Source organism: Trachypithecus francoisi, unplaced genomic scaffold (assembly GCF_009764315.1).
Source record: "Trachypithecus francoisi isolate TF-2019V2 unplaced genomic scaffold, Tfra_2.0 Lachesis_group2, whole genome shotgun sequence".
Taxonomy (NCBI): domain Eukaryota; kingdom Metazoa; phylum Chordata; class Mammalia; order Primates; family Cercopithecidae; genus Trachypithecus; species Trachypithecus francoisi.
This window is the reverse complement of record NW_022681465.1, coordinates 67,740,294-67,801,241: the sequence shown is the minus strand read 5'-3', so window position 1 is coordinate 67,801,241 and position 60,948 is coordinate 67,740,294. Positions and strand designations below refer to the sequence as shown.

Genomic DNA, 60,948 nt, shown 5'->3' with positions numbered 1-60,948 from the left:
GAGTGTTCTTGATGTGTTAGCCCAAACCATTAGAGCAAGATACAAAAATATATAAAAAGCTAATTTCAAATTGTTTGTCTTATTACTATGTTGAAAAAATAAAGGCCATAAATACATGCAGGAAAAGACTGAAATAAACATTTTAAAATATTAATATTATTTAATATTTGATGGGGTGATTGATTTTATTCTAAATATTTTGAGGAATTTTACAAATTTTCTATAGTATTTTTTTGTAATCAAAATATTTTATTTATATATAGATATATATATATATTTAAATATAACACTTCAAACATACCAAAGCAAGAAATTGTCTCTGGCCATCAAATATTATCTTTTCTACAAGTTTTTCTTATCAAAATATTTTATATATATATATATATATTTAAATATAACACTTCAAACATCCAAAGCAAGAAATTGTCTCTGGCCATCAAATATTATCTTTTCTACAAGCTTTTCTTATCAAAATATTATATATATATGTGTATGTGTGTGTGTGTATATATATATATATATATATAAACATAACACTTCAAACATACCAAAGCAAGAGATTGTCTCTGGCCATCAAATATTATCTTTTCTACAAGCTTTTCTTATGCTCTCAGCTAATTACTGTTTCTCTCTCGCCTGTGGATTCCTAGCCCTTTGCCTTCTATGGACGTAAAAACATTTTACTTTATGTTATGTTATCCATGTACTTATTCCCTTTAGCCTATTGTCCTCTACTTGGTTGAAAAATTTGGGGAGGTAAGAATTGTATTTTCAATGCCATAGGAGTGCCTGGAATAGCACAGTATCTTGCATAAAGTAAATGTTTATTAATTCCAGCCACATCGTTTAGAGTTTACATTTGCATATTCCATCCTCTGTATTTTTTTTTTTACATTTTAATTTTGACTTCAGCTTTTATTCATGATACACTCAACAAAATTCCTTCAGTATAATCTCTTTGTTGTCCAAGGGTCAAATATAATGTTTTCTACCCTGGAAAATTATCAAAGCTGATCATTATGTGAAACAGTTCTACACCGTATTGCATCCCTGAAGCAATCAGAAACTCACGTGCTTTGTTTGCAGAGTTGCTTTAAGATTTAGAATTTGCCACCAGGCGCGGTGGCTCACGCCTGTAATCCCAGCACTTTGGAAGACCGAGGCAGGCAGATCACCTGAGGTCAGGAGTTGCAGACCAGCCTGGTCAACATGGTGAAACGCCGTCTCTATTAAAAATATAAAAAATTAGCTGGTCCTGGTGGTGGGTGCCTGTAGTCCCAGCTACTCAGGAGGCTGAGGTAGGAGAGTCACTTGAACCCAGGAGGCGGAGGCTGCAGTGAGCTGAAATTGTGCCACTACACTCCAGTCTGGGCAGCAGAGTGAAACTGTCTCCAAAAAAGAAAAAAAAAAAAAAAAGATTTAGAATTTGCAGACACCTACCTACTGTTTCCTTTTTAGCATCTCAGTTTTGGGACACTTGTGAAATTAATCTTCCAAGTATAATTCTGGTCATAGGTAAATTGTGAAGGCATTGGACATTATCTGCACCTTTTCCCATCTCTGTTGTAAATCAATTTCCCACACACCTGGAACTTGTTGCCTACAGTCAAACCTTGTGTGTCACTAAGGTGAAAACTTAGAATTTAAGCATGAACATTACAAAGACTGCAGGTATGTGATAAAAAAACCTCTTTCCTCAGAGAAATTCAGATTTTATTAGTGAGTCCTCGAAACATCAATGTCTTAAAGCGTTGAAATTATAACAATGGAATAACTGAAAAGCGAAGTTTTCTGGAGTCATGTGACCCTGCTGTGTGCCCAAGTCACCTATTCATATGGCTGTTCACATCATCTGCATGAAAATATTTTCACTCTGTGTTAACCATAGTGATTTACAATTGTATGACTATTAAACTTTATTAAAAACAAGTTTAGAAAGTATCTTTAACAAAGGTGTGTTTATTTCCATATATTGCTCATTACATTTTTCTTGCCATAGTTTTATCTAAAGCCAAGTCAAAATTTTTCTCTAAGGTATTTATTAGTAGTGTGTGTTCTTCAGATATAAAATCCCTCTGATCAACATGCAACATTTGAATATCTATTGGTACTGTACCTCTATGAAATATTTATGACATTTGTTAATAGAAAACCTCAACCTCCTGACCCCACATCCAAAGTTGGGGCTGATGTGGGGGAACATAGACAAAATTACAAAAACATTACTGGTCAAGCACATTGCAGCTAAAATCTATTGACTTTAAAATAGTATTGTATGTGAATTCAGAGTTTTAACGTATTTGTGAATCAAAAGGAAAGGATCAAAGGCTAAGCTGAACACAGAGGGCACTAGATTAGCTAATAAGGCAGCTAATGTCCCTGTTCTTGCCCCAGCCCTGTCATATCACTGCATCTTATTCTCTCAAATGTTATAAAGAATGATGAACTTAAAACTTCAGGGGTTCCTGAAAATTAAATTAAATTAAAATTAGAGCCGCCAAAATTCTTTGCAAATGACTTCTCTGACAGAAAAAAAATATTTCCAACCTGCTTCAGAGGAGAATCCTCTTTTAGGTGCCAAGGAAAGAGTGATAAAGATGCTGAGTGTATAAGTCAAGGTCATCTGAGAAGACTACTTTGTGGTTGATTCTTCTGAGCCCCTGAGTTGTCCAACATTATTGGTGTACCTGTAGCATGAATAGCATTGCAACCAATAACTTTTTGAATGCAGCATGTAAAACCCTAACTTTAATGTTCATCAGATCATAACAATATCAGCTCAGCTACAAGTCTTCCCCAAAGTGGAGCTATTCTAGTCATATATTTACTTAGTTTCAAAGAGCAGGAATCCTGCAAAGGTGGAGAAGCGTTGGTGGTCCCCATGGAGAGCGCCATTGCCCATTCGCAGCCAAACCTCATCCCCTTTGGCCAGCTTCAGCACAGCATGGTTGCTGGATGTATCTGATTTGCCCTTCGTTTCATAGCTGGAAAGAAAAAGAGGATCAAACTACTTAGTCTTTGCCATGAACAACCAGCTCTTCACCAAAGTCTGTGCTCCCCTTTTCCCCTTCCCACAGGTATAATCCTGTGGCTAAGTTCTCTAAACAGCCTGTGAGCAGAAATGACCTAAGGCTGGCTAGTAACACTCTGACAAAACCCCTCCCTGCTCCTTCTTATGACTGTCTGGAATGTTCATGACAATGACCAGAATGGTCTTAGAAGCCATATGTTGAGTACTGGATTCTTGGAGACTGTGTGGAAAACAGCTCTCTCTCTTCCCTGCTCCAACCCAGAACAACCCTGGACTGTTTCATGAGAAGGAAAGAAAGTTATAATATGTTTGAGCTATTCCACTGGGTTTTTGTTACAGCAATTTAGCTTCCCCTAACTAGCTAGAATTTGGTACAAAAGGAGACTGCTCCATAATGCAAACAAAAATAGGCTTGCACTGGCTCATGGTCAGGCAAGGAGCAATGGGGAAACAAATATCATGGTCTGGGAAAGCAGAAGATCCATGTTACACTGTGCAAAAACATTTGGGAAAACATGTTAACTTGGAAGATAGATCTAATGCCTGTAGGCTAAGAAAGGGAAGTAATTGGAAAAAGCCAAAATACTCTGCTGCTTTTAGAAAGATGTTGCTACAAAAGATGAGCTTAGGCAAAAACTAACATGTTTTAAGAAGAAGAAGAAAATAGTGTCTATATGGTTGGGGCCTAACAAGGTTAAAAAAGCCAGGTGTTTTTATACCTGGAAGAGCAGTGATAAAGTTGATGTTTTCTCCTTAAGACTGCTCATTCAGCAGCCATGAAAAAGAAAGAGTTCATGTCCTTTGTAGGGACATGCATGAAGCTGGAAGTCATCATTCTCAGCAAACTAACACACACAGGAACAGAAAACCAAATACTGCATATTCTCATTCATAAGTGGGAGCTGAATAATGAGAACACATGGACACAGGGAGAGGAACATCACACACCAGGGCCTGTGGCGGGGTTGGGGGAAAGGGGAGGGAGAGCAAAGTGGAGGGAGAGCATTAGGAGAAATACCTAATGCGTGCAGGGTTTAAAACCTAGATGATGAGTTCATAGGTGCAGCAAACCACTATGGCACATGTACACCTAGGTAACAAATCTGCACATTCTGCACACGTATCCCGGAACTTAAAGTAAAATTAAAAAGAAGAAAAATAAAAGACTACTCATTCAGTCAGATAGACACAGCTGTGGCACAATCTGATGAATTAAAAATATTGCCTTTCTACCGAAATCTATTGCTTTAGAAGGCCTCAGGGTAGTTCCATTAAACTGAGAGAAAGGCACAAAGACACGGAATAGCAGGCTTAAAACTGTCAAGAAAAGTACATGGAGTGTGGTTTAGTAACACATGTAACTGACTTGACTTAATCTATTTAACAAATGAAGTAAAAGCCAGCTAAGTAAATAGAGTAAATAGAGTAAAAAATAGAGTAAAAGCCTGCTAAGTAAGTTTCTGAGGAAATGGGTTTACCAGAGACCCAAAACTGGACTCAAGAGACTTGGGATGTTTGACTCAGCCTTCAAATTCGCACCAGCAGGAAGTGGGCTGTGAGAGAGCCCTGAGGAGGGCCTGCTCACCTTTCAGATGTTCTACAGAGAAAAGCAGACAGAGAAGACCCTCCTAGAGGACAGAATCAGGAACCAAAGAGAAAAACAGCCAACAAACCAATTTGATGAAAAGGACTGCTCATTGACTAACTCAGGGCTTTGAGCTGGATGCGTTATTTGTGCTTTACAGGCTGTCTCCCATAGGGTCAGAGAGATGGGGAGACATGTATTCTAAGTGTAGGAAGAAGAGTTCAGCAGATATTTGGAAGCCAGAGGGCAGAGAAGGCTACCTGTTTATCAGAATCCCCTTTCCTTCCTTCCATTGGCGCTACAATTCCATGTCACCCTTGCATTCATTGGGTGGAAAACAATGTGACTAAACTCTGAACAGGATTCCTGATCCATAAACATTTCCACAAGCTTGCAACAGGAAGCTTTTTTCCTTCTGGCTCTGGCAATGACAATGACCAGAGAGAATTTCAAAGTCAGTTTTTGTTGTTGTTGTTTGTTTATTTTTGTTGTTGTTGTTTTTGAGATGGAGTCTTGCTCTGTTGCCCAGGCTGGAGTGCAGTGGTGCCATCTCGGCTCACTGCAAGCTCCACCTCTTGGGTTCACGCCATTCTCCTGCCTCAGCCTCCCGAGTAGCTGGGACTACAGGCGCCCACCACCACGCTCGGCTAATTTTTTTTTTTTTTTTTTTTTTTTTTTAGTAGGGACAATGTTTCACCGTGTTAGCCATGATGGTCTCGATCACCTGACCTTGTGATCTGCCCACCTTGGCCCCCCAAAGTGCTGGGATTACAGGCGTGAGCCACAGCACCCGGCTCAAAGTCAGTTTTATAGATAGCAGAGCTGCTTTCATCAGTCTGGCTTCCTCAAAAAACAGGAAGAATAAACCCATTCCCAACCAGCACCCCTTCTACAACCCCTCATTCTTTCCCAACCTGAAACTCTTCCCTGGATTGGTCAAGAAAAATCAACTTCTAGCATGTTAGAGCTACTGGATCTTTTAGTTGCAACAATTTCACCTACCCTGACTCATCTTTCTGTCTTTTGGCATTTCAAATACATCTTCCCACTCAGGTTAGGCTCCAGAAGTAAACACAGCAATTATCACACATCATCAAAAATAACAGGGAATTGCTAACAGCCACAAAATATTTCATAGATAACTCATGGCTCATTTAATTGTAAGAAAGGTGTTGGCTCTCTGCCTCTCTGCCACATTCCAAGCTAACATCAGAGGGTGTGGGAGAATGGGAAAGCAGAAAAAGGGGCAGAGAGAGAGGAGAAAAATAATGATTTATAAAAATAATCCAAATGATTGGTTATGGGGAGTGCTGCTAGTAATAAATGCAAGGCCTCTTATCAACCTGCTGATTCTCAAGTTCATCAGATTTATTTCTTCCCAAACAATAATGATGATAATGTGGCCACATTGGTGCATGAGGGCTCGTATTGAGGACAGGGGTCATGTCAGGCTCTATTGACTCCTATACACTTCCCTGTCATTAGGTGTTCCTTGAACAAACAATGGCAGCATGGATGAGACCCATGATAGAAAAGACCACTCACCTGTACATGCTGAAGACTGTATTGCCATTGTGCATAAGGTACACATACACTTCCTCAACATCTTCATGCTTCATCATGCTGAAGGTGAAGAAATACACACCTGAAAAAAGCAGGTATTTATCCATGTTGATATTAACATATTATACATTGAGGACCTGGAGATACCTGGAGATTTGCCAAATGCCTTTGCATGTCTTTTATTGATATTCTTTGTAGTATGGTGTTTCTCCTTGGTCTTAACCTGCAGGAATGTCCCTTTATCTACTCTCCTTCCAAGTGCTTTCAAGTGTTTTGAGACTTTCTCAATGTGTACACTGTATATCCCAAATAAGACTTGAACGTCTTTAAGGGAAGAAGCCTACCTCATTTTAGCTGTATCTCACCACCCTGTGCCCTGACAAAGTGCTTAAGGCAAAGTAGGTGTTGTTCCTGGGCATAGGTTAGCTATCATCCGCATCTACCACAGAACTCGTGTTACCAAGGTACAGAGAGGTTTGTGATTGAACAACGATGCTCCATGGCTTAAGAAAATGAGCAACTATAACAATACAACAGATGATTATACTCACCAAAGGGGTTAGCCAAAGATAAGGAAATCCTGGAGCACAGAATAAATGTTTATGAGTTATAAAGAAATGGTTCTGGTAATTTCTTATGCTATTCCTTGTATGTTGGTAAAATTATACACAATAATCAGAAAGACCCAACTTAGACTCAGCAACAGGACCTTGTCACTAAAAGTCTGTATCCTCTTCATTTGAAAAAGACCAACATATATTTTTGAAGATTTGAGTTATTTAATAAGAGCCTAGGGCTCCTAATTGAAAGCAATATAATATGACCTAATATACTGTAAAAGCCAGCACACAGGATATTTTTACTAAATGATCAAGAAGAATCCAATAGCACACAGACAAAACAAAAGGAAAATTTTTCAAACACTAAATGATCTGGGATTTTGGTGTGCATTTTGGAAAGGTGAATGAACATAAGTCATCAAGCTCTTACTGATTTCCATGTTACATTTTAAACAAATGGCCTTTCAAGACAGTAACCCAGAAATAGCTTTAATAAAAGATAGTTCTATTTCTTTCTCAAAGGTGCAATCAAGTAAGATGAAAGTTGTAAGGGTGCTGTGTCAGTTCATCTGATTCTAAGTCAAATTAAATGAAGAAGTATGATGATACTTTGTCTAGTACCGGGAATACATACTCAATGTTCTGGGAACAAAGGAAATGGCCTAAAAGTTTATCATGCCTATTCATATGCCTAGAGATTGGCCCGCAGATGAAAAGTAAAGGCAGATAAAAATTAAAAGCCTCAAGGAAAACAGTTTATATGTGTTTAGTTTTTCACATTTTACAAAATTTCATATTAGACACATACACATACATAATTTTCAATACCTCAAGAAGATAAAGCTGAAATCAAAATGACAGGAAAATACATTAGTTTTTCTTACAAAATCATGATGACTATTGAAAATAGATTGCAAAAACATGTTAGAAAGAGTAGACTAAAACACCAGATGGTGAATAAATGAAATGCCTGGAGTTGGAAATACCGAAGTTAGTATGTATTATACCCACATGTGGCTTTCCTGCAAGGGAAGCTACTGAAACCAGAGGAGACACACTTGCACTACAGTTTGGAGGTCTTTGTGTTGCTGTAATTTCAAAAATCAGCCTTCTCTGTCTCTTCACTCCCAAAGCTGGAAAGGGTAAAATGGTCTTTTTGTAATCTATTGCAAAAATGGAGACTGAAACAGAAAACTGTGAGAGTCAAATGACAGTGGTATCGCTAGAAGCTGAACATCTGGCAAGAGAGCTCTAAAAAACTAAATTCTTACTTAGGCTTCAATTATAAAGCCACTTAATTCCATGGAAACGTGGACTAGGTATTTCTAGGCGCTAATATAATCTATGGCACAGATAGCACTTAACAGAATAGTTATAAGAAAATTACGACATAAACCTTCAGAGCAGAAAATCACGTAAGAACATTTAAAGATGATTTTCATGACATTAAGGTGTGATGAAAGATTACTTCTATCATTTCATGTCTCAGTTCATTTCTGACTTAAGTTGAGAAGAGAAATAAATCAAGGTGCAATTAAAAGCATTTGTGAACATCTGACAGGGCCACTGCCTCCATCAGAAGTTTCTTCCTTTTAATTCTGGATACCATATAGAGAAATGAAAAGAACTGAAAAACAAAAACCAAATAAGCACCCACATTCTGCAACACTAAGAGACTGGAAGAAAATCAATGAACTTCAAAAATACCTGTAAGTCCTGCCAAATGCCCCTGAGGGTGGACAGAGTCACGTGGAGATAACACAAGGTTGGGCTGGGCTCTGAGGAGGCCGGGTGACAGCAGGTGTCACACAGTGCCAGGAGAAATGCACTCTCTGATAGTGAGGGCCATGTGGAAGTGCAATGCTGAAAACAAGCTCCTGTGAACAGGGCTGAGCGGAAGCAAGGGCTGTGTTTGGGGTGATGGTTGCTAGATACAGCATAGGATGTGGAAAGAGGATCTACAGTGGCCAATCTCAAAATTTGCCAGCAAAAAATAAATAAATAAATAAAATTTTAAAAATTAAAAAAAAAAAGAAAGAGAAAAGAAAGAAAGAAAGAAAGAAAGAAAGAAAGAAAGAAAGAAAGAAAAAAAAAAAAAAAAAAGGATTCCTGAAGGCGAGGGAAGCAGGAAGTATAAGACTGGCTTCAGAAGCTTTCATGGACCCAGTGCAGTCTGGAGAGGCAGTGGAAGTGTGACCAAGGAAAACACACATCAGGGCCATACTTAAAAGAATCAGTTAGTCCCCTGGCAGCAGGGGAGGGAGCCTTTGAGTTATCCAGTCTAAAAACTGCGCTGGTCCTTTCTTCGCCAAGAAACTAGAGCATATAGCTGGTCTAGGAAAATCCAACTCATTCAATCATCAGTTAATTTTTTAAAGTAGAAAAGAAAAGCAAAAATGACCCTAATGTATTAACAATACTCTCCAAGAAAAAATGTTGTCATGTAGTAGATGAAAAATGTAGCCATGAATTTATACTAATAAAGCAAATACCTCTATGAAAGAACATTATAGAACAAAAGGTGAGAACCCATGGTAGAAATAGCCAGACAATAAAAGGAATTAAAAGCTGGGAGCATCAGAAAAACCTGGTGAGACCTGAATAAAGTCCATAATTTAGTCATAGTATTGTACCTAGATTAATTTCTTTATTTTAGTAATTGCACTTTGGTGATTTAAAACGTTAATACTAGGGGAAGATGGTTAAAGAAAATATGAGAACTTTGTATAATATTTTCATAATTCTCCTATACGTCTAAAATTAATTCAAAGTAGAAAGTTTGTAAAATGGGATTTTCTATTTATCGACTGTCCAGAAACTTGAAAGCACATTTTGTTGATAAGGCTATCAGGAAATAAGTGCTTTCATATCTTAACAATTTAAGTATATTGGTACAACCCTTACAGGGAGCAATTTGGCAAAATTGATAAAAATTATGGATATGTTTATACTGATAACATTCCTAAAACTTTAGCCTACAGATACACCTGTAAGTGATCAATTACAAAGTAGTATAGTCTTGCCGGCATGGTGGCTCATACCTGTAATTCCAGCACTTTGGGAGGCTGAGGCAGGCGGATCACTTCAGGCCAGGAATTTCAGACCAGCCTGGCCAACATGGTAAAACATGGTAGTGTCTACTAAAACTACAAAAATTAACCAGGTGTGGTGGCCTGGGTCTGTAGTTCTAGTTACTCAGGAGGCTGAGTGGGGAGGATCGCTTAAGCTTGGGAGGCAGAGCTGGCAGAGGTTACACTGGGCCGAGATGGCACCACTGTACTCCAGGCTGGGCGACAGAGTGAGACCCTGCCTAGAAAAGAAAAAAAAAAAAAAAAACCACCACCACCACCAAAAAAAACCAAACTGGAAACAACCTAAATGTCCAGCAACAAGGGAATCATTAAATATACTTTGGTACATCCAGCTATAAGAAAGAAGATGAAGTAATGATGTGAAAAGATTTCTAAAATATATTGTTAGTTTTTTTAAAAAGCAAAACACAATCAGAATGTAGACTGTCCTAGCTTTTATATAGAAATGTGAGAAGAGGCCGGGCGCGGTGGCTCAAGCCTGTAATCCCAGCACTTTGGGAGGCCGAGACGGGCGGATCACGAGGTCAGGAGATCGAGACCATCCTGGCTAACACGGTGAAACCCCGTCTCTACTAAAAATACAAAAAAAAAAAAACTAGCCGGGCGAGATGGCGGGCGCCTGTAGTCCCAGCTACTCGGGAGGCTGAGGCAGGAGAATGGCGTGAACCCGGGAGGCGGAGCTTGCAGTGAGCTGAGATCCGGCCACTGCACTCCAGTCCGGGCAACAGAGCGAGACTCCGCCTCAAAAAAAAAAAAAAAAAAAAAAGAAATGTGAGAAGATATATTTGTATTCATTTGCATAAGCAAACTCTTTTAACTTTTTAAATAAATAAATGTATTACCTGCTCAATTTCTTTTAATTAAAAAAATAGGATCAGGCACTCCTTGAGGTGGTGGCAAGGGGAGGAAACAGTTATGACACATTTAAACTGAGAATTATGTTTTAAGGACTTTTAAAGTCTGAGGTAACTAAGTCCTCTTAAGAATTATTTAGCTCAGTCTAGATCAGAGTTAATAATATTAATGACTATGGCCATATTTTAAAAACTATTTTTGTGTTTTCAGATTCTAATTCATTTACTTTGAAATCCAATAGAAATCTATATGAGCTGTTTGGTTTAACTTGAATCAGAAAAAAATAACTACCTTAATGTCTTCCTTTATTTCCTACTCTCTTCCTCCTTCTTTTCCTCCCTCCCTTTCTCCATCCCTCCCTCTCTTCTTTCCTTCCTTCCTTAATTGTCTTTATTATTACATTGATTAACTCAATCCAATGTTTCCATCTCACCTGATACGGGGGCTCCAAATCTACCAGTCATGACATCAAAGAAGTTTCCAATGTTGGTCTCAACACTGCTGAAGATAATCCCACTGTTCTGATTGCTGAAGTGTGTTGCCAGAGAAGCCATGAATGCAATCTAAGGAAAGAATTATTGGTCAATAAACAGGCAATTTATCTTAAAGAAGTCAAGTTTTTATGCAGATTAGTTTGTTGAACATTATACATAATAGCAAGATGGGGAATAAACATCAATCTATTGAGAAATAAATAAATAAATTACGGTAATTCCTAACATTTGAATGCTATGCAGCCGTTAGACTGACAATGTCTATCAACACTTCTGAACATAGGTTTCAAAGATTATTTGTCTTTCAAATGATTTTTGAAATATTAAAATTCTGTTATCAAATAATACCAGAAAAATTTAGATGAAATTTTCCACTTATAGCCGTGAAATGCACGTTAGCAAATTCAAGGATGTGAGAAAGCCTATAGCCAAACATTTGAATTTTGGTAACCCTGCATTATTTTTTCCCCAAAAGATACCTATTAATTTATTGTTTTTCTTTATATAGATAAGTTCTCACTACGTTGCCACGGCTGGTCTCAAACTCCTAGGCTCAAGAGATCCACATTCCCCGGCCTCCCAAAGTGCTAGGATTACAGGTGGGAGCCATGGTGCCCAGCCTATTAATTTCTAATGAAATTAATTCTTTGAATACACTTTGAGAATTCTTGATGCTGATCTAAATGTGCATCTATGTAAAATGAGAAAATATCTTCAATACACTGTTTACTCAAAAAGTAGACAACACAAGATCATTATTGTCTGATACCAGACTTTATTAACTGTGTCTGTGTGGATGGAGTTATTGTGTGGGCAAATTCAGAAAAATACCTGCAAGAATGTTCTTGAAATTATTAATAGCAGGTCTTTCTTGGTAGAAGTTTCATGGGAAAGTTTTCCTTTCTTCATTACACTTATAATTTTCAAGTTAGCATGTATTAATTTTATATTCAGAAAAAAGAGATACCAATTTTAAAGATATAGAATTGTATTTATTTACATGAAGAGACATTTAGGATAGATTGTCATTCACGAAATAAAGTAATAATATGTATATATATGTTCCCATCATATTTAAAAGTAACATGTATATAAGTATGCATAAATCTGAAGAGTTATGTAACTGTATGTTAATAGAAATCATTTCTGGGCATGTTTTATTATTTTCAGCCCAGAAGTTTTCTAATTTTTTTAACAATGAAAAGATATTACATGAATAACCTTTAAAAGGTAAAACCGAGTGTTTGCAGTTATCTAAAATATAGAAAAATGGTTTACTAAAATTAGCAATCTTTTTGAATATTAGAACAGCAAAAATTTTTCTGCATGATTTTGGATGAAAAAATGTCATATTGGAACTGCAAAGTTTAGAGATAGGAGAATCTGAGAAGTCATTTAATGGTCAACACCCATTTCTGGGAATGGTTACAAATACTTTATGTGTAATCTTTTAAGGGACTTTGAAAGCCTCTGCTCAATCGGTAAAAGATCAGCAAAGAGAATTAACTTAAGAAACCAGCTCATATTGGCAACCAAGATGCTCTATGAGTTTGGGAATAAAGCTGTCTACTTAGGCCCAAAGATATGAGATTAAGGCCCACCTTTCTTAATTCTGTCACTTGGCAAGTCATTGAGTGATTGAGCCTCAAATTTCTATATCCCTTAAGTGGAGAATGGGGTACTACTCTTCCTCCTCCTGGCACCGCTACTACTATTGTTACCACCTCTATGCTACTAATGTCCAAAGACAGGACTGAAGCTCAAAATACAAAATGTTAACAATAATTTTAAAAGCCTTGAGACAATTCCACCTGTCAAGAAAAGCTTTTATCACTATTCACAATAGCAAAGACATGGAATCAATTTAAATTCCCATTGATGACAGACTGGATAAAGAAAATGTTGGACATATACACCATGGAATACTATGCAGCCATGAAAAACAATGAGATCATGTCCCTTGCAGGAGCATGGATGGTGTGGGAGGCCATTATCCTTAGCAAACTAATGCAGGAAGAGGAAATTAAACACCGCATATTCTCATGTATATGTGCGAGCTAAATGATAAGAATACGTGGCCATATAGAGGGGAATAACACACTGGGGCCTGTGGGAGGATGGAAGGTGGGAGGACGGAGAGGATCAGGAAAATAACCAATGGGTACTAGGCTTAATACCTGGTGATAAAATAATCTGTACAATAAATCCCCATGACACAAGTTTACCTATGTAAAAAACCTGCACATGTACCCCTGAATTTAAAATAAAAGTTTTTTTAAAAAAGAAAAGCTTTTGCTTAAAATCACCATTGAAGAATGACTTGTGAAAGTCAAAGTCAATCCTTCATCCAAATGAGTCATTCAAACTGAGTGTAAGTTAGATTAATAAATTCTTTAACTTGCTGGGACCTTCAAAGAATGTGAAGTTCCCTCCTTCACAATCTGCCTAAGACCCAAATGATTGTACTGTGATTTTAGGGTAAAATAGCTGATGGGGCAAATTTAATAATTGCCCAGAATGTTCTCTATCAAACTGGCTACTCTAGGGCCCCTTCTCCATGGTTTACCATTCATAGGTTCTGGGTTAGAGTGTCTAGCTTTGAGATGTTTATCTTCTGTCTTATTAAATACCTTAACCTGGTTGAGTGGCATCTCTAGCCTTTTTGTTTGTAAATTTATACTGGCACATGGATTCCAGGTTGCTGAAATCATTAAACAGCATTTGGCTAGGCACAGTGGCTCACACCTGCAATCTCAGCACTTTGGGAGGCTGAGGCAGGTGGATCACTGGAGGCCAGGAGTTCGAGATCAGCCTGGCTAACATAGCGAAATGCTGTCTCTACTAAAAATACAAAAAAATTAGCTGGGCATGGTGTTGCGCACCTGTAATCCCAGCTACTCCAGAGGCTGAGGCAAGAGAATCGCTTGAACCCTGGTGGAGGCTGCAGTGCGCCAAGATCACACCACTGCCCTCCAGCCTGTGCACACACACACAAAACAAAACAAAAACAGCATTCATTTAAAAGTTGCAAAACCCACAAAAAGCAGTGAGAGTAACACACTAACTAAGTTATTTTAAACTTGAAAAACCAAGGCCCAGAAAAATGATGGAACTTATACAGGGTCAAACAACCACCATACACGCACAAATAAAAGACAGTTTCCCCCTAACTGATCTTTCAGGCAAGAATCGCTTTATAGTGTAGTTGTTCAAAAATCTCTCATGTTGCAGGATTTTATCTCAGTTACTTTATTTTTATCCACAAGTTACTTTTTTTGGGAAGACATTAGCCAGAAAGAAACTTAATTTTTAAAAAATGCTAGTTTTCAATGCTGAGAGCAGTCCCCTGGAGGGGATCCATTTCAAAATATTAGCCCTCCTCCACCTTCCAGAAATAACCCAACATTAGTAATTTTTCTTGTGACCTAACCTCACATTTACAAGTTTAAGATGTTGTTGGCAATAAGAACTTTAACGGTCATTTAAAAAAGAGATAAAGAATAGATGGGTACATAAGCTTGGGATAAAATGTACACTTTTAACCTCATAAATTGATTTTTTAAACTTTATGCTGAAATGAATGTAATCTGGTCTGGAACACTGAATGGATGACTCAAAACTGAAATCTTCCATTGATAAAGAAGATTCTGACAAGAAAAACTCAAGTAAAATTTATATCGCAAGGTCAAGCATGGTGGCTCAAGCCTGTAATCCCAGAACTTTTTTGGGAGGCGGCGGCAGGCAGATCACTTCAGGCCAGGAATTTGAGACCAGCCTGGCCAACATGCAAAAACCTGTCTCTATTAGAAATACAAAAATTAGCCAGGTGTGGTGACACATGCCTGTAATTCCAGCTACTAGGGAGGCTGAGGCAGGGAATTGCTGAAACCCACGAGGCAGAGGTTGCAGTGTGCCGAGATAGTGCCACTGCACTCTAGCCTGGGCAACAGAGAAAGACTCTGTTTCAATAAATAAATAAATACAAATTATACCACAAAATCTGAGTTGAGAGAAAACAATATATATCAATATTTATGTATGCATTAGTATATGTAAATATAACAACATTAATAAATAAAATGTTGTAACCAGACATTTCACCATTCCATTTATATATTTAAATGTTTATATATTTGAGTTGGCCCAAACCCTTATTACATCTTATTACATTCTTAAAAAACATCTCATTTCAGAAAATACGAGATTCATTTATATTCAGGGTTGCCTTGGATTTGGTCCTATGTGGGTCTTAGATTTCACACTTCATAAATGTCTCTCCTCCCTAAGAATAATATCAAACTCCTCCTTTTGGACAGCATGGGCCTTATGCAAACATCCTGTGATGTAGAAGAACAAACTGAGACTCAGATTTACTCAGGATGGGGGAAGACTTGAGGAAGCACTCGAACATCCTGATTCCTGGCCCCTTGTGGTCAGGGAGGTTGGAAAGCCACCAGGAGATGTACTGAGGATGGTTTACCTGAAGTTCTGGTGGAATCCCTGGGTAGCCCTTCTCTCCTTTGGGGCCATGCTGCCCCCGCTCCCCTCGAGGCCCCAGGTCACCTTTGTCGCCCTTCTCACCTTTGGCTCCTTCATGGCCGGTGGCTCCATTGTTGCCATTGTTTCCATGGTTTCCTTAAACAACCAGATATCATCACATGAGAAAACCCAGTCGCTCATACTTACCGTCCATTTCTAGACAAACTGTCCAAACTCAATTATGAAAGGGGCCCATTCGAAACAATCCCAACTATAACCAAGGGATATCATCATCTAAATAGGGCACCAGGCTCTGAAAGAAGCCTTAGTTAGATACCCTAAAGCTCCAAAGCCTGTTCATCCTTTGAAGCAAGGCTTAGAGGAAAAATTGTGTAGAATTCTAATTATGACATTATCATTTAAAATAGCCAAGACTGGAAACCACCTATATAATCACCAATATTAGGAGGGCATGACATATTCTAGAAACTATGTTATATAGTCATAAAAAAGAAGGCTGAAGAAAAACATTTAATGATATAGTGATATTCATGATATTTTTAGATTTTAAAGTTATAAGTGGCCAGGTACCGTGGCTCACACCTGTAACCTCAACACTCTGGGAAGCCATGGTGGGAGGATCACCTGAGCCCTAGAGTTTGAGACAAGCTTGAGCTATATGGCGAGATCCCATCTTTACAAAAATAGAAATTAAAAAACTAGCCAGGTGTAGTGGTGCACACCTGTAGTCCCAGGTCTTTGGGAGGCTGAGGCAGGATGACCTCTTGAGCGTAAGAGGCCAAGGCTACAGGGAGCCTGGATCATGCCACATCACTCCAAGCTGGACAAAAGAGCCAGACCTTGTTTCAGGAAAAAAAAAAAAAAAAAAAAAAAAGTGATGAGTAAATAGAGATAACATGATACTCTCTTTGTTTGGAAAAAGATGTATTTATGTATTATATCCATAGGGAAAAAAAGACAAGAATAAGTTACAGAAAAATATTCACGGAGATTCTTTTCTAAATGTGGAACATGAGTAATTTTCATGTCATTCTGTATATTTTTCTGTCTCTTTGAAATTTTCTACAAAAAACACATATCACTTTTACAACTGAGGAAAAGGTAAACTCATTCATTAAACAAATTACAGTAATGATTTTGAAAGCAAGAGTTGGAAAATAATTTTAACTTTTCCCTTTGCCACCAAGAGACAATTTCTACACCTCTTCTTTATTTTTAATGTTTGCTAAAGTTCAGGTTTTTTGCTGTTTATTTTGCATGCTACCCTTGGTCAGTTATCATACCAGGCTTACAACCCTTCCAAATGCTCAATACTAAATTGAGCTAATTAATATATGCATGAATTTTGACTGTGTTTACAAATTAATGTGTTCAGTGACAAAGCCATTTCCTGGTTAGAAAACATTTAACCAAGGCCAGCCTTATGTGTAACCTCAGAAGAGTTAAGAGCTGAGAAGATTTTACAAGGGTTGAAATAGTCCCTACCCTACATCATTGCACCTGCTGGCTGCTGTCCTTGATGGCCAATGACATAGATTCCAAGCCAGTAAATGTAGTTTAAAGTTTAACATAAGATTTTCTTGCTGTAAATTTGTTTTTGTGCAAGAAGCAACTCAAAAGTAGAAAAAAAATTGAACCACATTTGATCAATATTAACATTAATGAGAGTAAGTCACAGAAGAGCCAGTGGACTTTGGCCAGACCCTGAGATGAGGTCCTACCCTAGGGATTAACCTGAGGATGAAGACAATAAAACCCAAGATAGGTTTGAGAGCCTCAAATTGAGGGGACCTGGGCTACCCTTTCCTGGACTGACCCAGGTACCAGCAGGCCCGCGGCACTCCCCTGTGCCTGGCAGCACTGGAACAGTACAGATGGTTGAACTGTTGGCCTAGTGGGGTCTGATGTAGCTCCAGAGCATTCCCCATGCCACTACATGGTGCTGGAGCCTAAAAATGTTTCCATGAGGCCAAGAGTGGTATGAGAGTCAACTGAGAGATGACTGAACATGGAGAGACCCTGAGACTGGAGGAAGAAGCACTTAGCTGGACCTAGAGTCACACAGAAGGATGCACAGCTCAGTGACTGGCAATGAGATGGCTGTAGCCCAGACCGGTAAGCTTTCGGCTCCACTCTGCCCTTCATAAAGCGCGCTGTGGCAGATATACTGGAAAGAAGACTATGACCTGATCGTTTCAGACTCAGTGCTGGTGAGGATCCTCCCAGCCTATGAACATGGTACTCCAGGGTGTAGTGGATCCTTTGGATCACACCGAAGTGATCCCAAATTATTTAGGTTTGCCCTTTGCTCCTACTTTAGCTCAGGCTGCAATTAGATTGACAGCGTGTCTTACTCATCCTTACCTGGAATGCCAGGAGGGCCCGGTGGCCCAGGGGGGCCTTGGTAGCCTCGAAAGCTGTAGTCTCCATGACAACACTTACTGCAGTCTGGGGGTAGTCCTCCGGTTTGTGGAGACTAAAAAGACAGAAAGAGAAGCTTCAGAACAAAAGGTACTTGGGAGCAATTAAGATTTCTAAATTTTCACTGACCTTGACCCTTAGGCAAGCTTAACTCCAATCAATCACAGCAAGATCAAAAGAGATGGGATGCGGTGGAGATATCAATGGCAAAGGGTCAGGGAATAGTTAAGGTCAGTTATGATCAAAGGAAAAGGCAACAAGAAAGTCAATAGAGGAAGATGCTCTTTGAAAAGATGTGTGGGTGGAAGTGGGAAGTTGGGTCCTATTTCTGGAAAGTGCCTTCCTGCTGCTACTGTAACAGCAAAGGAAGAAACTCCTTCAGAAGTGGACTTGAAAGCCTTTTCTCTTTTCCAACTGCCATAGCCCCAGATGTAGCTAAATTGAGTAGATGGTCCTCAAATTACAAGAATTATCCACTTCAAACACTGTTTTTAAATGCTTACTATATCCATGATAGTAAGTTAAGAGCTAGATTAAGATTTCCTGGAAATTCTGAATAGAAACACTAGTTTTTCAAACAGCCCTAGCACACTTAAATTGTCTTAGAAAACGAAGGAAATAAAGTATTCTTTAGTCCAATACATTTATTTATTTGTTTAACTGACAACTAGAAATTATATGTATATTTATCATGTATAACATGTTGTTGTAAACTAAGTACACAGTGTAAAATACTAAATTGAACTAATTAACATATACATTGTCTCATACACTGTTTTTGTAGAGAGAGCACTTAAAATCTACTCTCAACAATTTTCAAGAATATAACACATTGCTATTAACTATAAGTCCAATACATTTTTATTAATTATCTACATCTTGAAACAACTTTAACTTTATCAGTAAATCAACTATTTAACATGATTTCTATTTCACACATTCCACTTTAAAATGTGAAATGATTAGGCCAGGCATGGTGGCTCACACCTGTAATCCCAGCATTTTTGGAGGCCGAGGCAGGTGGATCACCTGAGGTTAGGAGTTGGAGACTAGCCTGGCCAACATGGTGAAACTCTATCTCTACTAAAAATGCAAAAATTAGCCAGGCATGGTGGTGCATGCCTGTAATCCCAGCTACTTGGGAGGCTGAGGCAGGAGAATCACTTGAACCCAGGAGGCAGAGGTTGCAGTGAGCTGGGACAGCACCATTGTACTCCAACCTGGGTGACAAGAGCAAGACTCAGTCTCAAAAACAACAACAACAACAACAACAAAAAAACAAAACAACAACAAAAAAAACTGTGAAATGATTATCCCACTCTTTGAACCAATATTTTATAAGCATTTAATGGGTACTAAATATGCTCAAGTATGATGCTGAGTGAAATGCTTATTTACACAAAGATAAATTTCTAAAATATATGCTGTCTAAGAACTAAAGACTTAGTGGAAGTTGACTGGCAGAAAAGTTAAAAGTTGCTTATGAAATTTGAACTCTCATCTAAATTGGCAACTTGCCTTTTAATTACGTCATACAAAATACTTGTGGAAATGTTCCTAGACATCAATTATAATTCGATGGTCTTTTGAAAACAGCATGTTGTTGTTAAGAGATTCATGAAAAAAATGAAGTAAAGGAGGGAAAAAGGAGGACAGGGAAGAAGAGGAAGAAAAAGGAGACACAGAGGGAGGAAAAAAGAATTTAAAATTCAAGTTGCATTTATCACTAAAATTTAAGCAGAAAACTGGGTCAAAACTTCACACAGTTAAACATTTAGACCTTACTTTCTTTTCTTTCTAAAAATGGGTTGGGATTTTGTTCTCACTCTCTCACCGCTTTTTCCTAAAATTTTCTACAAAGCTATTCAGGGAAAACACCGAACAGTATCTGTAGCACAAGCATTCTCCTGCAACAGCTCAGAACCCAAGTCTTGCTGATCAGGAGCTGTAACTTAGAGTTAACTCCTAGTCTTGTCTTCAATCTACCAGGCTGAAACCTGGACAAGAACTAGAGTGTATGAAAACCTTCTGTCAAATTGGTAGGGGAAGAAAAAATCAACTAAAGCCATTGGTTTGAGGTGAGGGATTTCATTAGTGATTTTATCTGAGGGATTTCAGGACACTTGGAAAGTCAAAGACACCACGGCACACCCCACTTTCTGATCCAAAACTGTAATCTGAGAAGGAAGGATTCCATATTTCCTGTTATGGTTTTGCTAATGTGAAATTCAGCCTTTTAAACCTCAGAAAATCCAGGGCTCTGCCAATGATGAATTTTAAGGATGGAAAAGGGAGGAGAAGGAGGGAAAATCCTCAAGTGGAACCATTGATGTAGGAATGGAATGGAAATACTGAAATGCTTAGGAATGTTGAAACACCCACTGGACTGAAACTAGAATTTCCATCATGGTGCTGCGTGACCTTAGAGAAGTCACTGTTCTCCAGATATCTTTTTTGTTTGTTTTGTTTTTGGCTATTAAATTGGAGGATTGGATGGGGTAGTGTTGGTGCACAGAAAATGACTCTTCAAAATACGTGCTTCAATGTGTTGAGTGGTTTGGAAATGGAAGGCTTCAGAAATAAGCCATGAAGATAAGGTGAGCACAGGGAGGACGGAAGGCTCTGCGGAGCAGGACAAAAGCTTGCTTGATCTTGATTTTCAGTACGAATGCAGATCATGAGAGAGGGGCCTCATGATCCTTCTGACCTTTAGCGTTTTAATAAAGAGGTGCTGGAAGAGGTATCACAGGGAAAACTGGCTTGTGGCAAATCTCTTATTAAAAAAAAGAAGAGAAAAGAAAGAAAGGAGCCTCAGATCCAAGGTCTCTCTCTGACCTCCCAGTCTCTCCGATCCTCTTTCCAGAAGTGCTGGGAGGGACTCTGTCTGGAATTTCTTTATTTGACTAAGGAAGTGTCTTTCCAAAAGAAATGCAATTGTCTTAAGACCCCCTCCTTAGGAATCTCATCAAATAGCCAGGAAAGATCAACCACTGGAGAAGCGAAGATACTGGGAGTCATCACAAGGCTCAGACAGGCTTTTTTGCTATTTCCTGAGGGCAGCTGGAGCCATAATCTGGGAAGCTTTAAGGCAACCTCCGTTCACAGTAGATTTCTCTCCCTTCCCTTCTTGATACTGTTACAGTAGGTAGCTACTCAGACATGAGCAGGGTAGGGGAGGGCTCTACCTGACCAGGAATGTCAGGTGATCATCAGGTGATGATCAAGTGGCTTTTAACTCTCTCTAAAATAATAATTGGTTGCAGCCAGTGCCAGGGAAAGGCAGTCTTCATAAAGATAGAAAAAACCTGAAACTGGTTATCAGCAGCTTCCCAATAAGATCTCAGGAGTTGGGCAAGTGGGCTCAAGCATGTGCATCAAGAGGCAAAATGGCAGAGTTTAAGTGGCAAATGACTTCCTAGGAGCATTTGGCTGGTAAGGGAAGAATACCTCAAGTGAGCATGCTTACAACTCCAGTAAATACACTGTGCATGCTCACCTCCCAAGTAAGTGCTGGCAGGCCACTGCACATGGGGACAAGCCACCCCAAGGGAAGAATCAAGGCAGAAGTCATGCAAGACCCCATGAGTATGCCAGCGTAAAACCCCCAAGTCAAAAGGTCAAACAGTGCACTTGTCTCTCAAGTTGCCCATTTGGCCCTCTTCCAAGTATACCTGCCTTCCTGTTGTTCCTGCTCTAAAGCTTTTTAATAAACTTTCATTCCTGCTCTAAAACTTGCCTTGGTCTCTCCTTCTGCCCTATGACCCTCAATGGAATTGAGGAGCCAAGAATTCAGGTTGCTGCAGACCCACATGGATTCACTGCTGGTAACAACACCTCTCCCAGGGCTCAGAGGAAATTTGTAATTTACTTCTACATTCCCCAACTCCCCGCTACCCTACATGGAAGGGTGTGTAAGCATGCATACTGCATTGGGCTACTGGGAAATCATCCCCATGTGATTCCCGTGTGCTATGCACATTAAGTAAATCTGTATGTGTTTTTCTCCTATTGATCTGCCTTTGGACAGTTCATTTTCAGAGAATCTTCAGAGGATGAAACAGGAGATTTCCCACTTTTTCCCTACAATCGTCTTGCATTTTTTTCCAGCTCTACAATGCAAAGATACTAAAGTATTTTCCAAAGCTTCAAACAATAATTTAGAAACATTTTGTTTTTAAAGTCTAGTATCTAGGCATAAGAATTCAGCTGCAGGAGATGAGGTTGCTCAATGCTAAAGTCAACTAGGATTGAAAGTGCAAGACCAGGCTATTTGAGGGCGCTTTAATTGCACAGAGCTGCCACCAGAACTGTGAGAGACTTCTGGTTGCTGCTACTAATTGGGCGCCTCGTGAGAACCCTTAAGCAACATTGCATTACAGGTTCCTTCCTCTGGCCTTGTCTTTCAAAGTTCAGTCGAATGGAACAATGCTTGTAAGTCTTTCGCTGGAGCTTTTAGAACAAGTTGGACAGGATGTGTTAATTCAGAAGTTTTCTCCTAGGTAAGGGAAAATTACATGTAGGTAGCTGCTCTTTATGATCTCCTTAAGTTTATCATCCCCTTTCCCAAAAGCAGGTCAAATTTGTATGCAGAAGGCATGTAAATCTGCAGCATGGGAGAAAGAGTTTCTCTCTAAGACACGCTCCATCAATTTTGTAGATGGAAGCCTAGGGGTAATGATGCAGAATTGAGCTCTACTACTAGTAAGTGACTTCTAGGAAGGAGAGTCATAGCTCCTTTTTTTAAACCTCCTGCCCCAAAAAAAGGGAAAAGAAAGAAGAGGAAGGGAATTGGGAAGAGGGAGAAATGGGTATCCAGGAGAAGGAGGGGAGATTGATAACAGTGAATGACAAAGAGGCTGCAGAGAAGAAAATACCAGGAAAAGAGAGCCCAGGTCTGCCCACCTCAGATCTCTGGCCATTGTACTCCACCATGAACCCACAGCCGGAGCATCTTTCCAAACCATATATCTGATTACCTCACTGTCCTGCTATGAACAGACAAAACCTAGCTAGCAAAGCAAAATCTAAGCTCCTAAACCAGCTAGCAGAATCCTTCTTGGCACTAAAATCGTGTAACATCCCGTCCCCACCAATCCCCATCCCTGCATCCCTAACCCAGGAGCTTCAGCCACAGCCAACTCCTCACAGGCTTTCCAGTCTCTGTTGCAGCACTTTTTTTTTTTTTTAATCTGCTGTGGATAGTCATTCTTTTAATCTCATCTTTTAACATCTTTTAAGATCCAACTCAAAGACTATCAGTACTTTGACACTTTTGCCCAACTGCCTTTTATGTACTGACTTTATTTAACATATGGCATTTAATTAAACTTAATTTAATTAACAAAAATTTGTCTCTACTATAGCACTTCAGGATTGTTTGGACATGGGAGCTCAGGCAAATTTATCTTTATATATCCCTGGCCCCCCTTTTAAAGTTTGGTACAAAGTAGAAACACAAGAAATGCTTGGGAACTGAATGAATAAGAGGAAAAGTGAATTATAATCGAAGAAGAGGGACAGGGGAAGTAGGGAAAGAAGGAAGAACGTAGCACAATCCTAAATTCAATCTGTGGTCGCCACAGCCATTGGTAGAGAAGTTGTATTGAAAACTTCCAGAATATCAGTAACTCTAAATATCCTCAATATCTCCTGTTGGTGGTTTGTTTGAAAGTACTTCAGGAACCTAGAAGCTACAGTGAAGGAGAAATGTGATTTGCATTTCAGTGGCCTGCTGGCTGTCGGTTGTCAGGACATAATGACCAAAGACAACCTTTAACTTCCTTCTGCGTCCTCTGGGGGAGTCACACTGCCATGGTCAGGAAGGATACCATCTGTGAAATGGAAAATCCAGATCAAGTCTTGGACAGAAGTGAAAATATCTTCACCACAAAACAAAAACAAACAAAAACCCACACACAAATCAGTGTTAATCATTACCCTTCAGCCAAAAGATTGTCAGATGCACAGACAATCTCTAAAAGTGGCTTTCAAAAGATAGGATCATATTTAGAGATTATCATTTCTTCTATGGCTCCTTAAAGAAGCAATTTTCTCTGGATACATCCCCCACAGAATGGTTTGGACAACTGCATTGTGTGGTCAAGTTAAAAGTTCTGGATAAGTTTCAGATCTGCAACTGATTCTGTGTATGATCTTGATGTGATCATATAACCAAACAACCAACTCAAACTTCTGAATCTATGGTAGGAAGGATTTAGATTTCAATTACGTGAAATTCTTCAGGTCCTATTTAATGCATTAAAGTAATCAAATCTTATAGTAAAAACCTATGTGTTCAAATATCATATAACTCAAAGTAACTCTTCTTGCTCCCTCCATCAGTTTTCAGCACACTACATGCCTAGAGGGTAATTCAAAATATGTCTCATCATGTACTTAATATTTTAAATTACATTGAGTTTCACCAATTTGCAATTCACTCTACTGAAATCTTAACTCTCTCTTGTACTACCAAGATTTAAAGATATTCCCTTAGAGCTGAATTTATAACCTGAGAAATAGATCAAGTCCTCTGTGATTATCAGGCATCAAATCATGCTATAAGGTTTGCATTTCAAACAGTTTATTTTTTATTTAACTCTTTAATTCTTTTTAAAACAGGCTGAACAGAGAGCTTAACATTCTAGAATGCTATAAATCAAATAAACAAGACTGCCATGAAATGTGACAGTATACTCACAAATCAAAGTAAAAAAACTTTGATTGCTTTTGACAAACTCAAAGGGCAGCTTCTCCCTGCTGGAAGGGATTAAGAAAATCCAATTCTCTTAAGAACAACAAATGATTGTCTACAGTGACCCATCGATCTGCATGGGTCAACACTCCTTTCCGGACCAACAGAGCAAGAAAGAAATCAAGTTCCAGCATAGCAGGAAGCTGACTGGCCGGGTTCCCCTTTCCGATGGGGTGATGCTACGACCACTATCCCATCACATCATTGCTGCCTCTGCTGATTTTCTAACAGAGACCGACAGTCTCTCTTGTACCGGAGAGCGATCCAGAAAGAGATTCACAAGCAGCTTAGCGAACTTCTCAGAAGCATTCACTGATTCTAAGAATCTTAGCCAAAAAAAGAATAACAACAACAACAACAGCAGCAACAGAACTCATTAATCTTTCACAGATATCCTTAGAAGAGAATTCTGAGTACCTGGCCCCAGAATGGGGTGATCTGCGCTAGGTCATCTACCTCGGGGTGCGGTAGCTCATCTGGTCTCAGGGATTTTAGGTCTGTAGAAGTGTTATTATCCACAGTCCCAGTTTTAGGATGGCTCCGCTCTCTCACTTTCTCCCTCCTGGAGCCGCTACGGCCAGTCTGCTGGTGGCTTTGCACTATTCTTGCCACCACTTTATTAGTTCTTCCGCTCACCTCCATGTATTCATCTTGACACAGGCAAAAAGGGAGGAAAAACAAAGCCAGCAATTGCCAATAGACGAGCTGCCTCCAAAGCATGATTCTCAATAGAGCCTCAGAGCCTCCCTGAGAAGACAGCAGGGCTCCAGGAGCGTGGTCTCCTCGGGCAGATGCCAGGACTGGAGCTGAGAGCTGCAGCGGCGGAGTGGTTTTATACTTCGGTGTGTAATAAATAAGGCTGTAGGCATGCCAGAGTGACAGCAGCCCTCCTCCCCAGGCAGAACAGCCCCCATTCATCATTTTCCCACACCACAGGCAAGAACGATTTGTGTGCACAGTTCCCAGTTGGCGAAATTCATAAATGTCACACCTTGGCACGTTTCTGTTGAAGTGTGAAGAAAACATACACAACCAGCTGGGAACAGAGAGCATGTGTCCAGCGGTTGGCTCTTGTGATTAGACATGGAAAGGCTGTGTATTTGCAGTCTAAAAAGCCTTTTGGAAAAACCTACCCTTGCGCTTGCCAGGAAATTCAGGCTTAACTGCATCAGTTTCATCTGAAATGACAGTGGGAACCCGTTCAGGGCTTTCACGACAGCTCTTGCTTTCTAGTTGTACTGTTAGTATTTCCCCACTTTGGCCCACTTTAGATAACTCATTTCCCCTTCCGGAAACCAGTGGCAGAAGGCAGTTAGTTGCCTACAAAACACTGAGCAGGATTCAGGTGCAGTGCCTCTGGGTTTAGCAAAGGTATTTCGCTATCCTCAGCTTTACTTCTTTTCCCCATGACTTCCCAAAGGCCAAAATTAAATCAAAGTTAACCAAGTCACTTATTGTCAGATGAAGATATAACACCCTGCTTTGTGTTAAGAGAAGGCTGTCTCTGGCTCCTCTTTCTTTTGACATATTCTTGATTAAAATAGAAACGGCGCCAGGCACAACGGCTCATGCCTATAATCCCAGCACCTTGAGAGCCCAAGACAGGAAGATCCCTTGAGCCCAGAAATGTGAGGCCAGCCTGGGCAACTTAGCGAGACCCTGTCTCTACTTAAAAAATAAATAAATAACAAAATTGAAGAAATGGAAAGCACCAAACACATTATTTCAAACACAGCATGTCCAGATCAAGAGGATTCTCATGTTCTTTGCTTTAGTTGCTATACTTTTATTAATTCAGCCAAAAAGCTAATGGACATTCCTAATTGCTTCGGGATAATAAATTAAGAGAATTTAAACAGTTTTGTCATCAAAAATTGCTTCTATTTACATATGATTTTATTTATATTACTCATTCACTGGCTTAAGAAAATGTCACTGGCCTTCTCTCGTGAAAACTGGAGAGACCCAGGACCGTAAAGAGCATGGGTGGCAAGCGTCTGATGAGAAGGGGGTGACGCGGCACTGTGGGAAACTGAGGCTTGGAGAAGCTCAGCCTGCTGATGAAGAGTCAGAGCAGGTGGGGAAACGGGAGAGAAGAGAGAGCTGCTGACAGCTGCCCCCATCGCTCAGCCAAGGGCCTGAGAACCAAGTGCCATCTCTAGAAGTGGCCAGAACGGTCGAAAGCTAGCCTGGCTCCTCCTGCAGCTACCAGAACAGCCGCTTCCAGAGTCCACACTTATACATGGAAAGGGTTTGGTGCTGGGGACGGAGGGAGAGAGTTACTCTGTGAACTAAAAGCTCTCCAGGTCACAGTTCAGGGGCCTTGGAAGTCATGTTCGGTCCGAGCAGTCAGTTCCCACCTAGTAGGGCATAAAACACTCAGCCATCTCCATGGTACAAGTCTACCCTTGAGCATTTAAACCTTCCTCACTGGAGGCTTCCTTGAGTTCTATCATGTCCACCGTTAAAAGGTAGATGTCCCTGGGAAGGGGAGTGCGTCAAACTGTTATTCTTAGTAACTGAGGATTTTCTTCCCAGACCTGGAGCTGGAGCTGGGGAGAGGATGGTGCCTGTGTTTGGAGGGTGAGCAAGTGGATGGGCTTTTGCTGTGGGAAGGAAAGCCCAGAGCAGTGTCTCAGTGGGGGATGTTCCCTCATCAGGGAGGCCCAGAGAAAATGTCACAGGGAGACCACAAAGCAAGCAGTGGCTCTGAAATCTAGGTCACCCAATTCACAGGTTTTCCAAGAGCTGTCTCTGGCTCTCACCATCACGCATCCCCCACGACGTGGGCCCTCTTGCTAAGTAACTACAAATCAGCCTCTGACTTTCCACTGCATTGAGACTTTCCATTTGTGTTTTCAATCCTGTCATCTATTCTAGTGGTTCTCAACCCTGGCTGCATATTAAACCAAGGAGCTTCTAAAAATATTAGTGCCTGGACTCCATCCCAGACCAATTGAATCGGAATCTGTATTGGGACCTGGGCAGTTCTTAAAAGCTTCCCTCAGAGGATTCTAAGGTGCATGCAGGGTTAGGAATCACTGACCCATCCTCTCCTTGACTCAAAAGGAATAAATAATAATATCCATAATTTGTTAAGCACTTACCATGTGCTAGCCAAGTACTACTTTGCTTTATTTCACTGACTTCTGTCAGCAAACCTATGATCCCATCTTATAGATGAGGTAATAGAAGCTTGCAGAGGTAAAGTGACTTGTCTTGTGTTACGTGGCTGGAAAGAATTGGGCTCCATCTGTCTTTCCAGAGTGAGTTCTCCTGTCTTCCTGTAGAGAAGGATCTACAGAGAAGAATTCTGCAAAGAAGGATCTCTCCTTCTCTCTGCCATTGGCCCATTATTGATCTCTCCTAAGAAATCAATATTGAGTCAATGACAGAGAGAAGGAGGTCAGTCTGAGAGCTGCCAGGGAGCCTGCCCTCAAGAATTGGGGTCAGAAAGTATTATGGGTTGGGTTATGTCTCCCCAAAAGAAATTGAAGTCCTAATCCCTAGTACCTGCAAGTATGACCTATTTAAAAATAGGGATTGTTAAAGTAAATGAAAACAGAGACCAGGCCTGTACAATTGCCATATATGGCAATTGTACAACTGTAACCAATCAACTATTTTATTTGCTTTATACCTGTGTTTGTCCTGTAAAGCCTCCCCACCCCTTGTGTTCCCTTGGTAGAGCTCCTGAACCTCTTCTGGTTTAGACTCATGCCTGAGTCATGAATTGCTGTTTGCTCAAACTCTTTAAAACTGTATTGTGCCTCAGTTTACTTTTGAATAGGTCTTTACAGGTGATCAGCTTAAGATGAGGTCATTGGGGTGGGCCCTGACCCGATATGAATGTGTCCTTATTAAAAGGGAAAACTTAGACACAGAGGCAGACATGCACACAGGAGAACACCATGTGAAACTGAAAGCGGGGATGAGGGTAATGCATTTACAAGTCAAGGAATACCAAAGTTGCAGCAGACCACCAGAAAGTAGGTGAGAGGCATGGAACAGATCATTCTCTCACAACCCTTAAGAGGAACCAATACTGCTAACACCTTGATCTCAGACGTTGAGACTCCGAAACCATGACACAATAAATTTCCCCATTTAAGTCATCTCATTTGTAGCATTTTGCTATGTCAGTCTTAGCAAACAAATACAGAGAACATGTATGAAAACTTTTAAAAACAACAAAACACTCCAGACCTAGTAGGGGTCTGGAGTCGATGCATGTACGATCTTGCACATGCAGAGATGGCAGTCTGAAAAGATTTAGTAAATTGCTCAAGTTCGTGGGTAGTAAGTAGAAAACTGGACCAGAGAGAAGAGTCCCTTGTCTTTCAATATAGGTTTCTTTTACTTCCCTCCAGTAATTTCTCATTAAATGCATTTTAAACATTGGTTTATTATTAAATCTTACTTGGTTATCATTTCATATATGCTCCAGAATGTTCCTTATGTCTAGTTTTCAAAAATGTGAATAACAATTGGGCATAACTTTTTACCTATGGGTTGAATGTTAAAAACATCTAGAATCTGCCCCAGGCAACCTCCATTTAGGTGATGAAGTCCCAGTTCTGCACAGTTGTCTCTGGCTGTGAAAGTTCACAAAGGACACCTGAGGACATCAGGCTCCTGGATACACTGGGACTGTCACGGCATCCTGCCTACCCTGGGCCCAAGAGCCCAGTTAGGATGTTGGCACAGCCAGTAGTGTGAGCAGCAGAGGTGCAGATGCATATGAATATATGTGTAAAAGCCAGATCTGTGACTCAGCTTTGCAAGGCAGAAGCAGCTTTGCAAGGCAGAAGCAAATATTTGTTTAGCTTTACAAAGGAGGCCGTTATAAGATGTGTAGGTACCCCGTGGCCTCCCCCATGGTGCTTTGCTGTGGCCTAAGCCAAAAGGAGATCAGTTATGATCTGGCCAAGGGACAGTCAAGAACTGTGTTGAACTGAACGTGTCTTTGTATCAGTGCCAACTTAAAGAGCGGCTAAAGGAGGCAACTGTTTGCATGATTTTCGAGAGCAGTGGAAATGTGACCCACCTCTCTCCTGCCTCTTCCCAATGAAAAATACTCCCTGTACTAAGCACAGTGAATTCTGAGATTCTAAAATCAAGGCTTAGTCTCTTTGGTTTAAACTAGTTAGAGATTTATTAATATACAAATAAAATTAAAATACACCTGGAGATGAGGTAGTTTAGCTGTATTGGTTGTTTATGTCTTCATGTTAAGGGCTTTTTCAGATGCTCTCCAGAGAAATTCTACTGAAGAATAAGTTTTAAAAAGAATCAGAGTGTGTTCAGAAAGGGAACATTGCCTCTAGACATTAGATATTTCCATTTGAAGAAAAATGGGTTCACGCTTTCCACCAGTACAGGGCAAAATCAGGAATGAAGTAATATGAGAGGAAGTTGGTCAGCTGGTCAGGATGTTACAATTTTGGTGGAATTACATGTTTAGAGTCATAATTCAAGTGCAGGAAACTCATTGCTAGTGTCCCAGGAATGGATCTGTCTCCATCACAAGAATAAGGCTTTCAGAGACTCATGTACAAAAACTAGCGTCTTAATGTATTCATTTATAATGAAAAATATAACTCTCAAGTTGGCTACATGTATTACAGATGTTTGCTGAAAAACAAATTCTCTTGGTAGGCAAAGCTATGTGAGAAGACAAATACTAATCAGAGATGTGTGTGTTAAGCATGGTGGTTGTGTGCATGTGTGTGTGTGTGTGAGAGAGAGAGATAATTTGTTGGATAATGTTAATGGCTGGTGTCATTGAGCATTTGTGTCCATCAGGCTACAAACAGAAAAACAGAAACCACACTAGATATTTTAACACAGAGAATTTACTATAAGAAATTACACAACACAGAGAAGTAACCATCTTGTAAAGTTGGGGGAACCAAGGGGAGAGGCTGGTGTCATCTGAATTTAGAAGCTAGAAGAAGGGACCCTGCAGGCTTCTGAATAGGGGGCACTGCCCAACTCAAACTAATACCTTTGGCAGGGTACAATGAGAAGAATTCTGGGAATAAAGAAAGAAGTTTACCTGGAACCAACTGGAACCAACTATAGCTACCAGGGTTAAGGGCCATTGCTCAGATGACACAAAAACAGTGAGCCAAAAAAAAAAAACAAAAAAAGAACAAGTGTCTTCTACAGCCATCCAGGACCCAATATGGGTTGACAAAGGAGAAAAGTAATTTGAAGAATCTGAGTTCCAACATCCCAGGGCAGAGTTTTGAAGGGTGAGTTGGAGCTGAGAGACAACATGGTAAAACCTAATGCACCAATCTCCTAGGAATGTTCCTGCCACAAGGAACAGACATTCAAGCTCCTGGGGCAGAGCCTGAAACACATCATCCAGGTTGGTCTGAATTCTCCTTTTGTAAATTTTATTCAGATCACCTCCATTTTTCCTAATCATTTTTTTCTTCAGGCAGAGGACAATATAATTCCCTACACAAAAGCTTTCTTTTTTCTCCTAGTGTTTGCATCCAGTGTACCTGGATTGGATTTAGGGTATTCACAGACAATCTTTTGAGTCTTTCTCATTAAGATGACCTGCTAACTATGTATTGGACACTGGTGGCTGTTGCTGGTTCCAGGTCAGCTTCTTTCTATATTTCCAGAATTAGCCTCATTGTACCCTGGCAAAGGTATCAGTTTTAGTTGGGCAGTGCCCCCTCCTCAGAAGCCTGAGTCTCAGCCCTGTAGGGTCCCTTCTTCCAGCTTCTAAATCCAGATAACACCAACCTCTTCCCTTGGTTCCCCCAGCCTTAGGACACACTGACCTTCCCCAGGACTAGCCTGCTCAGCCCTATTTTGCTATTTGAGAAACCAAGGTTGACTTCTGTAGATGGAGGTCAAACAAGCTTGATCGAGATCATGGAAGAAGCCTGAAGCAGAGGGAGCTCTGACACTCTGGAACCTGGTTTCCCAGCGGGACCATGCTATACTGGCCTCCTAGTCATTTGAGGAGGCAAACTGCGTTCACACAACGAAGGCAAGACGAGGGTTTTCTTGAAGATCTTGCTTGGCTACAGTGGGATCTTGAGAGAGCCAAGCAAATTCCTCAAAATGGGAGACTGATTTTCAGGAATTGCTTAATGTGATCATGAGAGCTGGCAAGTCTGAAGGGCAGGCCAGTAGGCTTTAAATTCCGAGTCGGTATTGCAGTCTTCAGTTTAAAGCCAGTCTGGAGGTAGAACTGTTTTCTCTTTAGGGTCCCTCAGTCTGTCCTTTTAAGGCCTTCAGCTGATTGGATGAGACCTGTCCACATTATGGCAGGTAATATAATTCATTCAAAGTCTACTGATTTAAATATTAATCACATCTAAAAGAATACCTTTACAGCAACATCTAGACTGGTGTTAGACCAAACAACAGGGCACCATAAGCTAGCCAAGTTGACACAAAAAATTCACACTGTAAAAGTAAATAAACGCCCCAGGAGAGTTGAGAACATTTGATAATCATGAAAAATAATGCAATGATACTTGAGACACTGGAAGATAACTTTTTCATTCTGAAATATTCCAGAGAAGATGGGATAAGACTTTTTGAATGAACCCACAGAGATCACCTCATTGTCCATATCCCCAGTTCCTCTAAGCTCAGCCTTCTTTAGGGTTCCATAAACCTCTCCACCCTAGTTAGCCAGTTACTTCCATTGCTCATCAATCCTTCTCATGTGCTCCTGTCTCCTAGTCATTGTCTCTTTGCCTTAAAAGTCCTCCTATTTTATTCTCTCTTCATGAAGTTTATCTAGGCTCATTCAGATAATACCACAAAGAGTTCTCGCTGTTATGGTACATGTCCGAGCTACTCAGCGCTTGGCATCATCTCTATGGCAGACACTGTTTGTTGTTATTTTCTTTTTTCCTTTTGTGGAGGCTAAAGCAACTCCATCTTGAATGCTAATCTTCCATGTTGACTTCTGATTAACACCTGTCCTGGGAAGGCCTCTAACATTTCCAGTATATTTATTGCACCTTGGGTAAGAGCACGTACTTACTGCAAATCCTGCCCTTCGGTTAAAACAACCTGGATGTTATCATACTTCACTTGTCCTACACATCCCATCTGAATCACACATACCCCTTCCTTATGATATATAAGTTCCTGCTCTGGGGAGTAATGGTGCAGGGATCCATCATCTCCTTTCAGCACCACTTTAGATACAGACATGGCTTCTGTTTCTAAATTCCTATTAAATATTTCTTTCAGAGAAGCTGGGTATGTCAGCTTCTGTCTTCGACCTCTCAGCTTCCTTGGACTTTGGGGTAGGTTTGCATAGACCTGCCCAGCATGGAACACCTTGTAACAGAGTCTTGATTTTGTTCTTCTGTCTTTCAGGTAAAGCGAGTTCTAGTCACAGGAAATAAAACATGACTAGATTCATCTTTTGGCCAGTGACTATTTTAGTCATGGACTTGACATTATATGATATGAAGAGAATCTGCTGGGGAATTTTGGGAAGGACTCCTTACTCCTGAAAAGGGACATATAGAAAGGAAATGTACCTTTTCTCTCTCTTCTTCCACTGAATACAGTCATGTTTACATACAAAGTGGGACATTACAGCAAATCCTAGGATGGCAGAGCAGAAAGATGGAAATAACCTGGTCCTGGATGGCATCTGTGAGCCACCAAATTACCTAATTACCTAGTCTTCAAACCACTCAACTCTCTTCTATGTGAGATAATAAATTTTCTATTGTTTACACCTTTGAAGTGGATCAACCTTGTCTTTATTGTGTTATTACTTAGTACTCTACATATCTGTCTTATTTTTCCAACTAGATCAAACATCCTTGAGCGAAACAACAATACCATGATTATCTTTGTATATAGCCTGTTCTGCAACTCATACATAGTAAATACTCCATAAACGCCTGTCCTTGGTAGAATAAGTAAGTAGAAAATATAAACCAAATTAATGGATTAAGTATGTACTGTACTGGTTAGTTAAACACTGCCTGAGCTCAAATAAGGCAATTGTAAGAGAGTTGAAGGATTTAGAGAGCTGGAAATCCTCCATTTATTTGGTTGTCCCAAGATACTTCCTAAAGAGGCAGGGTACTTCCTCTACATGTCCAGTCCTTCTTCTGGGAGGTCTTTCCTGATTTCTTACAACAGAAACAATGCCACGTCCTAGACATTTTTCTAGTTAAATTGGCGCCAGCTGACTGGGTTCTGGCCAATGGGTGTGAGTGAGGCAAGCTGTTCCTCAGCTTAGCCTTTGAAAACATTCAGTGAGATCATTCTACTCTTCCTCTCCTCCTTCACTTACTTTTGTGGCCATGTGTTCTACGTAGTGGAGCTATGATGGCAGAGTCTCTGTCAGCCTGGGTCCCTGAGTGACTGGGTGGAGGAGAACTCTCTGTTGACCCTTATAAAACATGTACTCATGGTGCCAGGCACCTGTAATCACAGCTACTCAGGAGGCTGAGGCAGGAGAATCACTTTAACCCGGGAGGTGAAGGTTGCAGTGAGCCAAGGTTGCACCACTGCACTCCAGCCTGGGCGACAGAGCAAGATTGCATCTCAAAAAATATATATATATACTCCAAGTTATGAATAAACTTTATGGTGTTAAGCCACTGTGCTTTCAGAATTAATTTGTTACTACAGATAGTCAATGAACTCTATGTACTGTCCCACTCAATAGACATCCTTAACTAGATATGTTCTCTCCCCTATGATCTCAGAGCACTAAAATGTCTTCTTTGCAGTATTTTCCAAATTAAAATTTATATTTATGTATTGTATTCTTTTATTAATGCTGTTCTCTTCTCATTAGACCATCTATACCATGATGAGATCCTTATTTTCTTACTACTGTACTTTTTTTTTTTTGAGACGGAGTCTCGCTCTGCCGCCCAGGCTGGAGTGCAGTGGCCGGGTCTCAGCTCACTGCAAGCTCCGCCTCCTGGGTTTACGCCATTCTCCTGCCTCAGCCTCCCAAGCAGCTGGGACTACAGGCGCCCGCCATGTCGCCCGGCTAGTTTTTTGTATTTTTTAGTAGAGACGGGGTTTCACCATGTTAGCCAGGATGGTCTCGATCTCCTGACCTCGTGATCCGCCCGTCTCGGCCTCCCAAAGTGCTGGGATTATAGGCTTGAGCCACCGCGCCCGGCCACTACTGTACTTTTAATGCCTAACATAGTGCCAGCCATATGATAGATGGCAATAAATATCTGCTAATGAATGGACAGATAGATGGATGAATAGATGGCTGCATAGCGACTTTAGCTACAGATCCACCTGAGTTTGAGTTCTATCTCCTTGACGTTCTAGCTGTTACTTTGTCCTTTCTAAGTCTCAGTTTCCTCATTAGTAAAACGAGGCTCATCTATCTTACACAGTTATCTATCTTACACGGTTGTTGTGAAGATCAAAAGAGACATTGATGCAGCAAAGCACTTTCTTCCTAGCACAGTGCCTGGCACCCACTCACTGTCAAATGTTGGCCATTATTATAGCTCAGGGATTGGAGAAAGGGGTAAAACTGAAGAAAATTACTAGAAAGAAAACATCAAGTCAGCATAAATTGTTTTGTATTTCCTGCTAGTGATTAAACAAGTAAAAACAGGATTTGAATCATTAAACCTATTAAGAGGTTATAGATCACTAAAAACAATTTTTTTTTTAAATAATTGACTGGGAAAAATTATGCCTCCATTGAATTCAGCTCCAGATACTACAGGGTGTTGGTGTTAAGTTTGGGAGGCTTCTGCATGCAATTTTGAAGATATTTCCTTAATTTCTTTGATTTTTCCAAAGATGAATTTGAAAAAATAAGGCCAGATTTCTATACAGAAACAGAGATAAACATCTTAAAGGAATAAAGCTGTATAAATTTATGAATAATCCTTATAAAATCTTGAGTCTGCCTTGAAAATTAATCACTGGATTCAGCAAATAATGGAGCTTCTCTGTCTTGCCTGCTTTCATGGTTTGCCACAGGCTGTTCCAGGACTCTGAAAGTATTAAGGAGCAAAATGTTTCCACATGAGTAATGCTGATTTCAGACACTCCACCCGAACCACAAAGGGAGCAGATCTGGGGTTGGCATCCCAAATACATTTCTTTATTCTGAGCCTTAAACTAGGCAGTAAAGGAAAAGCATTCTTGGATTCTAAACCAGGAGTCCACTGAACCATCTCCCATTGGTTCCTGTCTGCTTGTGTGACATGGGGCTCTCATCTTTCAGAGCCATTTGCCTCTGTCTGCATGCCTTCCTACAAATCCAGTCAAATGCTCATGCTCCATAACTGCATCATTGGATGGCCCCATTTAAGACAGGCGTTGGCACATAATTAACCAGTTTTTATGCACCTAACCGACATGTGTATCTCGGGAAAGGACGCCTGTGTGATGAGCAATAGTAGTACAACAGGATTTTAAGAAAAGCAGAGCCAGCTGCAGCCCATTTAACCCATTTCCTCACCCTGTTATATTTGATGAATAATAGCCCAGAAAAGAGAAGTAACATGCCCAAGGCAATGCAGCTAGTTAGTGGCAGCTCAAGAACCAAAGCAAAAGTCTGCTGACTGTTAGTCCAGGGATCTTCATGCTTCATTATGGGTGATATGTTGTGTATCTAGTACAATGAGATGATGCTCCTCAGTACTTAACATACTGAAAAGAGATGAATTAATAATTTTTGTTTGCTGGCTAGATTATCACTCTGGTTTCTAAGCTAAACTCAAATGCCACTAATCCTATTAAGACTTCCCTGATGAGGCAGAGTGACGAGTAGAGAAACAGGCTGAGTATGGAAAGACTTGGCATTGGGTCTCAGCTGTTATAATTAGTGGTGTGACCTTGAGTCCTTTGCTTCTGCACATTGCCCAGAAGCATGGCTTTCAGACTTCCCCAGAACAGGGCCCCCAGACGGGGAGTCCAAAAGGATTAAAGAGAATTGAGCTGTTTTCATCTCTTCTTCCTTGTTTGTTCCTATCCTCTGGGAAAATGGATCTTAGCCATCTGAAAAAGAGCAGACTTCTTGGATTAATCCTTCACATTGGGAAACTTTAGCTGGGAAAGGAGGGTATCTAGGAGAGGCCTGAAAGATAAGAAAAACACAGTTCTGTACCTCGGTACCCAGAGATTCAGATGCTCTATCCAGGGACCAGTGGACTTTTCTGTAAAGGGCTGTGTAATAAATATTTTAGGCTCTATGGACCACAGAATCTCTGTCTCAACTACTCAAGTCTGCCACTGTAGCTTGAAAGCTGCTATGAACAATTCAGAAATGAATGAGCAGGGCTGTGTTCCAACAAAACTTTATTTATAAAAACAAATGGCAGCCCACAGGCCATAATTTGCAGACCACTGGTCTACTCTAAGCCTGATCACTCCAGGATCTTCTTGACTGAATTATGAAAGAGATCGTCGGGGGAGTCACTGTGGTTCCATAACTCAAGAAAAACTATCAACACATGGAAAATAGAATTTTTAAAAAGCAATAAGTGGTGCTTCTAAACCAACTATAGGAATCTGATTTTTTTTTTTAACCTTCCTATCTGTCTCCTTTTTGGTTTTGTCGGTATCTTCTGTATCTGTCCATATTTTTATCAGCTCCTCTATCTCCCCCTTGTCTCCCTCCTTTTCCTTTTGGATTATCATCATCACTACTCTCTGCCATATGTAGACCAAAAAACATGTGTATCAATTAGGGATTTGAATGTTAGCAACAGAAATTATCACATGATGTCTTAGGCAGAAAAGTTTTGCATCAAAAGGTTACAAGATGCTCACAGAATTGACTGGCAACTAGAGGACCAGGCTTGGAAAAATGCAGGAAAAACTGTATAGAGGGTCCCACATGGGAAACTAATCAGTGATTTTTCAGCAGGAACAGTTTGGCTATAATGTCACTGTTGGTGGAGTCAGACCTTGTATCCTCCTGGACATCCATAAACCACCATAACTAATTCTTAACTGACCCTTTGTTCTCTGTCTGTTATTCCAAATTCCTGTGTGGCAGTTATCCAATTATCTGATTAGCTGATTCTAAACTACATGCCCATGCTATAGCTACCATATGGTAGAAAGAAGGGGAAAACTCCAAACTTAAGTTCTACACTGGACAGCAGGACGTTGAATCCCACTATAGTCATGAAAGGAGGGATTCTCGCCGTATGAAAAGTATATAGATATTGCACAACCAACACATTGACAACAGTCAGTCAGCACAGATGAGGCATTCAAAGCCAAAGGTGACCTCTGTGTGAAACATCCAATTAACATCTGAGGACTGACATACAAGGGGTTGATTCTAAATTGACTACAGTATTATTACTGTACTCTGCCTATGGGTTCAGACATGGGAGGGAGATATAAATTGTCAACCTAATCAAATTTATATTCTCTGGCTGTAGAAAGATTTTCAATTCATAACAGGAAGTGTAAGGCTACAGATTAATCACTGACATGGATTCATACCCTGATAGGTGCTGGGTGACACACATCTGCTTTCTAAGACCATGGGGAATTTAACAATAAATCAAAACTCCAGGGACAGTCTCAACGTCCTGGCAGTTATGCCCATGAAAATCTAATATTTTCCAATATGCAGTGGGAAATCTGCACACATCTGTCTTCAGCTCTGAAACACAGAGCAGCTGGGAGACAGCTGCTCAGCCTGAGGGAAATAGGATCAATTGTCCTGTGACACTCACCCCATCAAAATCTGGACCCTCTCTTGAAATGGCTGCAGTTCCTGGTATCAATCTACTTTAAGATGCATCACCTACCCTAGTCATTGTCACTGGAATTTCAGAAACCTCCCTTCTCCAATTTAGAAATGGCATCCATCAGTTTTATTCTGAAATGCATGATTCTACACTTGCTCCAGAAAAACCTCATTACTTTTGCAGAAAATGTCCTCTGTTTTGATTGAAAATTATGCAAGGTTTGATGAGTTCCAAGTCATTATTTTACAGTTTCACAATAGACAACACATCAGGAAGGGAAAGAAGAGGGAGTGAGGGAACACAGAGTCAATGTGTGCAATCCTGTATGTTCATCATGGTATAGCACTTTTGTCTTTTCTCTTACTCATGCTTGTGCATATTTTAGTTCACCTTTTATTTTTGACATCATTTTGTCTCTAATGCTTTTACTTATTAACTTTTACCATGATAGATATATATATGTGTGTGTGTATGTGTGTGTGTATAGAATATATATATATATGTCTGTGTGTGTGTGTGCTCATGTGTGTATACATATATATATATAGAGAGAGAGAGAGAGAGAGAGACTGAGAAAGAAAGAGACACGGTGTCAGCCTGTTGCCTAGGCTGGAACGCAGTGGTATGATCATGGCTCCCTGCAGCCTTGACCTCCCGGGCTCAAGTGATCCTCCCACCTCAGCTCCCCGAGTAGCTGAGACTACAGGCACATGCTACCATGCCTGGCTAATTTTTTCTTTTGGTAAAGGTGAAGTCTCACCATGTTGCCCAGGCTAGTCTCAAACTCCTGGGCTCAAGTGATCCTTCCACCTTGGCCTCCAAAAGTGCTGGGATTATAGATGTGAGCCTCACACCTGGCCATCACTTTTACATTCTAATGAACCAGTCCAGGTAGTTGAAACATTTTCTTGAACTGGAAATACAATGCAGACAGAAAAAATAACAAGAAAAAAATGTAATTTTAACAAGCACAAATAGTAACCTACTAATGCCATCAGCAGAACCACGTCCTTACTGGAATGTGAGCAGAGGTCAGCTGACCAATTCAAACCTTGGGTTCCCTTAAAAAGTAGAACACTTACAATAATGTTCAGGAATCTGTGAGATAATACTTAATCTTTCATTTCAAAAATTTCCAACTGTACATCCATCAACGTATTTTCCTCTGAAATGAGATTAAACCACCTGATAACCACTTGATTGACATGCGACGAACAGCAATCCAAAGACCACACTTTGAAAAGGACTCAGCCTTCATGTCAAGTGTCAAGTGATAAGTAGAACAGATGGTGTGGGGATGTTTGGAACCCTAGAATCACTGGCTTTTTAGTTGAAAGGAACTATAAGAATAATCTAGAACAATGCTGAAAATTGTGGGCTGTGTGACTCAGAGTCACTTAGGATGAACATGTGAAACTGAGTCAAGCAGAGGAGAAAGGTGACTATGAAATAGCAATAATAAGAATTTTAAATGTCACTGGCTTTGTTACTCAAGAAATAGATTGAGGACAGACAATGCATTGGGACATTCATCATCCCACATGTCATGAAGACCAAGTGTCTGGCTATCTCTAAGACATTTCTTCCCAAAGAAATTATTTTTCCAGTTTTTTTCTCTACAATTCTCATTCCTATAACCAGTTCTCCAAAAAGATGGACCCTTCACCAGTTCTAGAATATTTAATATAATTTCTAATTATCTTAGCAAAAACCCTTTATTAGAGGACTCTTTTTGGTGACTAGGGTAATTTTCTCTGAATCAAGGAAATCTGGTTTTACAGCAGCGAAGAAGGCTGGAAGCCGGGAGCTTATGGTTCAAGTTGGACAACTTTATTAAAGGGTAATGAGGCATCCTAGCCTGTGAAGTAGGCCAGGAGGTGCCGAAGTTTTTAGATCCCACAGTTCCTCCAGCAGATCCAGGTAAACATGTTTCTTACCATTGTAAACATGCCAGTGTTCGTGCCATGTTTACCATGCCATTAACCAGTAAAAGGGACTTTGGTTATTTTATGGGGCAAAAGACCCACCTCCCTGCCTTGGCTTCCCTCACTCCAGTCCTGGACCATCCTTGACAGGAAAGAAGAAGTTTGTACTGTTCTGTGAGAGGGCTCCATCTACACAAGCACATGTCTATCACACTTGCGGACACTGCTGTTACAGTATGAAGAACAGCAGCAAATGAGTCTTCTGGGATGTTTCAATAAGATTTATTTTTCCATCCTATTTATTTCCTCTCTGTGGATATCATGTGAGGCTTTTCAGATCCAATTCCCTACCCCACCCCCTTACCTTTGCCTATTTTCTTTGAAGTACTCTGAAGACCACATGCTCTTGAATTCTGGTTCTGTCACCATCACTTGAAAGTTGCTGATTTAGGGTGAAGAGCGGAGGAGCAGAGCAAAGGTGTGGGAGAGAGAGAAAGGGAAGAGGAGCAAGGAGCAAGATGGAGACTTGTTTCATCAATTTTCTGTCATATTTCCGGCCAAGGTCAATATGTTTAACCACGCTTTGCTTTCCTGGCTCATTGGGCAGCCACTCAGTATACAGACACCCAGGGGTCCCAGAGAAATGTCATTCTCCTCAAAATGTAATAGCCTTCAGCCCAGACAAAAGCCTGAGTCAGACAAATGATAGGCTGGTAAGAGACTTGGCTGGCTCTCAGAGCAGACTGGAGCAAGGAGGAGGCAGAAATGTTACCTGGCAGGCAAGCTCTGAGTTTTTTCCCTTTCTCTAGGAGTGGGTCTAGGTCACAGGCCTAGTCAATGTGTTAGGTTGCACAAAGTAGACTTTCAAATGCCACTATTGGCATCACAAATACCCTGACATGCTGTTTGTCATTCTGCATAACGCACAGCCAACTGCCCTGTCTATTTCTATGGGTAATTCTGAGAAGACACCCTTTAGAGCACATGCAGGAGTCCTCCCCAACTCTCTTTGAGGTGGAAGATGGGCACAATTCACTCTCTTTCCCTGTCTGGTCACAGCCATTTGTTCTATCCATAATAGCATTATCATATTGCTTTCATTGAATATCACAGGTTTGGACTGCACAGGTCCATTTATAGGTGAATCTTTTCCAAAAATACAGCAGTCTCTCCACATCCCCAAGTCCCCCATCGACAATTCACATGGGTTGAAAATACAGTATTCAAGGGATGCTAAACCCACAAATATGCTGGATCAACTTTTTGTGTATGTGGGTTCTGCAGAGTAGACTGTGGGATTTGAGGATACATTGATTTTCATATCCTTAGGAGTCCTGTAACCAATCCCTCAAGAATATGGAGGTCCGACCATATTTACTCCTCTAAGTTCAAAAGTTCTTTTAGGTCAGAAACTTAGGCTAGGTATTTTGTTTTCCTAGGATCTAGTGCTGTGCCCAGCACAAAACCAGCTTTCAATGAATATACTTTTAATGACTGCAAAAAGGAATTAGTAATTATCTTCAGCAAGACGGTCACAAAGATGCCCAATTATAGCTCTTCCAAGTCTTCACAATGGAATCAAAGAGTTAGGTGTTGAAAATAGAAGTTGACCAAAACATAGTCCCTCCACTCCAGGGACTCAAGGTCAAGAGGAAGAGGTCAAGATGAGAAACAGAGAATTACAGCCACATGAAAAGTTATGGTGAAGGTTTGAACTGCATGCAGGAGATCAGATGCAAAGCTGAAGATGCCAAACAGGTTTCCTCCCCCTTAACAATTGTGTTCGTTTACTAAGGCTGCTGTAACAAAGTATGACAGACTGAGAAGCTTAGACAGCAGACATTTATTTTCTCACAGTTTTGGAGGCTGGGAGCCAAGGATCAAGGTGTACAGAGTGTGTGTCTCCTTGGCTTGCAGATGACCATCATCTTGCTGAGTCTCTACGTGGTTGTCCATGTGTGCACATATCTGGTGTCTCTCTGTGACTCTAAATGTCTTCTTCTTATAAGGATACCAGTCAGATTGGTTTGTGGCCCACCCTAACAGCCTCATTTTAACTTAATTAACTTACCTCTAAGTTCCTTCAGGCTACTATAACAAACTGCCAAATACGAGATGGGTTAAACAACAAGTACTTATTTCTCACAGTTTTGGAGGCTGGATAGTCCAAGACAAAGGCACTATCAGATTCAGTATCTGTTGAAGGCCTGCTTCCTGGTCTATAGACAGCTGTCTTCTCTGTGCCTTCACATGGCGATAGGGGCTGGGGAGTTCTCTGAGGTCTCTTCTATAGGGGCACTAATCCTGTTCATGAGGGCTTTGCCCTCATGACCTAATCACCTCCTAAGGGACCTCTTGCTAACACCATCAGCTTGGGGGTTTAGAGCTCAACTTATGAATTTGGGGAAATACAAACATTCAGTCCATAACACCTTTTAAAGACTTTATCTCCAAATACAGTCATATGCTGAGGTACTGGGGGTTAGGGCTTCAACATATAAATTGGGGTGGAGGGTTGGGACACAGTTCAGCCCATAACAATAGCAATGATCCATAAAGATCCTGGATGCACCTCAGGCCTTAGCATCCCTGGCTCTACCATGTGCTGAGTCTGCCACAACCACCACTGCTTGGGCCCAGGTACTGTTGTCTCCCCAAGAATAGGCAGGCCTCTGAGGGTCATTGTCAAATGATGGGAAGTGGCCAGCTTGCTCAGGACCTGACTGCAGATTTACTCATGCCATTAAATTATAGCCTTCTAAAGACACAACCAGTGCATAGAATGTTACTACAGTGTTATACCAGCTTTCTCAAAGAGACCTTTCATGCAAATACTTCCTAATTTAAATGACATCACTGCCCAACTCTGTAAGGCTGGCCTTGAGCAAAATAATAGACCAAACAAAGTAGTCATGTATTGCTTAACGATGGGAATGCATTCTGAGAAATGCTTCGTGAGGTGATTTTGTTGTTGTGCAAACACCTTAGAGTGTGCTCACACAAACCTAGATGGTATAGCCTACTGCACACCTAGGCTGTACACCATAGCCTATTGCTTCCAGGCTGCAAACCTGTAGCAGGTTACTGTAGTGAAGATCATAGGCAATTGTAACACAATGGTATTTGTGTATCTAAACGTGTCTAAACACAGAAAAGGCAGAGTAAAAATTTGCTATTAAAAATTAAAAATGGTACGCTTGTGTATTAGTCTGTTTTCATGCTGTTAATAAAGACATACCCAAGAGTGGGGGCAATTTACAAAAGAAAGAAGTTTAATTGGACTCACAGTTCCACCTGGCTGGGGAGGCCTCACAATCATGGCAGAACGCAAGGAGAAGAAAGTCACGTCTTATGTGGATGGTAGCAAACAGAGGGCTTAGGCAGAGAAACTTCCACTTTTAAAACTATCAGATCGCTTGAGACTCATTCACTATCACAAGAATGGCAAGCGAAAAATCTGCCTCCATGATTCAGTTACTTCCCACTGGGTCCCTTCCACAACATGTGGGAATCCAAGACGAGATTTGGGTGGGAACATAGCCAATCCATATCATTCCATCCCAGCCCCTCCCAAATCTTATGTCCTCACATTTCAAAACCAATCATGCCTTGCCAACAGTCCCCCAAAGTCTTCACTTATTTCAGCATCAACTCAAAATCCACAGTCCAAAGTCTCATCCAAGACAAGGCAAGTCCCTTCTGCCTATGAGCCTGTGAAATCAAAAGCAAGTTAGTTACTTCCTAGATACAATGGGAGTACAGACATAGGGTAAATATAGCCATTCCAAATGGGAGAAATTGGCCAAAACAACAAGGCTGCAGGCCCCATGCAAGTCCAAAATCTAGTGGGGCAGTCAAATCTTAAAGCTCCAAAACAATCTCTTTTGATTCCATGTCTCATATCCAGGTCATGCTGATGCAAGAGGTGTGTTCCCATGGCATTGGGCAGCTCGGATCCTGTGACTCTGCAGGGTACAGCCTCCTTCACAGCTGCTTTCATGGGCTGGCACTGAATATCTGTGGCTTTTCCAGGTGCACAGTGCAAGCTGTCAGTGGATCTACCATTCTGAGGTCTGGAGAACAGTGACCTTTGTCTTGCAGCTTTACTAAGCAGTGCACCAGTAGAGAGTGTGTGTGAGTACTCTGACCCCACATTTCCCTTCCACACTGTCCAAGCATAGGTTCTCCATAAGGGTCCCACCCCTGCAGCAAATTTCTGCCTTGACATCCAGATATTTCCATGTATCTTCTGAAATCTAGGTGGAGGTTCCCAAACCCCAATTCTTGACTTCAGTGCATTCTCAGGCTCAGCACCATATGGAAGCTGCAAGGTTTGAGGCTTGCCGCCTCTGAAGCCATGGCCCCAGCTCTATGTCAGCACATTTCAGCCATGGCTGGAGCACCTGAGACACAGAGCTCTAAGTCCCCTGACTGCACATAGCACAAAGACCCTGGGCCTAGCCCATGAAACCACTTTTTCCTCCTAGGCCTCTGGGCCTGTGATGGGAGGGGCTTCTGTGAAGACCTCTGACGTGCCCCGGAAACATTTTCCCCATGCTCTTGGGGATTAACATTTGGTTCCTCACTACTTATGAAAATTTCTGCAGCTGGCTTGGATATCTCCTTAGAAAATGGGATCTTGTTTATCCTGTGTGCCTTTTTCCTATGAGAAGGAGAGCAAGGAGAAAAAGATGGGCTTGCTGGCTTTGTAAGTACTTTAAGGCTTGGCTGAGTGCAAACAGCTCACATGTTTGAGCAGACCAATTATTAGGCAATTCTCTTAACTCTGCTTCCACAAGAGTCTCTCTCTCTTCCCCCCCTCTCTTTTTCTCTCTTTTCTCTCTCTCACTTCTCTCTCTCTCCCTTTTCTCTCTTTCTCTTTCCTCTCTGTCTCTGTCTCTGTCTCTCTCCTCTCTGTCTCTTTCTCTCTCCTTGACTTATTCAATTCACTTTCATCCTGATCTATTATGTGTTGTAGACCCAGTTCTAGTTGTTAAAGTACTGGGTCATCAGTCTAAGGCCCTGGCCAGGGAGCCAAGGCTTGGAGATTGTATTGTGGGGAGCCGGGGGGAAGTTGGGTAGAAACTGGGGGAGGAGAGCATCTTACACAATGGGAGAGCAAATTTTTCTAGCCATTTACAAACTTGGGGCCCTGGCAAAGGTGGTGGGGAATAGGCCCCACATAACTGCCCATGTCGAGAGCTGTATACCTAAATTGGGAGGGACATCAGTGACAAGACCCCCAGGGTTCATAACCTAGATGCCTAAGGATGCAGCATAGAACTTCCTTAGATCCCTTTGGAGATACAACTTGCTAGAGGAAATCAAAGTCTGAACCATTAGTACCTAGGAGGCAGGGATCAGAGGAAGTAGACTCAGAGGTAAGGAGAATTTTGGGGCTACACTTTCAAGAAAGTCATGGTTGGGACCCAGGAGGTATGGGTCAGAAGGACAGGTAGGGGCACACACATGGGCGACTGTTGAGTAGAGACTTCTGACTGTGCCATGATCTCAATCAGCTAATGCTGGGAGTTCAGGATGACAGCTTTCTGCCTCTAGTCGGCCCTCAGCTTCCCCAGGAAAATGGAAAGTGGCAGCAAGCCTTTTGTTCTCTGTCCTGGGGTTCTTGGTCTCACAGATTCCAAGGAATGAAACACTGAGTCAAGCAGTGAGTGTTATATCTCTGTTAGAAGCCATGGATCATGGAAGAGAACCATGGAACCCAGCAACTAGTGTTCAGCTCAATTAGGACGACCCTGGACACTTAGCCACGCAGGAACAAAGGCGAGCCTTTAGCCTGACCAGGAACAACAATGGGCACCTCACTGGATCAGGAGTGCAGAGGACACTCTGCTGGATCCAGAGGGGTGGAAGTCAATGATGGGTCTGGGATGGTGGTGAACAGCAGCGAAAGCTCAGCTCAAAGTAGAACAAACACAGACCAGAAAAGTGTGCAGTTGCAAGATTTAATAGAGTAAAAACAGAGCTCCCATACAATGGGAGGGGACCCAAAGGGGGTTGCCTAGTCTTTTCTCTTAAGGGCTTCAACTGATTAGATGAGGCCCATCTACATTGTGGTATGTAAAATCATTTATTCCAAGTCTACTGATTTAAATGTTAATCACATCAAGGATTTAAATGTAAGACTCCAACTTGTGAAAAACCTAGGATATACCCTTCTTGAATTGGTCTTAGCAAAGAATTTTTGGCTAAGTCTCCAAAAGCAATTGCAACAAAAATAAAAATTGAAAAGTAGGGCCTAATTAAAGAACTTCTGCACAGCAAAAGAAACTATCAACAGAATAAACAGACAACCTATGGACTGGGAAAAAGTATTCACAAACCGTACCCAATGAAGGACTAATATTAGAATCCATAAGGAATTTAAGCAAATCAACCAGCAAAAAACAGATAACCCCATTTTAAAATGAACAAAGGACATGAACAGACACTAAAGACATACAAGAAGCCAACAAACATGAAAAAATGCTTATTACAAATCGTAAGAAAAATGCAAAGCAAAACCACAATAACATATCATCTCACACCAGTCAGAATGGCTATTAAAAAGTCAAAAAACAGGCTGTGCATGGTGGCTCACACCTGTAATCCCAGCACTTTGGGAGGCCAAGGTGGGCAGATGACCTGAGGTCAAGAGTTTGAAACCAGCCTTGACCAACATGGTGAACCCCTGTCTCTACTAAAAATACAAAAATTAGCTGGATATCATGGCATCAGCCTGTAATCCCAGCTACTAGGGAGACTGAGGCAGGAGAATCACTTGAAACTGGGAGGCAGAGGTTGCAGTTACCTGAGATCATACCATTGCACCCCAACCTGGGCAACAAGAGGGAAACTCCATCTCAAAAAAAAAAAAAAAGTCAAAAAATGGCAGATGCTGGTGAGGCTGCAGAGAAAAAGGAACACTTATTCACTGTTGGTGGGAATGCAAATAGTTCAAACACTGTGGAAAGCAGTTTGGAGATTTCTCAGAGAACTTAAAACAGAGCTACCATTTGACCTAGCAATCCCATTACTGAGTATGGAAAACAGATCATTACACCAAAAAGACACTTGGACTTATATGTTCATTGTTGTGCTATTCACAATGGCAAAGACATGGAATCAACCTAGGTGCCCATCAGTGATGGACTGAATAAAGAAAATGTGATACATATACACCATGGAATACTATTCAGCCATAATAAAGAATGAAATCATATCCTTTGCAGCAATGTGAATGGAACTGGAGGCCATAATTCTAAGCAAATTAATGCAAGAACAGAATACCAAATACTACATGTTCTCATTCAAAAGTAGAAGCTAAACATTGAGCACACATGGACATAAACATGGGAACAATAGACAGTACAGACTAGTAGATGGGGAGGGAGGGGTCCATGGGTTGAAAAACTACCTGTTGAGTACTATGCTCACTACCTGGGTGCAATACACTCATATAACAAACTTGCATATATACCTCCTGTAATAAAAGATGAAATTTTTAAAAAATAAGAATAAATGTTAATCACATCTAAAAAATACCTTCACAGCAACATCAGACTAGTGTTTGTCTAAACATCTGGGCACCATAGCCTAGCCAAATTGACACATAAAATTAACAATCACACATACTTAAATGCCTCCAGAAGTTTCCCCTTCTAGACACATGTTCCATGACCTGTGGATCTGCTTGCATTTCAGCCTCAGCATGAAGTGCTTCCACCTCATCTTCCACTCCAGTAAGGCTGACCCACCAGCAACTTTCCTTTTTAGAGCTTTCATTTATTCAACCAATTTAATGAACAAATACTTGCTGAGCACCTCCAAGGTACGAGGCACTCTCTGGGCACTGGAGACAACAAAGTTGACAAAGGCACACACTCCTTTTCTCAGAGCGCTTACATCTCTCAGTATTGCTGCACTCACCACATCCACAGAAATGGCTGCATCTACAAGTTTCCCTCACCAGGCAAATCCTATGCATCTGCCTGTATCCTCCACTGTGCCAATAAGCACACATGTATATCTACAGTGTACAAATTTTTCAAGGTCACAAAGCTAATCTGCAAAATCTCAATTTCTTAATTCATTCTAATCCTAAACTAAATTTGTATTTTGAGTTGTTATTACCCTTGGAACTGGGAACAATAGTGCCAATAGATGACAGTTTTGAGTAATAATTCAATCATTTCAAAAATGAAATTTTTCAATTTCAGGAGGCTATCTTTTCCCATTCTTTTTCCCAGCGTGACAACTAAGTTCTTGGGAGAAAGTTTATACCTGAAGGTTATAGCTAAGGTATGACCTTAGAGGGGGTGTAGAAAACTAAGGTGGTCTTCTGTGCCCCTCTGGACCTGGGAGGGGCTCAGGGACTCTATTGGGCCTTAACTGCCTGCACACCCGGAAGCCATGTTTATTTTCTGCTGCAGCTTCTTCTCTTTTAATTTGCTGCTTCCTGTGCTTCACCCTAGGAGTGAAACAGAGGTTTTCTCTGCTTTCAGAAGGAGTAAGGGAAACAAGGTTGAATGTGGAAGTTTGAGACTGCAGTACAGTTCTAGGGATGTTTGGCAAGGCTGATGGGGAGTCCTCTCATCAAAGTCACTCATCTCAGAAATGGGCCTGCCTGCTATCTCTTCCACACTCAGCCATAGTTGAGGAGCAGCCTGTGGAGAGGCTAGTCTCTGCAGGAACCCAGTGATGAATTTCTAAGCATAGCAGCAGGGGCTGTTGGTCACTTATGAGATAAGTAACAAGATCCAAAATATTTTCAAAGCATTGCATCATCCAAATTGAGAGGTCAGGATTTTTTGGGAAAGCCATTTATAGCTAAGGCATAGTAACTAGATGGAAATAGAGTAAATTCGGTTGCTGGAAATTCTTCATTGGTTCATTTGGTCAGTCATTCCCATTTTCCAGGTTCCAGTTGACTTTATCCCTACACTCAAGAAGTGTACACTTTAATGGGGAGACAGATATTCATTATTAGCAAATGCATAATTACAAATATATTTATATATGTACATATATGCATATACATTTTTAAGATAATTGAGGCAGTGTATTAGTCACTTTCTATACATTCTCATATTGAATTATTGAATGTAGTGGATTTCTGCCTCTGTAACTAAGAGGTTTGGAAATGATGACAACAAATGTTCCTGTAGCTGTGGAAATTATTTAAAATGCATCTAATGCAGAGCCCAGGTATTGGTTTTCTTGTGATGCCCACCTGTAAGGTGCTAGTAAATGGCTGAGTCCCATGATAGCTCAATACAGCTCAATAAAAGTGAAAATCAGCACGGAATAAGGAAAGGAAAAGGGTAGGCTACATCTAAGAAAGGGAGTGTCCATCTGTGCCCATATCATCTGTGAGAAGAGGGAGTTTTGCTGTGCAGAGATCTAATGGCTATTTGCAAATTGCCTTTCTTAAAGAGACTCTTTTTGACAGTTGAATGTTAGAATCACCACCCTAAAATGAAGTATTGGTGTTGGTTGAACTTTTGGTTTACATGAGGCTTGTTGAAGAAAAGAGTCAAACTCTGAAAATATATTTGAAGCGATTTATTCTGAGGCAAATATGAGTGACCAATGGCCTGTGGCACAGTCCTCAGGAAATCTTGAGCCCAAGGTGGTCAGGGCACAGCCTAGCTTTATACAATTTAGGGAGACATGAGACATCAATCAAATACATGTAAGATTTATATTGGTTTGATCTGAAGGGTGGGACAACTTGAAGTGGAATAAGGGGCTTTCAGGTCATTCCAGATAGATTTAAAAATTTTCTGACTGGCAATTGGTTAAAAGAATTATTATCAATAGAAAGGAATGTCTGGGTTACCAAAAGGGTTGTGGAGACAAAGGTTTTATCACTCAGATGAAGTCTCCAAGTAGCAAGCTTTAGAAAGAATAGATTGTAAATTTTTTTTATCAGACTTAAGATTTGCATTGAGGTTAAAGCTGGTCAGCTTTTCCTGAATTCCAAAAGGGAAGAAGGCATTCCAACCCCCAATTCCCATGATGGCCTGAACAAGTTTTTCAGGTTAACTTTGGAATACCCTTGGCTGAGAGAAGGGCCCATTCAGATGGGGAGAGCCTTAGAATTTTTTTGGTTTACAGGCTAGAAGCCTGGGGTTGGTCCGAGCACACCACTGTGAAAAAAAGTGGTAGCTGATTGGTTGGCTTCAACATTTCTCTGACAGTGTTTTGGCAAAATGAGTCTGCCATGAATTGTGCAAACTCAGTATCTGTCTGTTTCTACTTATTAAGGTAATGAACTTTCCCCAAGTCACTATGAACCAATATTTTTTTTTGTTTTCCCTAAGCACATCCTGTGGTGAGGACTAATATTTGAATAATAGGCTTTTTATTTGTCTTGTTCCTTTTCCTAGAGTTTCATGGGTAGAGGTCTGCCTTCTTCATCTCTCAGCACCTAGCTTGGTGACCCCACAGAGTATTGGCCCATTGTCCACCATCACCCAAGACGATCAGAGAAAACCAAAAACCTGAGCTTCCCACAACTTTATGTCAAAGAGATGCTCTTATCTAAGCCCCCTTTGTCCCAAACCTTGTAATGGAGGGGTGGGGGGGCAGTCATAGAAGTTTGTGAAGGAAGACTCTATACAAATGGGCCTTCTGGCGCTCTAATTACAGTCATAAAGTCAGTTCCCAAATAGGATTCCCAGCTGCTCCCTCTGACTTGACCACAGGCCACATGGCAACTGGCTAGCCTCATAGTGCAGCCAAGCCACTCTCAGCAACTCATCAGTGAATCTTATTCCCCTGGTATTATAGGAACATCTGCAAGATTCATTTTGTCCTGCAGAGTAAGGAAAAGAAAAATGCCACATACTGACTTGCTTGTTAGAAATAAAAGACTTTCCATTGAGCTGAGCCATTTGCTTCTGAATAGCAATGTAAATAAAGTCATTCTGCAGCTGGAGCTCCTGCAGCCTAAGAGGCCCAGGTTGGAGACAGGGCTGTCTGGGGCATGTGTCATCTTGGCAGATGGGAGAATGTAAGGGCAAGCATGCTAAGCAATTGTTGTCTGTTCGAAACCTCTGAACATGAGAAGATGTGAGAGAGATGGATTATGAAGAAGTTCTAGACTGAAAGCATTGCACAACTCTGAAATAGGTATTTAATACCAAGTATGAAAGGAAAATAAAAACTTGGGACCCCAATTCACTCTGCCAAAAGAAAAAAATTAAGCTGAAAGCTGAGTCAAGCAAGAAGCTACCTTTCCTTTTGTTCCTAAGCAGACAGTTATAGATAAAAGGTTAAATATCTCCACAGGTAGCTACCGTATATTCACCTTATCTCATGTAAATTGCCAGTTTACTGAGCTCCGGACAAATACATAATTGACTATTCCCCTACCTACTCCTTTTCTCTTGCAACACGTGGATTCAGTAATGTGACCACACCTTCCCTCTTTCCCTTCCAGCCTGCTCTTCTCCTTTAAATATTGAAGCCCTCCAAGACAGATCTGTGCCTTTCTCCAAAGATGATTTTGAGGGCTTCAGTATTTAAAGGGGAAAAGGCAGATACTTGGGAAAGAAAAAGAAATTTTGAAAAGATGTGGGTAGATAAGAGACAAGCCAGTTGCATTCTTTTGAGTCTTTGATCAGCCATTCAGGTTTGAGGGGGTTAGAGGAATCATCACTTATGCATTCATCTAGCTCAGTGAATCTGCATTTTTATATGAGAGGAAATAAACATAGGGCAGAGGAAACAATCAGATATGCATTTATCTCAGATTAGCAGAGGGATGACATTGAGTCCTGTCCTTTGTCCCATACTTGGGAAGATAAACTTTCAATTTACATTGTCAGGGTGAAATTCAACAGAGTTGTTTTAGGGTAAAGATCTTGAGGGCCACAGGAATTTCCTAGGTGGCAAATTATGGGGGTTGTAGCTTTAAAACAAAATCTTTGTAGCTATCTTTTTTAGAAATGAAATAGGAGACAGGTTTGCCTGATGCCATTCTCAGCTTGACTTTTCCCTTTGGCTTAGTGATTCTGGGGCCCCTAGATTTATTTTCCTTTCACACTTCCAATAGTGAAGGCAAGTTTGAGACTTTGTTTGTTTCTAATGTGGTAGAGAACAATCTTAAATTTAAAACTGCTTGTCTAAATACAATTGGTCTCCTTATACATATTATGAAAACTATAAAAAAAAAAGAAAACTGTAATAGTCATCATTTAGTTATTTGATAGATTACCATATTTGGTAGACTATAGTAGATTTCTATAATTTTATGTGTGACTTAATCTCTCTCTAGAACACCAGACTCTCTCTTTGTACTTTGAGAAGTAAATTTCATTATCTGATTTTCACTTCAGAGTTGTTCCTTTAGTAAGCAAATTTAGTGCTCTCTAGCTGACAATTGCCTAGGGTAATGAAAAAGATTATCAAGAAATTGGAGGCCTATAATAGGAGCTAAAAAAAAAAAGTGGTCTTATGAATCTATAAGATCTACTCCATATCTACATGTCTAATATGTCTATGTATTTATGTATCATGTATATAATGTTTCACTACCAAAAATATATAAAAGAGCTCTGATTAATGGCTTAAAGAAAAAAAATCACTTAAATGAAATACTGAACCAGTAAAATAGACAGTTCAAACCCAAAGGCTTTCTCAAGGTCACATGACTTAAGAAAATCCTTGAGCAAGATGGCCGAATAGGAACAACTCCAGTCTCCAGCTCCCAGCGTGAGTGACACAGAAGACAGGTGATTTCTGCATTTTCAACTGAGGTACTGGGTTCATCTCACTAGGGAGTTCCAGACAATCAGTGCTGGTCAACTGCTGCAGCCCGACCAGCGAGAGTTGAAGCAGGGTGAGGCATCGCCTTACCTGGGAAGTGCAAGGGGGAAGGGAATCCCTTTTCCTAGCCAGTGGAACTGAGACACACAACACCTGGAAAATCGGGTAATTCCCACCCCAATACTGCACTTTACCAAGGGTCTTAGCAAACGGACACACCAGGAGATTATATCCACACCTGGCCAGGAGGGTCCCATGGCCACGGAGCCTCCCTCATTGCTAGCACAACAGTCTGCGATCTAACAGCAAGGCAGCAGTGAGGCTGGGGGAGGGGCGCCCGCCATTGCTGAGGCTTAAGTAGGTAAACAAAGCTAATGGGAAGCTCGAACTGGGTGGAGCTCACAGCAGCTCAAGGAGGCCTGCCTGTCTCTGTAGACTCCACCTCTGGGAACAGGGCACAGCTAAACAACAACAACAACAGAAACAAAAGCAGCAGAAACCTCTGCAGATGCAAACGACTCTGTCTGACAGCTTTGAAGAGAGCAGTGGATCTCCCAACACGGAGGCTGAGATCTGAGAATGGACAGACTGCCTGCTCAAGTGGGTCCCTGACCCCTGAGTAGCCTAACTGGGAGACATCCCCCACTAGGGGCAGACCGACACCCCACACCTCACACAGTAGAGTACACCCCTGAGAGGAAGCTTCCAAAGCAAGAATCAGACAGGTACACTCGCTGTTCAGCAATATTCTATCTTCTGCAGCCTCTGCTGCTGATACCCAGGCAAACAGGGTCTGGAGTGGACCTCAAACAATCTCCAACAGACCTACAGCTGAGGGTCCTGACTGTTAGAAGGAAAACTAACAAACAGGAAGGACACCCACACCAAAACCCCATCAGTACATCACCATCATCAAAGACCAGAGGCAGATAAAACCACAAAGATGGGGAAAAAGCAGGGCAGAAAAGCTGGAAATTCAAAAAATAAGAGCGCATCTCCCCCTCCAAAGGAAAGCAGCTCATGGCCAGCAATGGATCAAAGCTGGTCAGAGAATGACTTTGACAAGATGAGAGAAGAAGGCTTCAGTCCATCAAACTTCTCAGAGCTAAAGGAGGAATTATGTACCCAGCACAAAGAAACTAAAAATCTTGAAAAAAGAGTGGAAGAATTGACAACTAGAGTAATTAATGCAGAGAAGGCCATAAACGAACTGACAGAGATGATGAAAACCATGACACGAGAAATACGTGACAAATGCACAAGCTTCAGTAACCGACTCGATCAACTGGAAGAAAGAGTATCAGCGATTGAGGATCAAATGAGTGAAATGAAGCGAGAAGAGAAATCTAAAGAAAAAAGAAGAAAAAGAAATGAACAAAGCCTGCAAGAAGTATGGGATTATGTAAAAAGACTAAATCTACATCTGATTGGGGTGCTGGAAAGTGAGGGGGAAAATGGAACCAAGTTGGAAAACACTCTTCAGGATATCATCCAGGAGAACTTCCCCAACCTAGTAGGGCAGGCCAACATTCAAATTCAGGAAATACAGAGAACGCCACAAACATACTCCTCAAGAAGAGCAACTCTAAGACACATAATTGCGAGACTCACCAAAGTTGAAATGAAGGAAAAAATCTTAAGGGTATCCAGAGAGAAAGGTTGGGTTACCCACAAAGGGAAGCCCATCAAAATAACAGCAGATCTCTTGGCAGAAACTCTACAAGCCAGAAGAGAGTGGGGACCAATATTCAACATTCTTAAGGAAAAGAATTTTCAACCCAGAATTTCATATCCAGCCAAACTAAATTTCGTAAGTGAAGGAGAAATAAAATCCTTTACAGATAAGCAAATGCGTAGAGATTTTGTCACCACCAGGCCTGCCTTACAAGAGACCCTGAAGGAAGCCCTAAACATGGAAAGGAACAACCAGTACCAGCCATTGCAAAAACATGCCAAAATGAAAAGATCATCGAGGCTAGGAAGAAACTGCATCAACTAACGAGCAAAATAACCAGTTAATATCATAATGGCAGGATCAAGTTCACACATAACAATATTAACCTTAAATGTCAATGGACTAAATGCTCCAATTAAAAGATACAGACTGGCAAACTGGATAAAGAGTCAAGACACATCAGTTTACTGTATTCAGGAGACCCATCTCACATGCAGAGACATACATAGGCTCAAAACAAAGGGATGGAGGAAGATCTACCAACCAAATGGAGAACAAAAAAAAGCAGCGGTTGCAATACTAGTCTCTGATAAAATAGACTTTAAACCATCAAAGATCAAAAGAGACAAAGAAGGCCATTACATAAGGGTAAAGGGATCAATTCAACAGAAAGAGCTAACTGTCCTAAATATATAAGCTCCCAATACAGGAGCACCCAGATTCATAAAGCAAGTCCTTAGAGATTTACAAAGAGACTTAGACTCCCATATAATAATAATGGGAGACTTCAACACCCCACTGTCAACATTAGACAGATCAACGAGACAGAAAGTTAACAAGGATATCCAGGAATTGAACACATCTCTGCAGCAAGCAGACCTAATAGACATCTACAGAACTCTCCACCCCAAATCAACAGAATAAACATTCTTCTCAGCACCACATCACACTTATTCCAAAATTGACCACATAATTGGAAGTAAAGCACTCCTCAGCAAATGTACAAGAACAGAAATTATAACAAACTGTCTCTCAGACCACAGTGCAATCAAACTAGAACTCAGGACTAAGAAACTCAATCAAAACCACTCAACTACATGGAAACTGAATAACCTGCTCCTAAATGACTACTGGGTACATAACGAAATGAAGGCAGAAATAAAGATGTTCTTGGAAACCAATGGGAACAAAGATACAACATACCAGAATCTCTGGGACACATTTAAAGCAGTGTGTAGAGGGAAATTTATAGCACTAAATGCCCACAAGAGAAGGCTGGAAAGATCTAAAATGCACACTCTAACATCAAAATTAAAAGAACTAGAGAAGCAAGAGGAAACACATTCAAAAGCTAGCAGAAGGCAAGAAATAACTAAGATCAAGCAAATCTGAAAGAGATAGAGACACAAAAAGCCCTCCAAAAAATCAGTGAATCCAGGAGCTGGTTTTTTGAAAAGATCAACAAAACTGATAGACCATTAGCAAGACTAATAAAGAAGAAAAGAGAGAAGAATCAAATAGACGCAATAAAAAATGAAAAAGAGGGTATCACCACCAAACCCACAGAAATACAAACTACCATCAGAAAATACTCTAAACACCTCTAAGCAAATAAACTAGAAAACCTAGAAGAAATGGATAATTTCCTGGACACTTACACTCTCCCAAGACTAAACCAGGAAGAAGCTGAATTCCTGAATAGACCAATAGCAGGCTCTGAAATTGAGGCAATAATTAATAGCCTACCCACCAAAAAAAGTCCAGGACCAGATGGATTCACAGCTGAATTCTACCGGAGGTACAAGGAGGAGCTGGTACCATTCCTTCTGAAACTATTCCAATCAATAGAAAAAGAAGGAATCCTCCCTAACTCATTTTATGAGGCCAACATCATCCTGATAACAAAGCCTGGCAGAGACACAACAAAAAAGGAGAATTTTAGACCAATATCCCTGATGAACATCGATGCAAAAATCCTCAATAAAATACTGGCAAACCTAATCCAGCAGCACATCAAAAAGCTTATCCACCATGATCAAGTGGGCTTCATCCTTGGGATGCAAGGCTGGTTCAACATACACAAATCCATAAATGTAATCCAGCATATAAACAGAACCAAAGACAAAAAACCACACGATTATCTCAATAGATGCAGAAAAGGCCTTTGACAAAGTTCAACAGCCTTTCATGCTAAAAACGCTCAATAAATTTGGTATTGATGGAACGTATCTCAAAATAATAAGAGCTATTTATGACAAACCCACAGCTAATATCATACTGAATGGGCAAAAACTGGAAAAATTCCCTTTGAAAACTGGCACAAGACAGGGATGCCCTCTCTCACCACTCCTATTCAACATAGTGTTGGAAGTTCTGACTAGGGCAATCAGGCAAGAGGAAGAAATAAAGCATATTCAGTTAGGAAAAGAAGAAGTCAAATTGTCCCTGTTTGCAGATACACATGATTGTGTATTTAGAAAACCCCATTGTCTCAGCCCAAAATCTCCTTAAGCTGATAAGCAACTTCAGCAAAGTCTCAGGATACAAAATTAATGTGCAAAAATCACAAGCATTCTTATACACCAGTAACAGACAAAGAGAGAGCCAAATCAGGAATGAACTTCCATTCACAATAGCTTCAAAGACAATAAAATACCTAGGAATCCAACTTACAAGGGATGTCAAGGACCTCTTCAAGGAGAACTGCAAACCACTGCTCAGTGAAATAAAAGAGGACACTAACAAATGGAAGAACATACCATGCTCATGGATAGGAAGAGTCAATACTGTGAAAATGGCCTACTGCCCAAGGTAATTGATAGATTCAATGCCATCCCCATCAGGCTACCAATGAGTTTCTTCACAGAATTGGAAAAAACTGCTTTAAAGTTCATATGGAACCAAAAAAGACCCCACATTGCCAAGACAATCCTAAGTCAAAAGGACAAAGCTGGAGGCATCACAATACCTGACTTCAAACTACACTACAAGGCTAGAGTAACCAAAACAGCATGGTACTGGTACCAAAACAGAGATATAGACCAATGGAACAGAATAGAATCCTCAGAAATAATACCACACATCTACAGCCATCTGATCTTTGACAAACCTGAGAGAAACAAGAAATGAGGAAAGGATTCCCTATTTAACAAATGGTGCTGGGAAAATTGGCTAGCCATAAGTAGAAAGCTGAAACTGGATCCTTTCCTTACTCCTTATACGAAGATTAATTCAAGATGGATTAGAGACTTAAATGTTAGACCTAATACCATAAAAACCCTAGAAGAAAACCTAGGTAGTACCATTCAGGACATAGGCATGGGCAAGGACTTCATGTCTAAAACACCAAAAAGCAATGGCAACAGAAGCCAAAATTGACAAATGGGATCTAATTAAACTAAAGAGCTTCTGCACAGCAAAAGAAACTACCATCAGAGTGAACAGGCAACCCACAGATTGGGAGAAAATTTTTGCAATCTACTCAACAGACAAAGGGCTAATATCCAGAACCTACAAAGAACTCAAACAAATTTACAAGAAAAAAACAAACAACCCCATCAAAAAGTGGGCAAAGGATATGAACAGACATTTCTCAAAAGAAGACATTCACACAGCCAACAGACACATGAAAAAATGCTCATCATCACTCGCCATCAGAGAAATGCAAATCAAAACCACAATGAGATACTATCTCACACCAATTAGAATGGCAATCATTAAAAAGTCAGGAAACAACAGGTGCTGGAGAGGATGTGGAGAAATACGAACACTTTTACACTGTTGGTGGGATTGTAAACTAGTTCAACCATTATGGAAAACAGTATGTGATTCCTCAAGGATCTAGAACTAGAAGTACCATATGACCCAGCCATCCCATTACTGGGTATAGACCCAAAGGATTACAAATCATGCTGCTATAAAGACACATGTACACGTATGTTTATTGTGGTACTATTCACAATAGCAAAGACTTGGAATCAACCCAAATGTCCATCAGTGACAGACTGGATTAAGAAAACGTGGCACATATACACCATGGAATACTATGCAGCCATAAAAAAGGATGAGTTTGTGTCCTTTGTAGGGACATGGATGCAGCTGGAAACCATCATTCTCAGCAAACTATCGCAAGAACAGAAAACCAAACACCACATGTTCTCACTCATAGGTGGGAACTGAACAATGAGATCACTTGGACTTGGGAAGGGGAACATCACACACCAGGGCCTACCATGGGGAAGGGGGAGGGGGGAGGGATTGCACTGTGAGTTATACCTGATGTAAATGACAAGTTGATGGGTGCTGACGAGTTGATGGGTGCAGCACACCAACATGGCACAGGTATACATATGTAACAAACCTGCACGTTATGCACATGTACCCTAGAACTTAAACTATAATAATAAAATAATAATAATAATAATAATAATTTAAAACATCAAGATACTGTGCCATCATAAGTATAAGGAAATTCAACTAAGTGCAAATTTTTCCATTATAACCACTTTAATGCTTTTTTGAAATATCAAATATCAAAAATTTAATTTTCCTTCAAGATTTGTAACATCTTGTCTTTTTTTTTTTTTTTTTTGGCTTTGTCTCCCATGCAAACTGGTTATAAATTCTTCCCATCTCTGTGTGCAGCCCCTTTGCAAAACTCCTCCCATCAGGAGATGGCATTTATTTTTCCATTTCTTGAATCTGGGCTTGACCATTTGACTCATTTTGGCTGATGGGACATGAGTAAACTTGCAAGTAGAGGTTTAAAACATGCTTGGACTTTGAGATTTGGCTTCTCTGTTTTTGTGTTTCAGAATCTGGAGACAACTGCGGGTAGAAACCAGGACTAGCCTATGGGAGGATGAGAGACAACATGAGGCATGGATGAGCTGTCCCTTGTCTCAGAGATGAGGCTCATTAGGCCTAGCCAGCCTGCTAATGGCTATGAATGAAGCCACCCCAGATCACCATCCCAGCTGAGTCACTACGTGAGCAGAGAGATTCAGCAAGTTGGCCCAGGGTAGAAGAATTGCCCTGCTTACTCACAGAATCACCATATAAACTGGTGGTTGTCTTATGCTACCCAGCTTGGGTGGGGTTGTTATTCAGTACCTGTCGTCCTGCTGAGTGGGAAGTTTGACTCTGGCTGTGCCCAGGTTACAACACCAACATCATACTTGACAGCAACGTGTCAGCATCGGTGGAGGCTCATCCTAAAGGAGGAGCCTCCTGACGTGAGAATGGGAAGACCAGTGAGAACTGATTCCAGGGACCAGAGTGAGGAGAAAATAGAGTGGAATAGTTTCTTTGAAAGTAGATGCAAAACTCCTTTGAAAGAAGATGCAAAAAGAAGAACTTGTAAGACAAATGAAAAATCACATCCAGGGAAAAGGCTTCTGGGAATGGAAGTAATAACATACTGAACTGGGAAGAAAGTTTGTTCCGATCTTTGTAAAATAATAAAATGGTCCTTTTAGAAAGAAAGAAAAAAAAAGAAAATCCTTAATAAATAAGTTGGTTTAAAAATTATTGTTAAAGGCCAGGCACAGTGGCTCATGCCTGTAATCCCAGCACTTTGGGAGACTGAAGTGGGTGGATCACCTAAGGTTAGGAAATTGAGACCAGCCTGACCAACATGGGGAAACCCTGTCTCTACTAAAAATACAAAATTAACTACATGGTGGCGCATGCCTGTAATCCCAGCTACTTGGGAGGCTGATACAGGAGAATTGCTTGAACCTGGAAGGCAGAGGATGCAGTGAACTGAGATCATGTCATTGCACTCCAGCCTGGGCAACAAGAGTGAAACTCCACATCAAAAAGAATACATATATACACATATATGTAAAACAAAATTAAAAATGTTTTCAGAATTGTCAACATACATTATTGTTTAGGTTTATTGGTCAAACAGTTTGATATTTATCTCTGCTAGATACTATAGGCTGTCAAAATTTGGCATGAGAGTTATAAAGCTTGCAGCCCAAAAGAGAATTATGTTTGT

General features: G+C 40.7%; 1 protein-coding gene across 5 annotated transcripts; it reads right to left on the bottom strand.

Moving 5' to 3' along the window:
- Positions 1-1,691: 1,691 nt before the first annotated feature.
- C1QTNF3 (C1q and TNF related 3) lies at positions 1,692-25,710 on the bottom strand. Of its 5 annotated transcripts, none has more exons than XM_033179304.1 (7): positions 25,273-25,710; positions 18,045-18,156; positions 15,661-15,815; positions 11,120-11,249; positions 6,162-6,261; positions 2,829-2,984; positions 1,692-2,687 (listed from the first exon to the last, which is right to left on the bottom strand). In XM_033179304.1, the coding sequence occupies exons 1-7, from the start codon at positions 25,573-25,575 to the stop codon at positions 2,633-2,635; spliced, it is 1,011 nt and encodes a 336-aa protein (XP_033035195.1). In that variant the 5' UTR covers positions 25,576-25,710; the 3' UTR covers positions 1,692-2,632. The 5 variants fall into 5 exon arrangements, with proteins under 5 accessions (XP_033035195.1, XP_033035197.1, XP_033035196.1 ...); XM_033179306.1 differs by having other exon boundaries at positions 25,492-25,661; XM_033179305.1 differs by having other exon boundaries at positions 1,692-2,984.
- Between the last annotated feature and the right edge of the window lie 35,238 nt (positions 25,711-60,948).

Coding starts and splice junctions, on each gene's coding strand:
- C1QTNF3 (XM_033179304.1), bottom strand. CDS start 25,575: ATGCTTTGGAGGCAGCTCGTCTATTGGCAATTGCTGGCTTTGTTTTTC. Junction 15,816..18,044: donor GGGCCCTCCTGGCATTCCAG/GTAAGGATGAGT, acceptor TGGTTGTTTAAG/GAAACCATGGAAACAATGGC. Junction 2,688..2,828: donor TTCCTGCTCTTTGAAACTAA/GTAAATATATGA, acceptor TTCATGCTACAG/GTACACCAATAATGTTGGAC.